At 41.6% G+C, this 72,089-nt stretch overlaps 2 protein-coding genes and 2 non-coding genes across 4 annotated transcripts in view; 3 read left to right on the forward strand and 1 right to left on the reverse strand.

Moving 5' to 3' along the window:
• Nucleotides 1–22,896: 22,896 nt before the first annotated feature.
• USP12 (ubiquitin specific peptidase 12) lies at nucleotides 22,897–55,140 on the reverse strand. The gene is made up of 9 exons (XM_063394713.1): nucleotides 54,778–55,140; nucleotides 43,800–43,880; nucleotides 38,945–39,158; nucleotides 35,701–35,927; nucleotides 30,638–30,714; nucleotides 30,367–30,450; nucleotides 27,872–28,069; nucleotides 26,090–26,168; nucleotides 22,897–25,537 (listed from the first exon to the last, which is right to left on the reverse strand). The coding sequence occupies exons 1-9, from the start codon at nucleotides 54,823–54,825 to the stop codon at nucleotides 25,436–25,438; spliced, it is 1,110 nt and encodes a 369-aa protein (XP_063250783.1). The 5' UTR covers nucleotides 54,826–55,140; the 3' UTR covers nucleotides 22,897–25,435.
• Nucleotides 55,141–68,332: 13,192 nt separating this feature from the next.
• Nucleotides 68,333–72,089, forward strand: part of RPL21 (ribosomal protein L21) — a 4,779-nt gene continuing 1,022 nt past the window's right edge. Inside the window, exons 1-4 of the mRNA XM_063394715.1 lie at nucleotides 68,333–68,411; nucleotides 69,814–69,892; nucleotides 70,446–70,507; nucleotides 71,460–71,572. Of these exons, the coding sequence (XP_063250785.1) occupies nucleotides 69,826–69,892; nucleotides 70,446–70,507; nucleotides 71,460–71,572 (242 nt within the window). The 5' untranslated portion in view covers nucleotides 68,333–68,411; nucleotides 69,814–69,825. The remainder of the gene's footprint in view (nucleotides 68,412–69,813; nucleotides 69,893–70,445; nucleotides 70,508–71,459; nucleotides 71,573–72,089) is intronic.
• Nucleotides 71,181–71,261, forward strand: LOC134549246 (small nucleolar RNA SNORD102). The gene has a single exon (XR_010080050.1). It is a non-coding gene; the product is annotated as a small nucleolar RNA SNORD102 (small nucleolar RNA).
• Nucleotides 71,632–71,764, forward strand: LOC134549237 (small nucleolar RNA SNORA27). The gene has a single exon (XR_010080041.1). It is a non-coding gene; the product is annotated as a small nucleolar RNA SNORA27 (small nucleolar RNA).

A 72,089-nucleotide genomic window follows, 5' to 3' on the forward strand; every position in this document is an offset into this window, starting at 1 on the left:
ACTTACAGGCTGTTCTTCATCTGCTTATCCCCTCAGAGGTAGCGTGACCCCTCCTGCCCCTGCTGTCTCCAGCCTGTCTGCCTCCTCAGGCCCTGCTCCTCCTCCCCCCATACCTTCTATCCTTGGATGAACTTATTTCTGTTTGGCATTCCAACAAAGATACTTCCTCTCCCTCCTTGCTTCTCTGTGCCAGTGGGAGAAGTACCAAAAGCAGAGGGCTGAGAGGCTTTCTGGCCTCTGGTGCATGGCACCCAGGAGCTGAAATAACCTTTTGCTGAGAAAGTCCTGCTCTGACAGTGCCCTGTGGAGGAAGCGATGGGACATTGTCACCTAGAGATGGCCAGTGTGCAGGGCAGGCCGTGCACAGGGCACAGTAGCCCCAGTGTTGGTGTAAAACATCCGCAGAGAAGCTGGCTCTGGAGAAGTCTCTGGGAACACGAGACCCGAGAAAGCAGAGGCTGATACATTTCAAAAGCATTCATATCGTGTGGTGGTGTTTTGAGACCAGAATCTCTACTGTTATGTCCTGCCATGTATAAAACAGTGAACTGCAAAATATTTCCACCTAATTTAGTTCTCAGAAACAGCAGAAGCACCACAATCCTGGTACTAACAAGGAACTCAAGGCAGGCTACCCACATGGCAACACCTTGTTCAAATGGTGCCCACTTGGCAAAATTGTAAACCCACCAAAATCACAGGGATGGCATGAATGAAAGCCTAAGATAGAGGTGGCACCACATGGAGCATGTTTTGAAGTGGTAGCTGCAAGTCTGCTAGATAAGCTAGTACCATCATATTCCCTTTCCTTGATACCCACTGGCAACGAATCAGTAATAGCAGTTATTTAAACAAACAAACAAAAAACCCCTAACAATTAAAGAATGTTTTATTAAGTCATCAAAAAAGGACATTTTCCCCAAGCTGAGTCACCCCAGCATGACTCTCCCTCTGACTAACAAGGTTCTCAGGCCCCAGTCCCTGCCGCGGCATCCCTGCCCCGCTGATCTTTCCTCTGCCTTGCTCACCGCTGCTTTCCCCTCTGCCGCCTTTGATGTGCGCTGACGGCTGAGGCGAGGCCGGGAGCGACGTGCCTGCTTTTAACACCAAACACAGTGTGCCTTGAGGTCGGGCGAGCTGCATTTGCTGGGCGTGACTGAGAACGAAACAGCAGGAAGAAAATACACCTAGTGCGAGCCTGTGTCTGGATGCTTCTGCAAATGCAGCCCAGCCGGTGACTTCACCAAGGAGACGGGGCAGAGCGGCACTGCTCCATCTGCATCGGTGCAGCTTGCTCATCTCCCTCCTGGTCACTCATGGAGAGATGCTCCCCAGCTCAGGATAGTCCATTTAGACAAGGCTTAGGGACTTTCCCCACTGTGTAGACATTTGCTGCCGCTGAGGAGGTTCTTTTTTGTCTAAATTTATCAGCTTTAACTCTGTGCTGACTTTTCCAGGGTGGGTATGAGATTCAGGTGGACTTGGAACAGAATGAGCCAAAATTGCTCTGCTCCACTTGCAAGCATGAAATAAGGGGAACTGCATCAGTTTTGAGTATTAATGGCTTCAGAGAACCTGCCTCTGGAGAAATGTTTGCATTCCCCAAGGCTGCTGCCTGATGTTTTGAGTTCTCATGATGCTTTTGAACTCCTTGCAGCTTTGGCCAGCTCCTAGGCCCCAGTCTGCTCTTGCCCCCATCTCCTCTTTTTCTGAGCCAGCTATGTTCAGTCATTTCCTGAATCATAGCATCCCCCCACATCCCCTCACAGCCCCAGTCTCCATCCCACAGGGCTGGGCTTGTTCTCTGAGCCAGCAGCTTCTCCCCAGCCGTCCATGACTCTCTCAGCTGCTGCTGCTGCAGGAGTGAACTGTCCCAGCACTAGAAGGTCTGCAGGCAGTGGTTAGAGGACAGCCCTGGGAACTGGGCAGGAGGAGGGGAGAATTGGCTCAATTCACAGGCAGGAAATGCTGGAGAGCTGGGGAAAACTGTGCTGGTGGGGTGAAATAGAATCATAGCATCAGTTGGGTTGGGAAAGACCTCTAAGATCATTGAGTCTAACCAACAATCCAGCACAGCCAAAACCAGCACTAAACCACATCCCTAAGTGCCACCTCTAAATGCCTTTTAAATATTTCCAGGGATGGTGACTCCACCATTTCTCTGGGTAGCCTGTTCCAGTGCTTGACAATCCTTTCAGGGAAGAAATTTTTCCTAATATCCAATCTAAACCTTCCCTGGTGCAACTTGAGGTCATCTCTTCTTGTCCTATCATTTGTTACCTGGGAAAAGAGAATGACCCCCACCTGGCTACACCCTCCTTTCAGGCAGTTGTAGAGATTGATGAAGTTTTCCCTGAGCCTCCTTTTGTCCAGACTAAACACCCCCAGCTCCCTCAGCTGCTCCTTGTAAGAGCTAGTGCTCCAGACACACTTGCTGTGGGAAATGGTGTCTAAGGCTTTACTATAGTCCAGACAGACAACATCCACAACATTTCCTTCATCCACTGAGCTTGTCATCTTGTCACAGAAGATCAGGTTGGAAGAGCTGGACCTGCCTTTCACAACCCCCTGCTGGCTGGGCCTGATCCCTTGGTTGTCCTGCACAAGCCTCATGATAGCTTTCAAAATGATCTGCTCCATGACCTTCCCCATCACTGAGGTCAGGCTGACAGGCCTGTGGTCCCCTGTATCCTTCTCCTAAGTCTTCTTGCAAATGGATGTCACATTTGCTGACCTGGGACCTCCCCAGTTAGCCAGGACTCTGGCAAATGATGTCCCATCACTGGAAATATTCCAGACAAGGTTGGGTGGGCTTTTGAGCCATCTAATTAGTGACAGATGTCCTTGCTCATGTCAGGGGGCTTGGAACTAGATGTTCTTTAAAGTTCTCTTCTAATCCGAACCATTCTGTGACTTTATGATTCTGTGAAAGTGGCTCAGTGAGCACTTTTCCAGCTTCCCCAATATCCGAGATGGGCAGAGAGTATGGCAGTGGTAGCTATGGAATACTGAAAAGGCTTGAGAAACACAGGAGGAACAGGAGCTGCCAAGAGCTGTTGGTATAGACAGCCCTCAGGATGATGGCTGCTGACTTTGTCAGGAACCTGAATGTCCTTTACCTTGAGTGGGTTTGGTACATGTTGTTTTTGCACAACAGTTTTTCCCAAATGACCTCTCAGGGTGTTTTCTTTCAGGCCTGAGTGTGGTGGGCTGAGTGCTCTTTAACAGGAGCAGCTTTTTAAGGGACAAGATGTACTTTCAACTAATTGCCTCTGTGCTCAGGTTCTCACTTCATTTCCCAACTCCCTGAGCAGTGCCCTTACCAGGAGGGCAGAGGTACTTGTGAGAGCTTTCAAGGGAATGATACAGAGAACAGACTGACAGTTACCATCCACAGAGAACAATCTGTTGAAAATAACATGACTGAAGGCCCAGATCACTAATTACACTTTATTAGTTGCTTGATATGAGTTTTCTGAAGAAGCAGCTTATGTAAAGCTACTGTTTATACCAAATCAACAGTGTGAAGCATTGCTACAAATAGAGTGTTATCAAATGAAAGGTAAAGGTTGTCAGTGGCTACTGAAAATGTGGCCTTTTCTGAAGACAGATAAATCTTACTATTATTTTTCACCATCTTTTTCCCCGTGCAGTGGAAACATCAGTAACAGTTTCAGATACAGGCACTGATACTGCCTGAACTTGTGGAAAACCTTGACTGCTGAAAAGTAGATGGCTGGTTACTGAGTGTGCTAAATAAGCCCAGCATCTCACAAATAAATCTCTGTCCTTGTATGAATTTGTAGTATTTTCCATATGACTGAGAAGCGTAATTCTTCCAGTAGCCTGTCATACATTCCCAGGGACTCCTCTGTCTGCCCAAGGTCTGGGAGTTATGGAAAGTCTGCATCTCTTCTTAGGTCTGTTCACCTGTGGGAGCTGCATTCCCTGACTCCTTGTGCATCCCTTATCTCCTCTGTCTGAGGCAATGGGAGGCAGCAGCATGGCCATAAGGGTGGCTCTGGCTCCCAGCACACAGGAGAGCCCAATGGGAGGTGTTCCCCTCCCCAAGGAGATGAGGTAGAAGGTGGAGTGGGGTGAAGACCCCTACCAACAGCCCCTGAAAAGCCCAGCCCTTGCCCCCTGAAGGCTATTCTCCATCCTCAACCCCCACAAATGTGTGCCCCAGCATGTCCCCCACACTGGCCCCTCCCTGCTGCCTGCAACAGAAATGGATTTGCCTGCACTGCTTTGAGCCAGACCTCAGATTTCCACAGCTACTGGGAAACCATTTCTTACTGAATAGATGTGCTTATGAAAATAAAACCATTACCTGAATCCCTGAGAGCTGAGAGACACATGCACAGTTTGAAGTCCACTGGCTTGTGCGTGATGTGCTTTGCACCTCCACAGAATGTGACTCTGAGCTTATTTCTGAACCCAGGAAGCTCAAGGGAGTATTTTCAATGGCATCATATTCTTGCAAGAGCTAGAACACCCATCCTGGTCTTAGCTAATTCTCTTTCGTTCTGCTGGTGAAAATCATTACTTAAAACACAGTTAAAAAAACCCTCTAAACAGATGAATGGAAGAAAAAGCTACCCATGACATCAGCAAAACAGATACTAATAGAAAGATATCAAAGGGATACTGCCTTCAGCTATACACTCGAAATACTCCTGACGTCAGTCTGGGGCACATTTTAGCCTCCTATGCTTTGCCTTTAGGAAGCTGAAGTACATTATATATAATTGGTTCCACCTACATAGAATTTGTTGAGGATAAAAGCAACAAGATTGCAGGTTCTCACCACGTCTGTAGGCACAAGACATACTCCTGACACCCCAGCAGCCATCCTGCGCCCACGGGGAGTACAGGCAGGAGCTGCCACAACTCCCAGCCACCACCTCCTGGTCCTCCCCCACCTGAACTGCAGACAGGGATGGATTTTGGTGAGTTCACAAGAGGAACTGCAGCCCCATACCCACATACAGCAGATGGCGAGGGGGACATAATGTTTTACAGCAGCCTGAAGTGACAGGACAAGGGGAATTGGTTTTAAACTGAAGGAGGAGAGGTTTAGATTGAATATTAGGAAGAAATTCTGTACTCTGAGCGTGGTGAAGCACTGGTTCAGGTTGCTCAGAGAAGCTGTGGATGGCCAGTTCCTGGAAGTGTTCACGGCCAGGCTGGATATGGCTTTGATCAACTTGGTCTAGTGGGAGGTGTACTTGTGTGTAGCCTGTCATGGACTGAGTGAGCTTTCAACCAACCCACTCTATGATCCCATGTACTTTCACTCACACTTTCAGCCCAGGAGCTGAGTGGGTGCTATCCCGAACACCACAGGTTGCAAAAGAAGATAGTGATACTACTGCAAAGGGGTTTTATTCATAGCTGTTCCAGTGCTGATGGCACGGGACGTGCTGACTCAGCTGGGTGGCAGAAAGCAGCTGCAGGGGACACGGGACCAGGAAGGAGCAAGCCCAGGCACCTGAGCACTTGGATCCCAGGTTCCAGTGGGACTTCAGCTGGCAGAATTAGCCACTGAAAAAATATGTTGAAGCCACTTTCAATGTGTGACTGATGGCTTGATTGCTCTAATCAAAAAACAGGTTAATTGAAATAAAGAACAATGCTATTGTGTTTGTAGCTGAACTAATGCAATCGCAACAGGCCACTCCCACCACGGGAGCTGGTGGGAGGAAAGACCCTGAGATGAGCTCAGTTGTTTGGAGCATGGTGTTAATAATGCCAGGGTTGCAAGTTTGATCCCTGTATGGGCCATTCACTTTACATTTGGACTTGCTGATCCCCGTGGGTGCCTTCCAACTCAGAATATTCTGTGATTCTGTCAAAGGGAGGCAGACAGGAGCATGTTGCTAGTCAGGTGGACAGGAGTAGCAGAGCTGCTTGGCAAAAGTCTTGCAAAAGACTTCATCCCGTCCAAAAGCTGTGTCTGGCCTGCCAGAGCCCCACTCTCCTAGATGAGGGCATGGATATTTTTGCTCCCCTCTGGCACCCTGTAAAATCTCCAACCCTGATCCAGCAGCAAAGTTGTGCAGCAAGAATTATTGTCCCATTCTTGCAGTGCTGTCAGTATCCCCTCATGGGCAGCATCAAGGGGTTTCACAAACCCTTTGTGTTTATCCCTTGACTTCAAACAAGGAAACACTCAGTTCTGAGCCAGTCCCACTGAAGCCATTCCCCTAGAGAGGCAGGGGATGCTGAAGGGTGCTCTAGAGAGGTGGCATAAACACTTCCAGTCTTCCCTCTGCTCTGCGGCTCCTCTGGAGGTAGAGCTGTGCAGTCCTGTGCAGTCTCATTTTAATGCACCTCTTCTCTCTTTCCTCCTGCCAGTTGCAGTCTTTTCCCAAGAAGAAAGCCTCTCCAAGCTCCCAGCAGCCTTTCTTGGAGAAGACACAGGCGAGGTGATTAAGGACAAAGTGGACTGAGCAGAGAGGCCCTAGTGCTGGCATGCTGTTTCTCCAAGTTATTCTGCAATCCCCACCAGAAATCCCCCCAAAGGCCCATGACTGCCCCTGACAGCACCCACACCAGCAGAGCCAGCTGCTCATTCCCTTCCCACTCTCCTTCCAAGCAGCCACACGGCTGAGCACTCCTACACTCTTTATACTCTTTAGTGTGGCACAGCAAGAAGAGGAGGAGAACGAAGGACAGCCCTGAACTGGTCACTGAACTGGATGAACCTTTGCTCTGTAGGGATCTCACACCACAACTGACTCCAGGCTCTTGCAGACCTGCAGAGAAAAGGCTGTGTGTAATGTGCTGACACTCTGGCTCTTCACACACCCCAGGAGTGCCTAAGCTTTGCTGGAGGCAGCAGGTGGCACAGCTAGGCTGGGCCTTTGGAAATCAGATCTTTTACCATTAGACTGTATCTAAAAGGAAGTTGGCCTATATCTAAGGAGATCGGGCAGAGGAGGGACAGACAAAATTACATTTGTGCTCAACCTGACCTACTAAATAAAAAGAAATTACATTTATGCTCAACCTGACCTACTAAATCAGCCCAGTGTAAGAGTTGCAATGTAACATCTTTGCTTCCTGCAGACTTGGATTTCCAAAAAAAAAAGACCATTTTGGAAAATTTCCTGTAGGTCTGACTAAATCTTTTACTTGTCTGTGCCTTAAAAGAAATGTGCAATTTTAGGACTCAGGCTGGGTCAGTCTGTGTCTGGGGAAATTCTGGCTGACCCTCTAGAAGGGCACATTAGCACTGCTCTGTCTGCTGGGGACATGAACATTCTTGTCCAGACGAGAGCTTGGCTACTGAGTCCTGGGCAGCTGGGGCTCTGCAGAGCCACAGGAGAGAGGCCAAACAGATCCATGGCTGTCCCCAGCTGCCCAGCATTGAGCTCCTCAGGGCTTCTGTGGCTGCAGGCAGCACCTCCTGCCCTCCCGCAGGGGCTCATTGCTGCACCGCCAGGTCTCTCATCCTTTAATTACATCTCTCACATTATACACCTGAAATGAGAATGTTTCATGTGAGGTGAGAATAGCTCACTGAAAGGTCTGCTAAGTAACTGAGGCACTTGCAATGCACACTCCCAGCATCTCTCCCTTTCTGTCTCTCATCATCCACAGGAACAAAATACACTACATGGTAGCAGGGAAACAGCTCCAAAAACCAGTCTTGCCATCTCAGAGGGAGTTGCATTGAGCAAGTCAGCAGAAAGTGCTGCAGAGAGCAAGGGATTTTGAGATGGAGGCCTTCCTCATATCCAAACCCAGGGACTTTTCATCTCATTCCAGATCAAACATATCTCTGTTCAGGTTTCAGTATCACTGTTAGGGCTGCTTGCAAGCAGGTTTTAGCATTTTCTGTGCAACCTGATTCTCAGAGATGCCCTAACTAACGTGGGAAAACACGGCTGGCAGCTGCTGTGCTACCCATACACCCACTGCTCATGGCAGCCCAGAGGCCTCTGCCCACTTTCTTTCTAGTATTACTACCTTGAATAATAGAATCATCTTTAGGGTCTACCAATCTGAAAAACATTCATTAATTATCCAAGAGACTGATTAACCACATGGACCTGAGCCATCATAATGCCAGTGTGCCTCTTTACTGGGGAGACTCTCACCTTGCTGCCTGGAGGTTTTCTAGAAGCACTTGCCAAAAGAACAGGTTATCATTTCCAGAGTTAAAGAAGAGAGGGATAGTCTGTTTTGCTGTGATGCAATCCTCAGCTGCTTGGGGAGAGGGGAAGAGCCCCAGTCCCCACCCTCTGCCCATCAGGTGCCCTCCTCACTGCTGCCAGCAGGCTGACAGACCACTTGCCATTCCCTTGCCTTGTCAGACACACTGGAGGGGCTGACACCAGCACTGTCCCCAAGATGGCTGGAGCAGACTGTGCCAGGAGAGATCCTCAGAAATGGAGAGTGAGGATTTGTGACTGAAACCCCAAGTCACTCCCTACTCCAGACAAGCAAACTGTGGCCGAATGGGTGAGTAATTCTTATGAAGTGGAAGGATATTCACAACACAACCACAGGGCCTTTTCCATGGGTTTATCATCAGCTCTAAAAATAAGCCACTGCCTACTCAAGTTCTTTCTTGCCTTTGTTGACAGCTGAAGTATTTACAGGGCTTCAGTACCTGTGTCTAGCCTCAGAGCACCAAGGGATATTTAAGGGCTCAGACGAGCATCTACAGAAATGCAAACACTGCCGAGCTGGGTGGATTCAGCTGAGCCAGCTCTGGTGAGGAGCTGGAGCAGGGCAGCACAGCCTCAGGGCTGCTCCAGGGCAGGTGGGCTGCTCCCAGCCCAGGTATCTTATTTAAACTTCAAGGACATTGTCCACAGCGGAGGTGTATAACTCTCTTAAGAAACACCCTAAACTAGGGCATATTCTTGGTATAAGCACATACTCCCGGAGTCTGCCACTGGCTTGGTGGTTATTTGCCTGTACCAAGAATATGCCCTAGTTTGGGATGTTTCTTGAAAGAGTTACACACCAGGTAAGCACTGCAAGGCACATTGACCAGAACTAAGGCCCTAGCACTGATACTGGGGTTAATGCTTTCCTGTCATCCATGGAATTAAAACATCCTGCCATTACTTAACCCTGCCCCACCTCTGGCCAGCCTCCTTGAGCTCTGAGGGCCCCTAAAGGAAACTTCGAATGTAGTGAAGGACTATAACCAGTTAGGAAAAATGAGCCCTGATGTGTGTTTTGATAGAGATATTGGAGGAAGAATCTTTTTAAAAATAGAAAATACAAACTAAGATGGAAAAAATAAAAGAGATTCAGTCTAGAAAAATACACAGTGCCCTTGGTATGGGAGCAGTGCTGTTATAAAAACCTGAACTCTCTGAGAAGCTTGGGAGGGTAGTGGTGTGAAGGAGATGTCCCTGGGATTTGGGCAAAGTCACTGGATAGTGTCTTGAGTTGAAAAATGTAACCAAAAATGTGTATTCTATTTTCATCTGTTGAAGTCAGTTAGGAGATATTGTTCCTTATCTCTTGTAACTCTAGGGGGGGAAGAGGGTGGATGCCTTCTGTTAATGGGACACCTGATAACACCAGATAAGGCAGTGCCTCCTTATCTCTTCCTTCACTCATTCTCCTCTGAGGGACATCACCTGTTAATGGGCCATTTAAGGCCTCTCACATGACTGAAAACATTACCTCATTCCATTGTGAGATGCTCCACCCAGTGGGAGGAGCCAAAGCCTTTCCACCAGCATAAAATCAGCAATCCCAAACACCAAAACAGCCTGTTTCTACTGGATTCCCAGAGGATGACTGGACCCTTTCTTGAGGATCATCTCTACCTCAACGGAGCCACAACTGTTATTCTAGGAGGACTTATTTGAGGCTGCTTCCAACACCCTGACCAACAGGGTGTCAGGTTTGCATTCTGACTCTGTCAGTGATCCTTTGTACTATTGCATTTATCTTATTTTATTTTTATCTTTCTTGTTGTTTGTTCTCTCTCTATTAAATTGTATTTCTGACTTAGAGTCTCACTGGTTTTGCTTTCAAACCAGCACAACTTGGCAGGGAGCTTTTTTCCTCTCTTCAGCCCTCAGAGATGGTTTTCACTCCTCACGAGTGAAAATCCCTCAAGAAAACTTGTTATGAAAACTTTAAAGGAGACAACTAGTGGAAAAAAGCATTTGAGTCTTCTCCTTTACCCATCCAACACCGCGTGTGAAGCTTGGAGAAACTTGATGACCTTTGAGACTCCTGAGTCTGGCATGGGTTTGGTTCAGAGGCTGCTGGAGAAAGAGCACAGTGGGCAGGCTGTGGGTAAGGCACAAAACTGGGGGAAAGCTTTTTCACAGATTGGTCTCCCAGGTGAGGAAATCTGCCTTGCAGCAAAGAGGATTCACTAGGTGTGGAGGGTGAGGAGAGGATCCTGTAGAGCCCACTGGGGCAGCAGCTGGAAACCCAGCACATCTCTGGGGGCTGACAGCACAAACCCACTCCTCTCTGAAGCTAAAGCAACACATCTGCTTGTCTCATCGGACTCCGAGGTTCAGCACCTCCTGCCAGCTGTATGCCACTGCTGGGTTTTTTTTACTTCTATGGTAAATATCAGGTGAAGAAGTAACTTAATCTCTAGTTTCCCAGCCTTCTAAGCTCTGGGAAATGTCCTTCTGCCCCAGGGCATTGCTGGCAGCAGAAGTGACAAGGGGAGAGGGTCCTGAGCCCCTGGCAGTGCACAAGGGACCCACAGACTAGGGTGGTGAACAGCCACACTCTCTTGGATGTCCCAGCTAATCCAACCTGTTACTAAGAACAGGAATACAAACTATCAGGGTTTTCATCCTCAATTCCATTTAGGGATTTTTAAAAAAATGAGAGTGTGATCTAGAGAAGTGAGGATTTTCTAAAGAAAAGCAGTCACTTTATCTTCCTCCAAGATCTCAGCAATAAATACAGCCTGCAGCCTTTGCAACATGGTCAGGCTGACAGGCCTATAGTTCCCTGAATTCTTCTTCCTGCCAAAAGGAGTTTACACAGCTCCCCTGAGATGTAAGACAGGGATGGGGAGCAGAATGAAGCCCCCAGATTCCAAAGGGAAATGTTTACTCATCCTGACCTGCTACACCATTTCGACACAAGTCTATGGGGCTGGAGAGGATTCATCCAAAGATACGGAGTGACCTGGCTCAAGTGCTCATCAAGCCACTTTCCATCAGAGGATAGGTTTAAATTAAATATTAGGGAGAAATTCTTTACTGTGAGAGTGGTGAGACACTGGAACAGGTTGCCCCAGAGGAGCTGTGGATGCTCCATCCCCAGAAGGGTTCAAGACCAGGCTGGATGAAGATTGGAGGAATCTGGTGTAGTGGAAGGTGTCCCTACCCATGGCAGATGGATAAAAACTAGATGATGTTTATGATGCGTTCCAACCCAATCCGTTCTGCAGTTCTATGATTGACCAGCTCACTGGGGATGTTCCAGTTGACTGGAGGTCAGCAAATGTGATGCCCATCTATAAGAAGGGCTGAAAGGAGGATTCAGGAACTGCAGGCCTGTCAGCCTGACCTTGGTGGTAGAAAAGGTCATGGAGCAGGTCCTGTTGAGTGACACCACGCAGCTCGTCCAGGGCAATGAGGGGACCACGCCCAGCCAGCACGGGTGTGTAAAAGGCAGCTCGTGCTCCATCAACCTGATCTTCTGTGACAAGGTGACAGCTTAGTAGACAAGGGAGAGGCTGTGGATGTTGTCTGCCTGGGCTTTAGTAAGGCATTTGATGCTGTTTCCCACACCATTCTCCTGGAGAAACTGGAACGATCATGGCTTGGATGTGTGTATAAAAGGCTCTTAAAGATAGGACCAATGTCCAACATCTTCATCCCACTTACAAATTAGAAAGTGCAGTTTTCTTGTCTCTGCTTGAATTAATACAAGGTAATTAGCGCATCCCTTCAGTAACACTGCACAGGCACCAGCTGGAGGGATAAATTACAGCTCAGGAGCTGATTTCCCAAACAAGCCATGGCAGGCACACTGCTCAGGCTGGGGCTGGATTGTAGCCAGGTGAGGAAGTGGCACTACTGCCATCGGCTGTGGGGAAATAACAAGTGCAATTTTCTGGAACTGTTTAGAGAAAATATAGCATTATATATATTTTGTTTGTTTGTTTCAATAATTGGAATGAGCCCGCTTGATTTTGCCAGAGACTGTTGGATGTGTAACAGCTTAAAGGGAATAGATTTTGCCATAACTTCTTGTGATTATAACTGAATATCACTTTATTTATTCATCAGGAGGGAATTGGAAGGGGAGGAATACCACATTTTGAATTATCACTGGAGACAGAGGTGCTGACAACTGTGCTCAGGTTTTTAGTGCCTAATTAGCAGCGTGGTGCAACTGCACCTCCTCTCATTACTCCTGATTACAGCCTCACTGCATTTTGAAAAAAAATAGTGCGATGTTTATAAAACACTTCCCCCAGAGTTTGTGTCTGAGGGTTTTTGTGTTGCTGCCAAGCTGTTCACCTCCCCTGGGGGCACAGGAGGTCATATATTGACAAAGAAAAGGGAAGGGGGAGTTGCGGAGCCCTACCTCCACAAGAGGTTTGTGTAGCTGTGTTGGGGGAGCCACTGGATCAGCAGCTGGAGAAGCAGCTGCCACCAAAGGCAGGAGCAGCAGCATCCTCTGCTCAGCAAGTGGCTGGGAAAACTCCATATCTCTTTATCCAAAACCAGTGTGTCAAACCAAACTGTTGTTTGGATGGATGGTTAAGAACTTTCTCCCTCTCAGAAGAACAAAACACAACTTCTCAGGGGTCCATCCTGCAGCCACTTGTTACTTGTGGACAGAAAACCAAAAATTCTCAGGGCTGCCACATGTTCTTGGCTAACATGAAAGCAGCCCTGCAAGCTTGGTTTGTCATTGCAGAACTGAGGAGTTCTGGAGTTGCTGTTAAATCCAGGAGCAGAACACAGCTTAGAGCAGGTAAGCTGTTGTAACACAGTTAGCTTTATCTCAGCATTTCCTTATAGCCTTACCTGGCAGCTGCTGGCTTTCAAGGTAATGCAGTTTGGGCAAGCTGCCCTGTCCTGGGGCTCACAGCAGGGCAGCTGGGGCACTGCACCCCACTGCTGCCTCCCTGGGACCCCCCTCATACCCTCAGCTCCACTGCCATGGTTTAAGCACAGCATCAGGAGAGTCCAGTGTGTCTGCTGGGCAGGAAATTAAAATGGCAATGCATTACATGCAGCTGAGAATGAGGAATCCTATGGCAAACAGCAATTAATGCCTCCCACCACAGATAATCATTGCTGTGGTTTACCTTCTCCAGCATACAGGGATCCAGCCCCTATATACTGGACCTAGGCTGCATAAACTGGTGGAAATAGCCTCACCCCACCCCCTACAATTTTAGGAAAACACAACAACTCACTGGGAGATACAGATGGATATGAGCAGTGCAAATTTAAAATTAGAAAATGAGAAAAACTAGGATATTATTAGCAGCAGACACAGTACCTCAGATAATTTACAGATGTTCCAAAGATAACTTTTCTTAAGAAGGAGATCATGAAATGAAGTCATCTTTCCAATGCTTTTAGTTTACATATTACTAAATCTTAAGCAGAGCTCTCATGTTACTCATAAATGGAGATGAAGAAAAAAGTATTGTGACTTTGCTAGGAAAATGAAGCTGACATGGCTGCCCAAGCCAAAGTGCAGATAGAGATGAGGAGCAGACCTCTGGCAGGTAGGAGATCTTGGAACTGAAGTGTGTAGCTTTGTACAGTACAACAAAAGCACTGCACAGGAGTTTCCAGGCTGAAAACAGCGTAAGTGGGAATGTCCCCTCTGGCAAGCAGCATTGCCCAGTCTCTGGTGAAGGCTACCCCCATGCCACATGGACTGCCTGGAGCCTGGGAATCTGCAGCTCTCAAAAGGCAGAATTCATGAGTCGCAAATTAAATTCTGGGGTTGGGGGTTAGCTTTGATGCTGCAGCAGAAACATCCTGCTGCTGAGCCCAGGTAGGGAGAGGCCAAGAACCTCCAGTCTGAATGCAAAGGAGACAAGCCTCAGATCTACCCCAGAGCAGAGAGGGGAGAGTAAGAGGAGAGCAGGACTGGAGCTGGTGGGATGAGTTAGGCTGGGAGCCGAGGCTGAGGAAGGCAGAGGGAGGAAGACAAAGCAGAGTTCTGTGGGTACAGACATCTGCCCTGAGAGGCAGAGTTCAGGGGTGGGGAGCAGGTTATATGAAAATAAGACTTAAACACAAACAAAGAAATTTGGAGAGTCAGGGAGAGTGAGGTGAGGGCAAACATAGGGAAGGAGAGATTAGTCATATCGGGGGGAGGAAATCGCCGATTCAAACCAACCATTTACAAGGTCACATGAAAATTCTGAAGGCATGAACAGAAGTGTACTGAGCTGCAATAACCAGCCTCGTAAGAAAGCCAGAAAAAGGCACCTTAAATGATGAGACATTTACCACTCAGAGGTGTCCCCCAGGAGCAGCAGGATGAAATTTATAGCTCTGTGATACACAAGGGGTCACATTAAATAATAATAGGTCTTTGATTTTAAAACACAGAAGATGAAAGCCAGGCTATTCTCTGTGGTACACAGTGGGAGGATGATTGATCAGCATCATAAATTGAAGAGGGAGAAGTTCAGACTTGCAAGGAGAAATTTTCACAGCAGGCACAGTAAGCAGTGGCACGGGATGCCCAGAGAGGCTGTACCATCTCCGCCTTGGGCGTTTTCAAGACCAAAGTGGCCAAAGGCTGAGCAACCTGGCATGACCAGAGATGCTGTTTCAACACAGATTTGGGAAGGGAATAGCTCCTGCTCTTTCACTAACCAATTTTAATTCATCACAGTGAAAAGCAAACAAGAGGATGGCATTGAAAGATAATACCAAGTACTTGCCAGGAGCAGACATGAAAGAAGAGGGTTAAGTGGGAAACAATCTCCTCCAGCCTGGGGATTCAGAAGATCACTCCAAGGTCACTTATTTTCTTCAAAATTCTCTCTGAAACTATTTTGCTATCTCATATGATTTTTTTATACCAAAGTCTTCAGAAGTTAACCATCCTATTTCTCGCTCTATTAGCTCAAATGACAGTTTTCTGTACACACCCAAAGTTTTCAGTTCTTCTAGATACTGACAATCTATCAGCACAATAAACCACCTCTTCTTCTCCCTGTTGTCTTTCTGTGACATTCAAAAAGCTACAAGGTCAAGCATGCAAAGGCAGCAGAGGGAGGAAGGCAGTCTCAATGCAGCTTCTTAGTGCATACTAAATCTTATCAGACTTATCAAATGTTTTGGCTGAAGCCACTGTATCTTGTGGAGAACTTAAGCACAGAAAACTCAAGATATTTATGTCATCTGAAACCCTCATGACTACCCTGGAGTGCTCTTGAAATCTTCATAATTTTGTAATTATGGAATTAATAAACCCATCCGATGAGTTGGCAGGCAAGTGAATGAATGGATTGCTGTCTTTACTCTGTACCATCTTCACCAAAACCCGATGAATTACATTCCCACAAAACATTTCAGTTTTCACAAATCATCAGTTTCTAACAAAATTTTCTTTGCTGGAAAACTCCTACCCAGTTATAGTTCTGAAGACACAGGTGTACAAATACAACAGGAGCAGACCCTCTTCAGAAAAGGCCATACCCCATTAGCAGATTTTACCCTGGCCCTTGGTTGTTTGGTGGTCTCCAATCCATCAGGACTCAGGGAGAGATGGATGGGCTTTGAGGAAGTTGAGACACATTCTGTTGGTGCTCTGAAGGCCAGGAACAGCACGGTGGATCTGAGCCAGTGTCCTGCTGGAAGCTAGCTAGTACAGGCTCAGCGTGCTGGGCTGTTGTTATGTTTGCTGTGACAAGTGCTGCTTGGTAGGTGGCCCACTGCATGCTCAACAAGCTGGAACTCCTTCTACACTCCCTTCTGCAGTCCCATTGTTTGCCCAAGCAAATTGCTGGAATTTATTTTGATGTGGAAAGAGAAACATGTTTCAACAGAACCAGATTCCCTTTTCTCAGAAAGCTGCTCTTGCAGCCCTGCTTTTAAAAGCATGTATTAATGACATGAATACAATTGCTTTTCCTCACAACAGCACTTTTCTCACAAGAATCCCTAACACATCATTAGTCATGGGCAAAACTCCTGATGACATCAAGTATGTAGTACATATACATGGCACTGCCTTGGCAGGACTGGTTTAATGCTTTTTAACATTGCTGCAGCAGAGTGCAATGTTTGTCCTTCCACAAAACAGCCAGAGCCAGTCCTGGAGCCCAGGTCCCTGGGTATCCTGGTGGGACCACTGCTCTTCTCAGGCACAACCACAATGTTTCTTTCACTCTGCCCTGCTCTTCAATATGAGGCAACACTAATGCTGTTTCTATTACCCACAGTGGCCACTGTTCCTCGTGGTTTACCAGTCCTAATCCAGGAATAGGAACATCAGGTTTAGGTTTTGATCTCAGGGCACAGCAGAGGCATAGGGATAAGTATATGCATACATCCAGCAACCAAAAATGGCTTACAAAACAAAAAATCCAAACTCTCCAGTCAGTTGGCCATTCTGTAGCTAGGAATTGCACTTTAATAGTCAATATCATCCTCCTCCTCATCAATGTGTATTCCACTATTTTATGAAAGATATACAAACAGTTTCAAAGAAAGCCGTGTATATATTACATAACTCTGTCATTTAGTTTGTAACATATTCTAGGAGGGGGCTGTTCTCAAATAGCTGTATGATCAAACCAAAAAAACTTCAGGTCAACAGTAGAAGAAAACAGATGAAGCACGATTTCCCAAGGCTTATTTATTCAGTATTAAAGATTTAAAATTCTATGTGGGATAAGTCAGCTATTAATGGCATGTGAATGAAATAATTATAACTATGTTTGGCTGCATACTTCACTCAGTTTTAGGCTGAAACTTACTCACTTGACTTTATAAAAGCATCCAAATTTGCTGCAAATGTTTTCTCAAAGCCCCAAATGGTATCTGAATGAGACTAAAGTTCTGGAGAAAGAATAGTTCCATTAACTGAGCATAGCAAAGTTATGAGCAAAGACTGCTTTTAAAAGCCTCTTTAAAATTGAACTGCTTTTCCACACATAACATCTGAAAGCTTCACTGTTGATGTTAGTCTTTTTGTATTAACAGCATTAATCATCCATAAACACAAGCCTTTGCTCACACAGGTTTAAAGACGCCACACTTAGGACATCCCTAGTGCTTTGAATAGTAATTGCTATCACTAACTCCAGTGATTTTAAGAAAACAAGGATTTTATAATGCAAAAATTTTTTTCATCACCAGGCACAAAATGGATTCTTTACCTTACGTAAAACTACTGTAAAATTCTATTAATAAGTCAGGCCAAAATTGCTAACTCTGTATAAAAATTAAGCTTCCAACTCTGTACTAGGCATCCACATTGTAATGACCTTTCCAAAGACATTGAGATTACATAGCTCCTTTTCATTTCAGGGGACTTTCACTGTTGACACTGAAAAAGTATTCAGAAGACAAGCAGGATTTTAAATCATACTGGAATGATTAGTTTCAGGCACTTACATTTCAGCAGTTTTTGTTCTTAAATATGTAGCCTGATTTGCCATATAAAAGTAGCAGTTTGAAAACATCCATATTTAGCCACCCCACTTTAAGCATTTGCACATCTACATGCAGCTTACGTTTGCATGAATATGTCAAAACGGTTTTTTAATTCCTCCTCACACTTTAGGAGAAACGTTCAAGAACTGACAGATCTGTGGAAAAAACCCTCAAGTTGGCCATTAGCAAGAAGTCAGTGATTTACATATAATTATCTAGACATCCACAACAGAGCAATCAGCCAAATAAATGGAACACTAATGTGACAGCTGAATTTCAATCTCCACATCTTCCTTAATATAATTTAAAAAATAACAGAAACAATGGGAAACCAGCCTTGATATGAAGAGACTTGGAACTTTAATTCACCAAATTTAATCGTCTGTGAGAAGGATTCCAGTACATCATTAATCACAAAACATCAAAATAATTTTCAAAGAAAAACACCTCAAGCCTCCAAAAGTACTGTAGACCTTGCCTGCAGAAAAATACTTTATTGCTTTTCATTTCACCAGAAAAGGTAAGTCATCTGCACTGAATCAGCATTATCAGATAATGCTGAGAGAGAGATGATGCTTTTTGAGGGTCCTTATGCTCTTAGGGAGCATTTAAAAGGTTTGTTCTCTCAGATAGTTTGTTGGAAGTTTGTTCTCTCAAGACCACAAACTTTCCTCACTCCTTGCTTCCACATGAACTACACCTTTTTTTTTCACGTGATCTGTTGTCCTCATCAACAAAAATATTTAAAATACTTAACTCCTATTAAATTTAATGATCTGCTGGATTTTTGTAACCTTCCTGCATGTTGACCCCTATAATCTTACCCAAATCTTGAGGGAACTAAACAAAACCCCACAGTTCTGCTCTTAGTACTTAGGTGAACAGCCACAAAACGTCAGGAAATGTTTTCTATGCGTGCCCAGCCAGGAATGGAAATTGGAGTCAGACCACGGTTTAATGAGATAATCGCCACAAGCAGAAGCTAAAATGCCCCTCAGTCAAAAACCACCAAACTGAGCAAGTTAGAACAAGATGTCTCGACTGTGAAAACCACTGAGCATATGCTAAGCCCCTGAAGCTGCTATGCCTGTTGCACACAAGGGGAAGAGCAGGCAAACAGCTTAGGCAGCTTTCTGTGCAGGCTTACCACTGATTTTGCAAGGAGCGTTTTATAAGATGCGATTTTTATCACACTTCACGTAGGTGGCTGCAACACTAGAACACAGCAGGACAAGTGCCAGGCAGGCCAGATCTCCTGAGACTTGTGGCAGCTGTTTGAATTACATTTTCTTGATGGAAAACACTGAAGTGGGACTGGATTACTCAGGACTCCCCATACAAAACGGAGATTTATCTTTTTGTAAGGGGGACTCTTGGCAGCTGCGTTTTCACATTCTTCCTTCTCAGTTTCCCAAATGGAAGTTGGCATTTGTGCACTTAGGGACAAATATTGCTGTGCTGTCACACACAGGTACTATCCCAGGATAATTCCCTATGGAATTCCATATTCCTTATGGAAGTTTCCAGCTGAACACACAGCTGTGTCTTCTGCTGTTTGCAACCAGCAAAAACACTGGGAGATGCTGGGTTTTGGACATGCAGACTCACAGTGCAGCCTGGTAATTGCTGTAATACAGACTACCCCATCAGCCAGCCTGTCACTGCTTCTAGAGATTTCAAGGCTCTGGGGCTTTTTTCATCTCACTGTAATCCTTATTAACAAGCTTTTGGTATGCTATCATTTTTTAAATGCACCAAATTTGTCCAAAAGCAGCATTTCACTGCTTCATATTCTTCAAAATTTTTCTTTACTGAAAATTATACACAAAATTATAATGCATTCTACTTTTTTTAAATAGCCAAGTTATTTTACAATGTTGGTTTTTTTACCCCCACAAGTATACATTACCTTGCACACAATCCAAAAATGAATAATGACAAAAGACAACTTAGTAATTATTGTCTCTTTTCTCCTTTGGTGAATTATAAATTATTGTATGTGTAAAATGTGGGAAAAAGAAGCTAATTTGTGTTGTGATATGTATGTGGAACACACTTCTTGATCTTGGCCTGTAGGATCTCCCTTTAATACTCCCAATTCAGGAAAAGTTACCAGAATTAAAAACAAACAAACAAACAAACAAACAAACAAACAAACATAATCTGCCCTCCCAAAAAGAAACCAAAAAAGTGTGAATACATAGCCTATATGTATTGAAATTGTACACTTAAAATGGTTTGTCTCTCTATTATGAAGAAAAAAGGAATGAAAATGAGCAGTGGTGAGTCTCAGAGCATATGCAGCAAGTACAGCCCTGATGAATGCAAGTTTTCTCCCAGTATTCACTGAAGGTTCTTGGTGGCTGCTTTGCAAAATTTGGGTCCTGTTAGACTGGGATTAGCAATTACAGTGACACCTTTTTGGCATCTAGCTCCGAACAGGTCTTCTCATAACCTGCCTCTGAAAGACCCCTGTGTAACATTGGCATGCCATACCATAAAACTCTAAATAAACTCAGAAATAATCTGAAAGGCATCTTCTGTAAAACAAGAAGAGATTTCATTTTTCTAGTATGTTTCTCATTATGTAGCAATCGTGGGGAGAAGCACTGCATGCCTTTCAGAGTCTCCTTAAAAAGAGGAGGAAAAGGGTACACCAAGGGTGCCTTTGTTCAATCCCATGATTCCGATTTTCCTTTTTCTACTGAAGAGTACTTTCACCACAGACACATGACAATTTAGAAAACAGAAAGCATCAGATATTTTCAGTGCAAATGCCTTCTATCTCACCCCTGACACACAACTCAGTGATTCACCAAGCATTGTCTGAGGCTATGTATTGGCAATCTTCCTTGACATGGAAGATGCAGAGAAGATGGATGTGACATAACATTGGGATAATTGGGAGCCTCCAGAAAGCCAAATAAATGTGCAAGCATGGAAATAGGCAACCTGAGCTAATATTTCGAGATCTTCACTATTTTTTTTTCCTAAAATCAGTTACAGAAAATACAGAACTGGGTCCTAGTGAAGAGTCAGAAAATCTTTGTAGATCAGACCACTAAAATACTACACTTCATATACGCATAAATTGTTTCTGCAGGAGCACTCATTAATACAATAATATCAACCTTAAAAATCTGTGTACAGACAGAAATTTCGAATAGATTGAAAGAGCAAATAAAGACACTCACAGAGGCATGAAAAACCCTAGAATGGCAGGATGTTTTGCGCACCGCCTAAATTCTCTGAGTACCATAAATCTGCACTAAATACAATATTTTGTCATTTGGGGGAATGCTGCTTTCATATCTGTTGTGTCAGTAAATAATTGTAAGGCTACTTCTCTTTATTTCCAGACAGATTCCTGCTGTGCATTCTCTCTCCTGGATTATATAACCTGAGGAATGCAGATCAAGGACACGACTGATGATCCTTCTGTAATTAGAGTTCCCTAATGATGCCAACATGGGCTCCATAACAAAGACCTGGGTACAAAGCACCTTGCTCTCTTCCGAGCCCTTACAATCTCTTATGCAGGCAGCAGTCACAAGCCACAAGAGAGAAAGAAAGAACATAATTTATTTGTACTTTTATTAAGAAACTCAAAGATATTACTCAGTTCATTTCAAAACTCGTGGTATCTACAATCTTCCTTATATATCCAACACATTCTTATAGAAGTTTCCCAAGAATACATTTTAACAAAGACCAAAGAAAGCTCATTACTCCTCACCACACTCTATCATTAAAACTGGAAGCAATGGATTTCAGGCATCTCTGTATTTAAGAGATGAAGCTCGTGTTTGTTTGCATGGTGGTTGACTTGCACAGTTCATTTACAGCAATCAATCACTGGCAAAGCTGCTGCAAAGTGAACCACCCTTGAATACAGATTATGGAGAATATTAATTCAGCAATAATTGGGTACTTGGAGGCTCACAGGTAAAGAGACTAATGTATTATACATCTCACATTATGCTGTGAGAGGTTAGAGGACTTTGAAGCCTTACAAGACCAAAACTATTAATAGTGCATATTGCATTGTCAAGAGGGAAAAAACCCCTGAACTTAGAAGACACACAAACTTAAGATCAACTTGGACAAATGTGGGGGAAAAGTGGAAACCTTACACAGTAAAGCCACTCTTTGGAAGCAAACAATCAATACCTGCAGTGTTTAAACTTTTAGAAAAGTCACAAAAGTATTGTCAGTGTAATAATGCAGCCCACAGATAATTAGCATGGACTGAAGTGTTTTATTTTTTTAGAGATGAAGTTAACCAAAGAGACGGTTTCATTGATGAATACAATTTCAAGAAACTGCTCTCAGACAACTTTAAAACCCCAAAACCACAACAAAATGAAAACAAAAAACCAAACCCCCAAATGCAAACCAACAAACCACCACCCTGTTCCACAGGGAACAAGCTGGGATGTCCCACCCAGCTTCCAGCTGCTGCTCCAGAAGGATACAGATCTGTGGATCTTACATTAATCTGCCAGCCCTATGCAGATGTCACAGAGTTTGGTGGGGATCTGAAGTGGCCCCAAATCTCTGTGTGCCACACCAGCTGAATGCCACCTAAGCAGATGTAATCTGACCTGTGACTAAATTCTGAAAACATAACTTGATTTAACCATTCATTAAAAGTCACCATTTCTAGGCACTGAAAGGCTACAGATACAAATATGGCAGGGTCTGAACTGCTCATGAAACCTCAAGTTTATTCACTTGCATTACAAGAGAAGAGCAGACTCCAAGTAAAGAATGATCCCAGATCATCCATGGATACTGTAACCAGCTACAGCTTGTATTTCTGATGCTGGACTCCCATCCTTTGCCAGCCTCTCACATGTTAATTCTGCAAATACTCCCATTTTTCCTTCCTTCTCTTTTCCCTCTCACAAGGAGGTGATCCAAGAAATCCCTCAGGTAACTTGGACGTGTATTTTGTGGCAAGGTACAAATCAGTTTTTATGGGAGAAGAAGTCCAGCAAGAACAATATTTAAAACTCCCTTCTCCTCTGCTTCAGAGACCACGGAGTTGCCAAAAACTACTCCTGGAGAAGCACACCACCCAAAACACAGCTGCCACCCTATGATTTCCCTAACAACACATCCAGTAAAATATTTAATGCAGTGTATTTAAACACAGCTCTCTGCCCAGGCCTCAGGGCAGCTGGCTTAAAATACAGCAAGTTCCACATCACCTTTTGTTTGAAAACATTATGAAGTACAAAAGGCAGCTGACTGACCATCTGGGCTCCACAAAGGATACGGTATGTATCTTCAGAGAACAGAACTTTATTTAATAGAAGTTTTTTGCTCCAATATACAAAATAAGGGACTGCAATCCCAATTAACATTTACATAGTTACACAGCAAATAAATTCCACCATTTACAATGACTGACAACTTTCCCACACTCCTCAATGTATTACAGTCAAGAAAAAAATCCTATAATGTTTTATATACCAATCAGTTATATTTCGTATTTCTGTCTCTTTTAATTCCATTTTAAGTTGCAGTTTCTGACATTAGTTTAATTAAGAACTTACAATTATTTCAGCTGTGCTAAAACAAAACCGAAATATATAATTTCGAATACTATCTCAAAACCTCTATACAAAATAAAAGTCAGTTATCTTATAAAAATACACAGCAGGAATAAAACCAGTGAAACAACAAAAATGTTTTGAATTTTGCTAAGGTATAAAACATTTATCAACTAGCCTCAGCTTTTAACTACATTAAAACAAAAGGAAAAAAAAGAAAAAAAAAAAAAAGAAAAAAAGAAAAAAAAAGAAAAATTCAAACCAATTAGCACAAGGTAATATGACAGTTCTTTTGCAATACTGTACCTTTAGTATGCAAAGGACTTCATCCCTCTAACATGCACCATTATCTAACTGATTTACCTCTTCAACCCTTTTTCTATTCAAAGCTGAAAACAGATGTTAACGTTATTTGAATCCTTTCAGAAAAATCCCATCATATTTTTCTGAACATCCCACAATATTTAGGCTTTACTTTACAATGCTGGTAGTTTAATAATGATACATAATCTTCTATAAAAGAATTCTAGCCAAACCAAGGCGTTAGAAACTCTGCATCTTACAAAAGCGATTTGTTATAATATGACAGTTGCTAAATAGCCCAATTTATTTAGTGACCCTGTTAAAGATTTGTTCAGCTGAGTGGATAGGTGAAGTCATTTCCTGAGCTAAAAGATACAGGTAAGTAAATAGTCAGTTATAGCAGCAGACAGGAGACATTCTTTTTAAAAGTTGTAATAGTATCAATAAAACAACCTTAGAAAATTACAGTAATGTAAAAATCACTAGCTGACAAGGGAGCGACAAGGACATCCAAGACCTGATTGCCATAATCTGGAATGCATATCCAATAACCTTCCAGAAATTACATTCAGCTACTGTCAGACAATGTACTCCTAAGTGAAGAATGTCAAATAGTTCACATTTCTTACAGATCAGGTGTTTTGTCAAGATTTAATTCTTAATGCTGTTTCATAAACCTAAAGCAAGGTAAACTACTTAGTTTCAAAGATTTTCACTATACAGGACTTAAATATTATTACTTTTACAGGAATGTGGTATCTTCAGTCTCATGACATTCCAAACCTATTTCTTCCTATTACTCAGACTTAATTTAATGTTTAACAGAAGTTGATCTGCTTTTGGAAGAGGAAGTAATATTCTTAAAATTGTTTACTTCAATCCAAATCATTCTAATTTGCCTAGAGTATGACCATTAACAAATCATCAAAGAACTACAAAGATCAGTAAACCACCACTGCATCAATACTTTCTTATTATTTAAGTCTTTACATAATAGTTTTATCACTTTTTTTCACCCATAAATGGGAAGAGTCTATTCTGATTTAATTAAATAAAGTACCTGAGTTAGATACCAGTTCCTCCAGATGGAAATCTCTCTTCTGTGTTATGAATTTTTTTAGATATTGTAGGTGTGATTTTGTAATTTTTATTGTCTCTCCTTTAATATTTGAACACAATTAGATTAAATTCAAATGAATATATAAATTTTCCAATACTTGTCAGAATAAAGGACAATACACAAGATCCTAAATTACAATAATTCATAAATAAAAAGAAACTACTAGAAACCAAACCTTTCCCCATACGGAGATTAAAAGCCATAATCTTGACTGATTGTTCCCGATCACACATTATAAATAATGTAAGCTTCTCCAGAGAAGCAGAGCATCCTTGCCTCCCTGACACCAGTTCACACCTTCAGCTAAACCAAACTTCCATCAAGAAGGCAATTTGAGTTGGGCCCAGACGTAACTTCTTCTTACATGTTAACCCTCCAAACCTCGTTCTTTCAAACTTAAGCACAGAAAACTAACTTCACAGAGAATCCTTTACCTTTTACACACAAAGTCTGTATAAAATAAGATTTCCAACGCTGCTATCTGCACCAATCCGGCAGCGCAGCGGGAACCTGATTCAGAGGCCACTGAAGTGCACGGGAGGCTTCAATGGGCTTTGAACGAGGACCACTGAGATGGTATTCCCCAAAGGAAAGCTCCTGCAGGAGTGGCTGGTATCTCTCTTTTTGCTAATGGGATGCAGTGGAGATGTGCAGTCAGCATGATACCTGAGCAAATAAAATGAAAACAATACAAAAGTTTTAAGAACCCCAAACTCTTTACTTAGTTGTGTGCAAACTGTGCTGCTGCCCCTAGAGCTCCCTGCTTCCCTTCTCTTCAGTGTTTGCTCCATTCCAGGATAGAGAAGATGTGAGACACAAAAACCTCCCTCCACCACAGCTCCCCCTCAGTCCCGGGACTGATAGAAGAGGATGTAACCAGACTCAGAGTTCTTTGAGATGTCTGATGTCAACCCGTAGAATTCTTCAATAGCTTGTGCATCAATTTTCTGCATGCAAAAACACAAAAAAATGAAGTAAGAATGTCTTGCATAATATACACATAAAATTAGGTTCCACTCTAAAAGTTATTGTCAAACCAAATTAACTTTCACATAATTACATAAAATAAGAAAATCCAAATAATCCTTAAACTTATCATGTTTCAGCTTCCCCTCAGCCATCAACTGCACAGAGGGTAGCAGATATGTATGTTTTATATATAAATTCTTAAGTGTTGTTTTAAGTATTGCATTAAGTTCCTATGTATTGTAAGCTAAAACCGAACTTATCTGTATCATTATTTGTCTTCGTGCCACAGAACAGTTTATTGAACAATGGTGAAAGACAGTGGTCATAAACATAAGAGGTTCTTTTAAGTATAAAAGCCTAAATGCAATTCAAAGTGTTGTACAGTCAAATTGTAAGGCACTGCTCTGCACACACAATTATTGCTCATTTAGGCTGGTGTTGAAGCCTCTTCTCATCAGCACACCAGTCATTTTACTTTAAATAATCATACCCACGGGGGGGGGGGGGGCACATGCTCTGATTGGGCTTACCTCAACAATATCATCATCAAAAAGCAACCAAAAATCATGACTCTTCACTATTGCAATATAATGTCCTCTGTTAGGGCCACTGAAAAATAAAATTAGGAAAGAACATAAACCATAACACCCATGTATGTGGAGATGCACTCCCTTTAATTGTTCTTCTTATAGAAAAGCAATACTTAACAGTAATTAAAATGGTTACCACTACAATTTCTGTTTGGATGTGTCTTGTCTTCTTTTTTTTACTCTCTACTTACTTTATCTTCATAATATAGTCTAAATAAAGGATTATAGTTTCAAATAAGGAATGAGCAGCACAGGCACTGAAATGATAAATTAAATCTTAAACAGAGACAGAGAAGTAAAATCAAGAAAGCATTCTGATATTTCATAGAGACAGAACAGATCCCAAAGTATTGCTGATCTTCAGAGAGAAAAAAGCCTGTGGAGCTCCTGCTCATCGACAGTCTCTTTATCTGGTCACTGTAAACACTGAATTAAACTGGCAGTTTAGGAGTTTCCAGAAGCTCAGCAATGAGAAGGGCTCCCAATTAAAACAATGCTCAGTCTCTTCAGTTGTGGCAGACAAGAAATTTCTCCACGACTATACCAGAAAAAACAACCCACCAAAACTTTGGGAGTGTCTTATTTCTCATCAGCTCTCAAGTAAGGAAATAGTACAATTTCTGAAACAGCTGAACCTCGCAACTGAAAGTTAAAGCACTCCTGGAAGTGCCTTAACTGGCCAGCAGCACTCCTACGGCTTTTGTGCCCAGATCAGGGAAGGAAGGTTGCCATCCCTGGGGGAGATGTCATCACCACCACCATGAAAACAGGGGCCACCTCCTGCCCATGGCTGCAGCTTCAATGAAGGAGGCAGGAATGGTCAGAATGACCAGAAAGAATTCCCCTTATAATCGAGAACAAGAGCGTCCCAGAAAACCATGGCACACAGGCTTATTTTCCAAAATTGTCCAATTTGAGATCTATTTATCTTAACTCTACTCTTTAGTCACTGTGAGAACACTGAATGACTGGAGCAAATTGCCCAAAGAGAAAGTGAAATTAGGATTCCTTGTTCTGAAACTGGGGCCAGTGCAACCTAATCGAATGTCAAAGTTAGCCTGCTTTGAGTTTTAGTATTTGACCTCATAACATAAATTATTCTGTGATTCTAGATGTCAAACTGTAATTTTCAGCTTTGGGGCTTTCATCTACTAAGTAAGTAGTTTGTAGAACAACCTGGTTTTAAGCCTTGAAGCCAAAAGAATATTTGTTGAATATAGCAAAATCAAATACAAACCTAATGGTTCTATTTTGAAAGCAATGAAACAAAGTAATCAACAAAACTCATAATATATGGATATATTTCAGATAATGTTGCTCAAGCCTTAAGAAAAAAACCACACCCTAAAGAAAATGCTTTATAAATTATTCTTTCTATAAAGTTTTTCTTTCTAAGAAAGCTTTTTTCCTTAGAAATTGTTGTTAAATGTTGTTATATGATAGTGTGCAATTTGTGTTGGTTTTTTTTTAACATAGTTAAGTTCATATAAAGATCTGTAACGTGAAATACAGTTACCACTTTTTCACAATGATCTGTCAAAGCAACAAGGCCATAATTTCTGTCAGGACCAGCAGTTTCTCCCCACAACACTTCTTTTCTAAAAAAGTTTTCTTTTTAAAGTCTTTAAATGCTATTGATTTATATGCTACCGGCTTTGTGTTATTCTTTTAAGCACAGTTATGCTTATAAAAAAATCCCTTGCTTAAAACAAGAGTTCTTACCTTCCACAATGAACTACCACAGCAACAAGGTCATACATTCTGTCAGGATTGGTGGCATCTCCTGAGGTGTTAAATAAACGAAGCTCTAAAGGAAAAACTACTCTATAAGAGAGTTTTGTGTATCGATGCAGCTGATCCATGTACTTAAATCTCTTCAAGTGGAGAGCTAGAATCATAGGCAGCTTTTTTACTTTCATCCTGAAAAAAGAACAAACCCCCAAAAAACAGCTGTATTTCCAATATTCAACCAAACCATTCAATCAGTATCAACAAATAAGAAACTTGTTTTACTGAAGTCTTTAAAAACATTTGCAAGCATTAAAAGAAACCAAAATAATCAGCTGTTGAAAAGTATATTGTGTTGCTAAACTAAAGGGAGATTTTTAACTGAGAGAACTGAAAATGTATTTTAAACAATAAGATATAGTATATAAAAACATCATTGATGAACTTACATAATAATTTAGACATAAAGATCACATAGCACAGAATTAAAGTTTTACCCACAGCTTTCCAGAGTTCCCAAAAGCAAAACCTAGATCCCACTTGATATACAGTGCAGGTATTGCAACAGAGCTATTCCAGAGGTCCTGTTCCAGCTGAATTTCCCAGTAAACCAGCCAAGTCTAACAGGCTCTTTAAAATAAGCCTTGTTACACCACTTTGTCACAGGAGTATTACTCCAAGTTTTCCTAGCCATTAATTTAAAATTTCCAAGGGACACAAACAGCCCACTGTCATCACCTACCTCCTGCTATCCAAAGAAGATAAGGCTGTGTCTGGCACAGTCATTTTGTACAAATGTTGCATCAATGTTTTACAGCACCCAAAGCCAGAAAGTGACCCAGTTTTACTGAGGGCTCAACAGCCCCTTTCCCTAGCATGAGGTATTGAGATCTCACATCAGTGCCTACAAATCCTCCTCAGCCAGCCATAGCTGGCCTGGCAGCAAACACAGACTTCCAAACCTTTGGACAATAAATTTCCCCATCCTAACAGAACAACCAAGCCAGAGCACTCTGCTTCCTGGCACAGCCAAGTGCCTTAGATCAGCACAGTGCTGATTTTTCAAACTTTCAGCCCCAAAAGGCAGCTCAAAAGTCTCTGCAATACAGCCCAGGTTTCAGACAGGTCTATTAAGATCATACTTTCAGGATGTCAGGAAATTTGTAAAAAAAAGCCCTTTTTCAAAAGACAGGGGACTGTGGACAAATTACTTGACATCTCACCTGCCCACAAGGGAACTAGGAAACAAAAACAGCTGGAGCAGGGCAGAAAGATGACAGAAGCAACTTTTTTTTAGGGAGAGTTAAATTTTTATTATATTATGGCTTTAATTTCTACTCTCTTTTCAAAACTGAGTCCTCTCCTTATAACGTAACTGTGTTTGGTAATAGGAGCTCTTGCAATGGTGAAAAAATTTGGTAGCTGAGTAGTCCCCATCACAGATAAACTGTTTCATGGAGATGGAAGAAAAATATCACTGTAGTGAAACTGAACTTATGCCCCACGTGACACCCAAAACACAAACAATCAAAGCTGTGTTTTGCCAGTATGGAGTGCCTACAGTAAAGGTTTGTGTCAACCCAGTTTATACTGGTCAGGGATCACATTGCCTCCCACACAGAAAAAGAGCTCAGGCAACAGAAAACAGGCCAGGCCTGGCTTCACAACCTCTACCAGACACCAATTAGCAATCTTAGGCAACGCGTGAAGGCAGACTTGGCAGATGGGATATGCAAAAGCTGTGTGTGCAATCTACAGCAAACCAAACAACCAGCAGCAGTGGTACAACCAGTAAAGCATGTCAGGGCTCCCACTCTGTCAGCCAAATACTTTCTCAGATAATAAATAACCACACAGTACATGAATTGACAGGTTTTTCAAAGGTGTAAACAAGACTGGAATTATTAGGCAGGCAAGAATTGGTTTTGAACAAACAATGATTTTCAGGCTTCCATAGAGCTTCTGATGATTCTCAGGAGCACTGTCAAGCAGTTTAGCACAACTAAGCAAACACACTTAAGAAATCAGAAACTCAGCTAACAATAATAGTTACAAAAAATCTATCAAACTGATTCAGCAACTGGAAAAATTATTTTATTCTCAAAACAAAACTAAATTTAAAAATCACATGGAATCAATGACTTTTCACCATTGCCAATTATCTTTGATTAGTCACTTAGATTAGACAGTTCGTTTTAACTTGGCTTTTCAACTTATGTTTGGTCTTTAAACAATTCATTTTCTCATTTATAAAATAATATTGATCTAAGGAGTCCCAAAATGCTTTACACGGATTCTCACTGCTCATGGAAAGAGACACACTGAACTCTAGCAAGAGGATTGAAGGCAAGTTACTATTAAGTGGAATAAGAGTAGAAAAATCAAGGGAAAAAAGGTGTTCTCTCCTTGACACGCACACACAAAAGAAATACCAGAGTATTTTCATTAAATGCAGGGGTGACATTTCTCCATCCCTAACTGTGATGTACCTTTTATGCGCTTCTTGCTTACTGCGACACTCCTCACAGTAATACTTGTATTCACTGCACAGAGTTTCTGTGTTGCTGAAACCCCTAAATAACAAAAGAAAGCTGTAAATACTGTTTTTTTAATATGAAATATCCATATAAATGTACAATATCAAGATAACTTTGTACAAGTAAATCCACGTAAGATAGAACTGTCAGCTTTGAGTTTTATTTCCTGCTCTCTGTGGAACAGGCAAGGAAAACTCACAAGCACTTGGGGTTTTGTGCCCACCTTAAACAGTGAGTGATTGAAGTATTTTGCTCCACGTCAACTGAAAGGTCTAGGAAGTCTTCATCCTTGCTGCTTACCTGCATGAAAAGAAGACCCAATAGAACATAGTTAAAACAAATAACACTAATTTACCTCTGTTTTTCAGTACCACTTTCTATTGACAGAATGTATCTTTTACCCTATAAAATCCTTTTAAAAATTTCTGCAAGTAGTAGCCTTTCTATTTCAGAGATTTGCTGCATTTTCTGATTTTTTCAGGGAGGGTGAAGTGTGTGTGAGTCTCTGGGTGTATATAATGCCAGTTGTCATTATGCTGTGATTTCAGATCAACGATATTAATGCCAAGTTTCTTCTACACCTCAGATTTTTCAAAAGAACAGAACCACTGTAATTCTTCTGCTTAGTGCTCTCACTTCTGCTCTCCTCTGACTCCCTTGAACAGAAGATATATATTTCCAGGGCATCGTGTACCTATTAAACAGCAGGAATATTGGGAAGCCTCTTCCTGGCTAGACTCCTACTCTTAAAGGAACAGCAGACAGTAAATGTGGCAAGTGAGAGCCTGGGGCTTGGTCTGACAGAGGCAGAATAGCAGCCAATTCTCACAAAAATGTAAGAGTAACAAGAAAGTAAAACAGAACATTCTAGAAGCAGAAAATAAATTCTACCATAAACTGCAAACGATGAAAAAATCCACAGCTGCCCTGAAAACCAACTATGTCACTGAGGTTTTCAAAACCAGTAACGTGCAACCTTAACTTTTGCCTGCTAGTGTGTCCTCTCTGTATCTAATGATACTCAGTGTCACTCATGAGAATGTCTTCTGCCTAGATACAGAAGTAAATGCTTTTAGAAAAGATACCTGGCTGCAGTTTCTTGACTGAATGCAGGAAAAGTGAAATGGCTACAGGGAAATAATGTAAGTTGATCCTTTAAACATATGAGATTTATGTTTTCTTTTCGACTCAGAATAAAAAAACATGGAAAGTTGTTCTCTGACAATCAAGACATTAGAAACACACAGCTCCTAAGGGCAGTGTACATGGAGAAAAAAGAAAAAGGCAGATGGTCACGACAATTATATTTGAGAATTAATACCACAGGGCAAATCCAAACACTCATGAAATTTAGTTGAAAGCTTCTGTTAATACCTGTGAGAGGACTGAGCTCCCACTGTTCTGTTCCTGGTCTTTCCAAGAGTTAAGTGTGCATGTCAAAAAATGCCACCACGTCAGAAGACATAATTTCTACTGCAATATTCAGATGCTCAAGTGTAATGCTTATACTTTTAGAGAGATCACAGGACACATATGGAAAACTTCCAAAATGTTTAGAGTGGGAAAACCCCCCCCTGCATCTTCAATGTGCTGCACATTTCCTGTATTCAGGGATGTATTATGGTTTAGTTGTGTGGACAATTCTTCAAAATATCCCCTGGCAAATCACTCTTGGAATTAGCAGACCTGTGTTTAAACACTAAGAACTCTGGTGGAAATCATTGTGACTGGGGATTAAGAATGGCTCAGGAAAAAAAAATCAGTTCTAGAAAATACTCTGCTCCTGCAGTCTTCAGCTAGGACAGCTGGAATTAGGGAGTCATGTGATCAGTGTTATTCAGACATGCAATCAGATAATTCTTCCTCTTTTGGTCTAATCAAAGAAAATTACATGAAACAATACCAATTTCACAGGCAGCTTTATCCCACAAAGAAGCTGTAAGGGCAATGAGGATATGGAGAGGAGGGAAGGGATGTGTTCTACTTTGTTAAAGAGAGATTGGTACTGGAAACAGAAGTTCACAAAAGGACAATTTCCATTCTCTCTGATAATATGGCCTTAAAACACCTCACTCAGGTTAGTGCCCACTGTGCACTTGGGATCACAAGGAACCCCTAAAGGCTTTATTGCAAGAATAGCCAATTGGATTTTTTTCCCATTTATGTTGGTGATTTATAAATTCCTAATCTTAATTTTTAAGGTGCTTTAAGCATTAATATTTGAACAGATTTTTCTAACATGAACTCACACCTCAATTTAAAAAAAAATAAATTTAAAAGCCACTCTGGAGTCTTACAAGCTCCTCCCCCCCTTTTGTAAATGTCCAGTTTCAAATAAACATCACTAAGCTTCTTAGACTACAATCAGCAATGCTATATATTTCAATCATCTATAGAATGAAAAAAAGATGGGCATGATCAAAAAACCTCATCACTTGCAGAATGTGTTCCAAAAGCTGCCTGAGTGCTCCTAACAGGAACATCTGAGCAGTAGTGAGGAATTCGGATGTTCCAGGGCTCTGGTGTGCTGTTCTCACATCAAGGACACAATCTGCACCCACACAGCTCAGCTGTACTCTGATGACCAAAGCTGCACAGAACACACAGCTCAGAAGGCTGACTCTCACAGAATCCATTCTTTCTTACAGCTGGGAATTTCACTGGCAGTGTGAATCTGCTCACTGGCAAAAGAGCTCTTGCAGCTATAGACCGGCACGTGTGGTAAAATACAACGCAGTTTTAAAAGAAGCTGAAACAAAGTGTGTGATTTATCTTGGTTTAGAAAAGAAAAGAGAAATTAAAACTGGGCATAGCTAAAGGCTCTGTAGTGCTCATACAAGAGAGGACACTGGGATTTTCCTTATTGCCTTCTCTCAGTCCAAAGCAGAACTGAGCCAAAGGACTTCATGCCTTGTAGAGTCATTGGAACCCATGAGCACGACCACCTGGGGACTGATAGAGTGTTTTTGACCATTTCCTGTATTTCTCTGTAGAAGTACTGGCCACATTTAGCTGTTTGAAATTTAATCTTAATGAAGCCAATTACAATATTTTCTGGTTTACTGTTATTCTTCCTTAAACTATGAGAGAAATCTGTAAAACCAATGAACTGCTAGATCATTTCTATAAATAAGCCACAAAAGTTACATTCACCTCATCATTCTGTCTCTACCAAGGAAAGGTGAAAGAGAGATCACATTAAAAGCATGTAAAGACAACTTACAATCCTTTTGTAACATATTCATTTAATAAAGTGGCTCGATTCACAACGCAAGTCTCTGTTAAAGAATCATATCTGTTCCTTATGCTCCACTCTCCATTTAAACTGAGGATACATCTTTAGCCACTTCAATTTTTATCTTGAAGATGGGCTAATGAAACCATCTGGAAAGATGTGCTTTTCCACAACCAGGACAGCTAAAATCAGAATAAAATTTTGCTCATTTTAGGAGCATTGAGGAAGTTTTTCCAATTAGAAGACAATGACGGTCACTTTGAGCAAAGATATATGTTATGCTTTATATTTAAATATGCAACAAATTTCCAATTTAAATTAAAAATATACTAAGGCTATTGTCTTGTCATTAAGAAGCAGTAATTCATCCACTATTGCTTGTTATCTTGTACACGAGCTATTTCCAAGTACTCCTAACACTTTAACTTACATTTCTAAGCACAGAAAGAATCTAAATGCCAACAGGCTTCTAATAAACATCAAAACAATCATATATACTCAGTGTTTTTGAAAATAAGACACTATTCACAGTAATATTACCCATTTAATGTGCCCAAATGTGTTTCCAAGTGTTGATTTTCAGGTCATTGTGTTTTAGACACAAGCTGATACACTAAAAAGACAGAAACTGATAAAATAGTTACCAGATTACTTTGATTATTATCTCGTTCAGCCATAGCTGAATATTTCTATTAGCTATAGCTAATAGAAAAAAAAACCCTGAGCAGTGTTAGTAGAATTCTCAAAATTGTGACAGGCCTGATAACTACTGATAAAATATGCTGGCAAAGAGCATATCAATGTTTTAAAATTGCATTAAAGATGGTACCTAGATCAAAATCCTGACAGCAGTAATTCATAATGCCACAGTGAGGAAAGGTAATGATGCCAGTTGTGTCAAAAGACTTAGGCTGAACTTATGTTTCAGGAAAAAAAAAACAACAGCTCAGGAACTAGAAGAGGAACAATTGACAGTTGCCAAGAAATACTTATTAGGGAGGGGAAATCTGCCAAAAAAAAGTATGGTAGCGTGGAATCAGCACCTAAATTACTCATAGTCTGCAGCTACATTATACATGACATTATGAAGCTCTTTTCTTTGAAATAAAAGAGTGGGTATTTCTAGAAGACTGAGAAAATTACATGAGAAATATACAGATTTCATTAATTCTTCCTTTCCAACATCATGCTGGCATATCTGCATTACCTAATTAAGTTAAAGAAAATTGGTATGAAGAGTTATACAAAAACCACAGTCATTTAGCTTTTTTACAATCTCCAAGGAAGAGATCATCACTTAATTGCTGTAATTTTCAAATTGTTCTGCTTTTACTCTTTCTCAGGCTAGTAAAATCCAATTTTAAGTTTGTATGAAATACATTCTTTTTCTTATTGTAGAACTGCTCAAAAAATATTTTAGTACTGCATACTCAGAGAAAGAGTTTATTTCTCGGGGTGTAGCATTAGAAGAATTCCTGTGGACAGACATTTAGGAAAGGATTACTTTTCATGAACATGAAGGTATGCTTTTTGAAAATCTCAGTCTACTATCAAAGTGCCAAAAGCCAACCATTAGTCTCTTGATTTCAATGACTTATATTTAAAAATTAGGAATCCATGGAAACTTATTCATGATACTTAATTATGAAATGTATTATTAAGCATGCCATTAAGTTACCAAGACATTAAATTTGAGAAGAACTTCATACCCTCAAATCACAGATTTTGTTTAAGAATATACCACTTTAGAATATACTTTTTTATACACTTTAGAATTTTCTGATCTAAATTTTGAAGGTGATTACGATCACACTGACAAAAAATCCAGTTGGGCATTCTCCTAATATTGATCAAATGTCTCTTCCTACAATTTGTGTATCAGCTGCTGGAATGTTCTCACTAACAAAGAAAAAACAACTATTCACACAAATATAAAGACTACTAAAGAAAGAAACCAATCTAATCTCTTGTTCTGCTGGGATAAATGAATCGTGAAGCACGCAGTTCTGAAACACGGCAGAATTCGCGTTTGCCGAGCAGTGCACACTTACAGTTTCACAGGTAAGACATCTGGTTTCGTTAGTTAATGTTCCCTGAAAGATTTCATGCACCCAGGTGGGCTCAGGAGGGCTGTTGCTCTCACTGTCCACGGTGCCGTTCGGCAGGCGCCCGTTCTGCTTCTCTTGCTTTCTCTCCTCTTGCAAGATGTCTGCGATTGTATTTAGGAGATAGTTGAGGAACTCGTGTGCATCCTGCTGCATGTAGTTATCAAACAGTTCTGCCAGATAGAACAGAAGGTTTACTAATGGATCAGTTAGTGCTGTACTACAGGAAGGTTTTTAAGAGAGGCAGGTTTCAAAACCAGTCCTTTATTTCACACCTCAAATCATTCAGGCAATACAACACCAACCCAGAATGTCTACCTGATAAACTAAGCCAAAAAAATAGTGGGTGGGAAGAGGAGACAGCAGGTCACCTTGCACAGACAGAAATCATTCAGCTGATTGGAATTACCAGAAAACTGAACCATAATGCAAGAAAACCAGGGCACAGTTCAATGGCCTAAACCCAGGTGTATGTGGAGTGCCACCTGAACTGGTCCAGGTCATCCTGCCCAGCCTCCAGATGCCGCTGATCTCCTACAAGGGCTGTGCTATCTCTGCCAAGCTTAGGTCAATGTCTCGGATAACACAGATTTAGTAATAGTTACTTCTTTTCTCTCTGACCAGGAATTGATAAGAGGAAATTTACCTGCCTTTATTTAGAGAGCATTCTATATGATCAGCTGGTATCATACAAGTCTTTTAATGTGCAATTAATCACTTTGCTGGCAGTCCCAGAATATTCTAAGAGACAGGTCTTCACTGTACAGGAGTGGGCAGATGAATGAAAGAGACTCAGTGAAGTTCAAGTTTTGAAATGCATACAGGGACTCCAGGGAAGCTCTACAGTCTTCACCTGATGGCATCCAGGAATAAACTTCAAATAGAAACAAAGGTCCAGGGTGATTAACTAAGTAGGGAAACCCTGATGCTAATCCAGGTCATTTGGAGAGGTTAAGTAGTGCAATAGGTCAGGCAAGAGCACGAACCATGTAGTTTATGTAATGAACTACTACACTACTTTTGAGATGAGTGAGGTCAATCTTGCCAACTGCAAGGTCTTCATTTAATCAAGCAAATCAAGGCAGAACAAGAGATACAAGTCTCTTGAGATAAAGGACTTCAGAGGTTCCTCACAGTGCAGTATCACAGGCCTGTCAGGGCTACGTGCCCAGCAGTAAGAAGCATTAACTACAGCAAAGTGAAAGCTCCAGATTGTCAATTTTACAATTAGAAGAACTTTATGCAAATGTAACAGTACACCTCCAGCTGACTTCAAGCCAGCAGCTGCTTCCCAGGCGATTAAACTTTAAGGTCATTAATCCAGAAACATAGAATTGCTTGGGTTAGACAAGATCTTAAAGACCATTAAGTTCCAGCTCCCCTGCTCTGGACAAGGACACCTTCCAACAAGACCAAGTTGCTCAAAGCCCCATCCAACCTGGCTTTGGACACTTCCAGGGATGGGGCATCCACAGCTTCTCTGGGCAATCTGTTCCAGTGGCTCACCACCATCACAGCTGAGAATTTCTTCCTAATATTGAATCTAAAGCTGCCCTCTGTCAGTTTAAAGCCATTTCCCCTTGTTCTGTCACTCCATGCCCTTGTGAAAAGCTCCTCTCCAGTTCAGAGATGTATAATATATGCATGTTCTATTCAGATATTGCAAATAAAGATGGAGCAGCAGCTTTGCAGTCTGGAATACATTAAGACTGTGTCCTTGGTTATCACCCTGGTATAGCTGGATACTGACTGAGGAGACTCTAGATGGGTGTTGCACACCTACCTGGTTCTGAAACAAACTCTTTTTTAAGGCTCAAAATTAAACACCTTTACAGCAACCACTTAATAGCATATCTGACACCCATGTAATTGCAGCCTGAATGTAGCTATTTATTTGTACAAAAGGTGAGAGCATCATCATTAAAAGAGACCCAAAAAGACAAGGGTTGAACTTCCACATTTGATTTCTCTGCTGAAGGTTTTCCAGTTGCCTTGCTCTGCGTAGAATTTTAGTGGCATGACATAATTACACATTACAAAGAACACTTTCTATAATGAACTTAATGGCTCCTGTGGTTTGCTTTCTGCTTTCCATCTGAATGATTCTCTGCATTTGTTGTAACAAACTGTTTCTGTAAATGTGTCAGACACAAGCACACTTACTCGAGTACACGAGCCAAAGAAGGGAATGAGTTTTCTACTCTGCACAGGCAAGTGATTGCACAGCACCCAAGAGATTCTTTTTTAACAATATCATTACAGCTCATGGGGTGCGTTTGCTGGAAGAGCCATGTCAAACAAGGAACGTCATTACAATGTTTTATTTCTTGTTTTTACTGCAGAGAGTCATCATACCATTTAAACACTTCGTCAGTCTGCATTCATAGTCTTGGAAAGACTTGGAAAGACTTGGAAAGACTGCAGCAGTATGAACATATCCATTGCAGCACTCTTAAGTATGGTACCTCATACAGTTTATTTAAATACAGTAATTACTTCTTAAGGAAAAAAAAAAGTTGTTTTTTTATAAAAATGCATCCAAATTGAGTAGCAGATGACAAGGCTTTATTTACATTTTAACATCAAATAGTTTTCTAAAACATTCTGACATTCTAAAACATTAGCCCTGCAGATAAGACACGAGAAATGTGAAAAATCCCTAGGAATCTCTTGAAATTTAGGATACCGATGACATTTAAAAAACAATTTGCCAATACTATGTAGTGGTTTTAAAAGTAGGTCAAGTTACATATCACATAAATTCAGAATCAGTTTTAAAAGGTGGGGGGTTTTAATCTAGATGCTTAAGGGCAAGTCTTTCCACAGACTCAGTTTGGGAGACTGATCCCTCCATTCAATTTTTTTTTAAAAATTCATTACAGTGAATTTTGACTACAAATACTGAATTCCCAGAGAAACAAAACTAGCAAGCAGCTTCCTAAGCAGCCAGTGACAATATGACAATACACTTTAGCTCTATATGAAGAGAGAGAGACAAGGATTCTCTCTCAAAACTGCTCCAGGGTTACATCTTTATCCTGGGGCCACTCTTGTTTAAACTACAGCACCAAGAGCACTTTCCATATAGGTACTCTACAGAGCACAAATATTTAGGTGTTCCACGACATCAGCTTTAGAATTAAATCACAATTGCTATAATTATTACACAAGAAAAAGCAAAAAAAGTTACCATTTTCTTTCCGTAATCTTGTTATAAATTTCTTGGGAGGTATTACTCCAACCTTTTTCTTCTGGGTGGCTATACTGTGGAAGAGATCAGCCAAGCATGTCAGGAGATTCTCTTTTTTTCTTGGCTGACTCTTGTACGCTAAGACTTTGTCTCGAAATGGTCGACAAAAATAAAGTGCCTGGAGAACTGAATTGCAGTAGCACGTATTCCCAAACTACAAAATAAGAGAGAGATCTGTGAGTTTGCATTGTATTACTCTAGAAAGCCAAAATTAATTCCAAGGTTTAAGCAGGGGACAACTTTCTGCAAGTCGTTTCTTCCTGACTTCAAGGTAGAAAAATGTACTGATGTTGCACAAAGGATTACCAAGTACACTGTATGTAAATGCATGAAAAACCCAAGTTAATTTGAACAATACTATTTAATTTTGTCTCACTTAAAATTTAACTTATTGGTAATATTTTACTTCTATTTAGGTCAAAATGTTCAAAAAATACCCCCAGTGTCACAACTCCCAAAATATGCTCAGGTAAAAATATCTGTCTACCACCCATCAGTCACAACAGCAACGAACATGCACAGCATGACCTTGTACTGTGAAGAAATTCAGCCGAAAATGGAGTGTGTCTCACACACTTCAGGAATTAGATTCTCCAAATCTTAACAGCTGTCATCGAAGTCCGAAATAACTACTTTAACCTGCCCCTACATTTTCAGTTCTCGTTCCAGGGTGACAGGATTTGTTCAAGGAAACTTCTGAATGCCAATGTGACATGGCCTGCCTAGGATTCAGAGCTATGGCACTTGGTAGCTTGAAATCAAGATTGCAGGGAAAAGAACACAATTGGGATGTGCACACTTTGAAGGACACAAGCCACTGGACTGCAAGAGGAAAGCAGAATCAGCAAGAAAAGCATCTGTAACCCACTTTGTACCAGGACACCCCAGGAAAAAGCTAGGAAAATGCTTATATTAGCTTCTTTGTGGTCCAAATCTGCAAATAAGTCAATGAACTTAAGAGAAAAACTGGGGCTTTTTACCTTAAAGGAAGCTGATCACAAAGTAGCTTCTGTCAAAACATTTAATATTGTAAGCTAGCTATAAGTTTATAATTAGAAGCAGCCATAAAAAGAGAAACTACATTAAAGTGTTAAGAAGGTTCTTAAAATTTAATCAAATTGGAAAACTGCTAAAATTTCTACAGCAAGTGTCAAAAGATGAAAAGCAAGCAAATTAGAATTTTCATAAGATTCCAATTTTAAAAAGGAACAGTCTGGTGTCAAATTAATTAGAATGGCAACCATGTGGTGAGAGACGAACAAAATATGAAGACCTCAGAACACTGAACAAAATTCAGATTAATTTAATAGGAATGTATGTCAACCTACATGGCTCTGAGTATGAAATAAAAGCAACCAGATTAAGTTCATAAAAGGCTTTCTCCAACCAGATTTAGAAACACAGCAGACAATAGAAGATGCTTGAAAGCAAACTCCTGAAGAAAATTTAATTAGTTCACATTTGTTTTCTCTAAAGTACCAGCCTTTATCACTTCAAAACTCAAAATATTTTTAAAATAAATGCTTCCAATCATAAAAAAATTAAAATGGCACGTGTACTAAACAACAAGTGGGAAATGGCTGGGAGGTTTCTAGACTATGCAAATACTCAATTTGATAAATGAACAAATGCTGATCTTACCACCATTACTACTTCAGTTCCCATCCATACAGAAACACCCAACACCTCGCTCCAGTCTCCCTATACTCCCATCACCCACTCAACACCCATACTCTGCCTTCTAATCCTGGCTCCTCAAGAGCCACAACACCTGGGATTGAGTGCCAGCCCTGCACTGTGGAACCTCATTCTTGTCCAGCCTGTCTCAGAACACCTTGTTGGGACCATCTTTGGCTGTGCATGATAGAAGATGTAAAAAAAAAAATCTACATTTTTTTTCTTTTTATCAGTTCATACTGTACTTCTGCTCTAAATGCTGAGAAATCCTTTCACCAAAATACTGCATTTGCTATGTTTTACACACGCCCCTTTTCTTTTTTTCTTCTAAATTCTGAAAGCAAAGTTACAACACCCAAACCTATGTGGAAAAATGAGACAGTAGGCAAAACAAAAACACTGGGCAACAAAAACACTGCACACCCATGAACAGCTTACCCTTCTGATGCACATACAACTGGGAAGAAATGTGGTTGCTCAATCCCATTCAACAAAGAGATTTACAAGAACTTGGATCTGTTTGGAACACTGTCTTTGAGCAGCTCTAGAATTCCTCCCAGCTCTGATGGACTGGTAGCTCTAACAACTTTCCCTTATTGCAATGGGCCACTCCAGTGAATAGAATCTCTCTAAAACACAGGGATTCATCCACTGCAAGAGACTGAATAACCAAACCTTCTGCTCTACAGATCTGGTAAACTGCTGAAGAGCTTCCAGAGCAGGTCTCCGAGATTAAAAATCTTATTTCACCCCCACTGGATAAAATGATTGATTTAATTTGTGAAGCATGTAGATTTGAATAGTTTGCATTACTGCACTGAAGAGTGAAAGAAGAGTGATAAGCAGACTTGATGTTCCTGGTTGTCCCTATGAATGGGAGATCACACTCCTAACACTTTCATCTTACCACATATCTTACATATTTCCTGCTGATTTAGTGAATTATATTGTCCCTTCAAGTCCAAGCTGAATCTTCCATTCTCAGCAACCATCTGGTCTTCCATATGTTTCCCATAATTGCCCTTTCTTAGGTCTTCTTTAACCTCCCAAATTGCTCATCCAGCACATCCTCTGAACAAGCCCTAGATTCCACCACCAAGCTGGAAAAGAGGTAAGCCAGTGCTTTTGCCTCCTCTTCTTTTATGCTGCCTCTGGATAAATTGACAGATCTCTATTTCAGGATTGCCATCTTTATCTAAAATGCTATTCTGTATTCCAGACACCTCAAATGGCCGACTATCACACAGTTAGAAGAAAGCTACTGACTTCCACATTATTTCCCTTCTTCCCATTACTCTGGAGAAATTTAGGGCAAACAAAATCAATAAACAAATTTGAAAAACTTAGCAGTATGTGCTAATGAACCTCTAGGACATTCACTTCTTGTAATTGCTACAGAAAAATTAGAGAAATCAATGAAGGCAAAAATGTGATTTCTATCACTTCTCAATCTAATAGCACTAATTTATTATCTAATTATCTAGTATTTCTTTTCATTATCATTATCTCTGTCATTCTTTCTAGTCATTGGCCATAGTTAGTTACTTTTACTTTTCCTGGCATATTTACATGCTGAAAGTTTATTACACATTTTTGGTGTATATGTGCTGTGTTAGCAAACACAACCTGCAGAATAGATCTGAAAACCATTCAGGCATGAACATCACCGAATTTCCTTAGCCAACCACTGCACCTGAAAACCAGCACCACTGTGCCATAAAGGTAACGAGATCCCATTTTATTATTTGTTACAATTCAAAGAATTTTAGTCCATAAAAATTTATTGTTTGAAGCTAAAATAAGCAAAATTCCCAATGCAGACAGAAAATTAAAAGCATTCTGATATATTGTAGCTGCCTATCTCTTATGTGCATAGTTGAGCGCAGTGACAGATAGCCTCTCAAGCTTCTACTCCCTCTTGAGTACAAAAAGCCAGAATTTGTTGATCTTCATGACATATTAGGAAGACTGTCCTTTACTGAACCTTCTCTTAAGGGTACAAACTATGTAAAACTTCAAGATTAGGTGTACAATACAATTTCACTGTTAAGTCTTAAATCCTCTCTGGACTTGGACAAGAAATTAGGAAAACAGTTGATCTGTCAAGAACTAACAGAGCAACAGCTTTTGAGAAAAATGGAAAAATGGAAAGCCTAAGCTCAGCTGCAGCACTGACAGGAATTAACAGTGAAACTGCTGGATTCCCTCATCCGAGAGAAACAGCGCGGCACTCGGAGCATATTTCAGCTTTCATGAGAAAGGAAAAGCAATCACTTGAATTTAGGTGATGGCGTTTTGAGATGCATGGAAGTCAGGTTAGCAGTGTTTACTGACTCCACAGTATGTGCTCAGGGCTCAGAGTGCAGACTCTCGAACCAGGTCCGTGCTAAGCACCTAACAGTACCAGGACAACACTGAAATAATCAGTTTCACTAAGAAAAGCAAGGCAGCAGCTCTTGTTAAATCAGCCTGCTTTAACTATGTAGTTGCTGAAGCCAAATAAAGAGAATAATTTAATATTTCATGTCAGTATAATGCATGATGTACTTTTCATCAGTAATATCAAATATCAGTAATATCATTCCTTAAAACTAATTATTGATTCAAACAATCCAATATATTTTTCCTGCTTTCCTCTTTGGGCTGTATTTTTTTTCCTAATCTTAATATAAATAGCAGATATAAATACTATATAGTATTTATATACATATACATCATAGTCAGTATTATTACATATAATAATATCAGTATTATTACATATAATACATCATAGTCTTTCACAAGATATTTTTTCTTTTAATGTATTTATTTTACTTTATTGGCATATTATGAACAACATGCTACATAGTTTAAATAGACTTCTTTAAGACTTACACATTTTAGTAACATGAAAGTGATGTAAAAATCACCCTACAACTAATAAAATGAAAAAAAAAAGTATTCAATAGAGAGCCCATTTCAACAATTCAGTAGCATATTTCAACAAATACACAAAACACTGAAACACATTTCAATAGTATGAATATTCAGTGATTATATCTTTCAGAATTTTAGGTCTTGTAGTTTAACCAACCCATTCCTGTCCTTTCAAAGCAGTAAGTTCTGGTCTGAAACTCACATTAACCAAACCAAAATAGTGCTCATTGACTGGAAATTGTTCCGGACCAATCTCTTTCTCCAAAGCTGAGGCATTGGCGCCCTAGAAAAAAACCAAAAGCAGCAAAATATTAGTGTGGCAACAGTGAAAGTAGCTGAGGAAAAAAAAATCAGCAAGGATAAACAATCAAAACCAACTAACTATCCATAAAAACCCCTGCAAAACACCTGATTTAAAAATTACTTTAGAGATGTTTCCAAATGTGTGCTGTTTAAAAGCATCTCAAAGTTATACAATTTTCATGTATTTTCATGCAATTACACTGTTTAGACGTTCTGTACTTATTATTTCAAAGTCGAATGACTTTAATACCACTTGCACTAAAACAGGATCCAAAGCAGGTCATACAAGGCCAACTGGTGTGCTCCTTCTAACAGGTGTAATTTCCACACTGTAAAGCACATTCCAGAAAAAGTTAAGAGATGCAGATTGTTCATAGGAAGCAAAGAGATTGGTCTGCTTCACTTACACTGAAAATCTAAATTGTTCAAAGTGCTTTGCTAAATACCTTGAACTCTGTAAAACTAAAAGAAAATGCAGTACAGCTAGTGCTGGTGTGCATTACAAATGCTGCAGCCTCTGCCCAAAATATCTGTTGGGTCTGATCCTCAAAAAGAAGTCACAGAATGTTACTTTGGTTACTCTGTGGCTGTTGACTGAACTGGTACAGCAAACACTGGGTTTCAAAGAAAAGTGTTGTTTTCTTTTTTATTTAGAGAGAGAAAAACTTTTATGCTGGAAAATTCAGAGCTTTGGATGAGCTCTTACACTGACTGCTTTTAGACAAATGGAAATGCATACAACTTTCTGCACTCAACAAAACTGATATCTATATATCCATATCTATCTATCTATATCCTCCATGAGACTAATACATGAGCATGAATATTGCAGCAGGTCAAAGTGCAGCTAAAATAAAGTATAATATGCAGCAAAGAACCTTAAAACCAGGTGCAATTCCATCCCAACAAGTTCATTCTTTACATCAAAGATATAGCAAATACCCATTACGCAGGATATTAAAACAACTAAATCAAAATCATGCACTAAAAACAGCAGACAGGATTGCACAGATTAATTACAGACAGGGAGTAGTGGGACAGCATGAATATCAGAACTGGATCAAAATGTACACAATTAAAATGAAATGATGATGTGGCACCTGCCATGGTATGACTGTGGTACTGCAGAACTTTACTCAAACTACCTTAGCAGCTCTGAAACTGGAAGCACATGCTCAAAGGCCCATTAGGAGGCAGCAACTTTACCCAGAATAGGGCAAAAGAAAGGAAAACTCCACACTTGACACACCACAGCTCTGCTCCATTCACAGCACAGCCCCAGCTGCTTCCATCAGTCACATCCCCTCCAATTACCCTGTTTGATAAGCCTCTCCTTCACTGGGGATTTAGCTGCAGGGCTTATTACTTCAGAAGGTGTTCTCAAATGGAGATTACAGTGCTGAGGAAAGGGGGTATAAACCCTCATTTAAGATTAAAGCACTCTGTGACTCTGAAATTTAGTTTTGCAGCCTTATTTAAATGCACCCACAAGCTCTGTCAAGGTGAGTATTACAAATAAACTAGAAAATAGAAGGAACTGTGGGAGCCTTTTATGCTATTGTTAAAATCTCTACTTCTTTAAAAATAAATTCAAGAGCAGGTTTAAGGAAATTCTTTCTCTTTTCGAAGCTAGGGTGGACTAGCTGCTTTATTCCATCTTGGAAAGGAAAATATTATGACATAAACATTGATGTTTCTGTTTGTATAGACCTGAACACTGTATTTAGTTTTCTAGCACAATGAAGATCCAACTTGGCAATAAGAAAGACATGCTGAGATACTACAAGATCGTTGCAGATTTCTGATTACTCAAAGGTGCTTCATTCAAGGCTCAGACTTTCACAAGCTTTCAAAGCATGGCATCATCTATGTCTAAATGCAGTTGTTTATGAATGTTAGTACAAATCAGCATGGATGTTTTATACCAATATAAAACTCCTCGAGCTACTCAGACTTCCCTTTACAGCTCTCTTTTTGTCTGTCATAAAGGATGCTGTCTCTACCTCTGAAGTAATCATTTATACTGTGCTCAGTGTATTGATTGCAAAGAGCAGAAATACAGCAGCAGTACACTAAAATGGGTGTTCACAACTGACCCATAAAAGCTGTTTTAAAACCTAACTATGCCTTGCTTCAAAGTGTTTCCCAGCCATGATTACAGTCCACATTATCAGTCCCAGCTGACTCTTCCATTACACAAATACAGATGCAGGGGGCAGCACCACCAGCTATTATGGTACTGTATCATCTCTTGGACATAGGACAGAAGAGCTTTAAGGTAGAAGTGGCAATGCCTCTCTTTTCATCAGCCAAGCTGGAGTTACTGGACTTGGGAACTAGACTTGGGAAATTTCAGGCTGTGCTTTATGCTGTAGAGAATTTATTCCTCTGCCACTTAACTGGGATCCCCAGGGAAAATGACCCCAAAAAACTCTCTTTTTTGGGAGGCTCCCTTAATAACACATACAACAGGTGTTTAGTCTCCACACTGCAGCCTGGCTTTGGTATTACACAGGGGACAGAAAGGCACATCATTAAGTTTGGTCAGCACATCCACCTCCAATCTCCCTTGTCCGTCTGGGGGGAAGCACACATGGCCATCATCCAGACAGGAGAAGCAGCAGAGGCACAGCAGAAGTCCAAGAAGATGATCATGCTTCAGTAGTACTGGGATTTACCACTTTTTGCATCATATCAGTGTAAAAGCTATCCAGCTACACAACCAAGCACTGCCTTACATTAACCCCCTTCCAGCACAGAGATAACAGTGCAGGCACAGGGAACACTCATTTCCCATAGTTGATAAAATACAGCTTTACAAAGTGGAAAGTTCAGCAACCAAGGTGTGTTTACAAGAACACAATATGAAATCAAGATTTGCTTTTTATTTGCTACTGAAAATTAGCTTGGAAACAACATTATTAATGATTACATAAAAATCTTCACAAACCTTATGAAAGTTAGGTGTAAAAGTGAAATACTGCAGATTTCATCCTTCAAAATGATAAGTCATATAACCTTTATTTAATAATGTTTAAATCAGTTGAATATTAATTGCTTTATCTCCTCCATTAAGTTAAATAAAAAAGCTATACTACTGGATTTATAAATTTCACCTTAAATGCTAATTTCTTTCTGAAGGGATAAGAATCTGTGTTTGCCATGGAAGTCCCTTAATTAAGTTTCTCAACTTCTACTTTTAAAAGATCTTGAGTTTTGTACAAATCAACACATTTAACACTAACTTGATGAGGGCTTTATTTGTTTAGTGGAATCAAAGCCCAGGAAATGCAGTGGAATAGGAAGGTGTATTATCTTTGAAATGCGTACAGTTGTATTTTCCTGATTTTCATGTTTTACAAATATACATCATCCCAACTTTCTAAAATAAACTATAAAGCCCATGTATGCCATACGTTTCAATGAAAAAAGGAGGAAAAAACCAAAGCACAGACAGATACAGATGTGTTTGTTTGTTTAGTTTTTCACTTGCTGAAACAATATCACTAAATGCCATTTTTTATGGGTTTTTCTCAAGCCTCAGAGGCCACAGTGTTGTGGTGTTACATGTCGAACCAGTCCTTGTGAGACACACCGAGAGCTGGGATAAGATAACTGGAGCCAATCTGTAAAACAAATCAGTCAGTGCCCAGGATCTGACACACACACCTTGGGTTTCAGAGCATTCTTGCCAGATGAGTTTCAGGCTGGTTTTGTGACTGAACACCAGCTGCAGCTGAGCTATGTTGTCTGATGTAGTTTCCTCCAAAAGTCATCTAATTTGTGCACTCCAAGACCGCTCCCAAAACGCAAACCAAAGCATGGTAAACTGGGATGCCACCCTACATCAAAAATACTGTCTAAAAACATGCCAGCAAGCAGGCAAACAACTGCAGTTTTAAAGTGTCCTACCTTGCCTCTAGCATCCAACCCAGCAGGCAGAACTTCCCTTACAAAGGCTTGATTCATAACCAGCCTAACATGCTTGGAAGCTTACACATCTCACTGGCCTGGCATAGGGGGGTTAATCTATCCCTTTCCAGAGTAAAGTTCAGTTGATAACATGGTGGGTCATCTTTGACTATGCTGTAAACTTCCTGAGTAAAATCAGATTTTCACTTTTAAAACTGATTTCTTGTCTGAAAACTTACACTTGTCATCAGCATCCTGAAGAACCATTTCTCCCTTCACACATGCCTTATGCTGGATCCTTCCCTGCAATGCTCTCCATGTCACTCAAGAAGCAAGGAACAACACTGATTAAAGGTGACTCAAATAACTAAACCATGTGGCACAAGTATATGTAAGCCAAATTTTTTAAACGTGACCTTAGCTATAGGTAAATGAACAATACCACCACACAACATAGAACTATTACTCTTTCTAGTGACAAAGGGCATTACAAATAAAAGGGAAACTCAGTTATCAGCAATAACAATGTTCCTGAACAAGTGTAAAATAAGTGGAATTATTTATAATTTGCAAAAATAAATCTCAGTACAGAAGTACTCACTAGTGCTTTCACTCCTTTTTTTTTAATCTCTTAGAAGATTCTTCCTTTTCTGTGCCACTAGTGAAGATATACAGAATTTCACAGCCCAATGTACTAATTACTGCATTGTGACTGAAGGAATTCTCTTAAAGAAGAAATGCAGAATTCTACTCTTCCAGTTACATTTTATCAGAATATGTGAATTCATATATTTCTGTGTATTCATATGAATCAGGATTAAGAGCAAAGAGAACAGCTATCTTAAATCAGCTTATATTTGTTGCTTCAATTGCAACCAAAACTGAAACACAATTCTTTTGATACTGTTTCTAGCCAGGAAGTGGCAGTGAAATGAGTGGGATTCAATAATCTTTGTTGTTCATTTCTTTGCAAAAGAACATGCATTATAATACATTAAATATTTGGATAGTTACACTTCATGCTTTTTAAATACTTCCAAATAGTGTTATTTTATTAACAAGTCTAAGACATAGTCCTGCCTACTCTTATCATGTACAGCTCAGACAAAAATTTTTTTGAGTATGAAGTAAAAACACCTCTGCCTGTGTAAGGAAAATTATACCAAATCACAAAATTAATTTCTTTTCACATTTTGTATGTCTACTGAACACATCTTTTCAAGCCCCAATGAACATTCACAATGTATTTTCCTTCACAGCAACTAGATATAGTCACACTTCCTTGTATATGAAAGTGTATAACGATGTATCCTTTTGAATACTGAAGTCAAAGACAAGTAATTATTTCAGAAAAATTACTCACCTTACTACACAAAATGCAAGGCGAGTGGGGAAAACACATTTGCTCAATCATTGTTTTTGATAAACTGCATCCTGTGGTGTGTTTCATATGTTTTTATTACTTACATAATTCCAGTTTCAGAAAACAAATATATTGCTTTTATAACTTCCCATTTTCATGGCATCATAAAAAGAATCTGAGTTTACAAAAGACGGTAAAAATATTTATTCTGGTTCTACTTAAGTTAATACAGCCTTCTGTTTTACACTGCAGAAAAGACCTAGAAAAGATCTATATTCCTTTTTTCCTCAACTGAAAGATCAGATAGATCTTAATAAAATAAACCATCTGTTAAAAGCATTTTACTTTGGCAGTCTTTCTAAGCTATGAAAACAAAAGTTATGCCTTACACAGGCCTTTTATACACCTCTTCCCTCAAGAAATTCGAAGAGAAAAGCTCCTTTTGCCACACTTTTACAGAAGCATTCCTGGAAGTTTGAATGCAAATTAGTTGCTTCAGGAATGTAAAAAGTAAATACAAAGACAACATAACTGACCGACCTAAATATTCAAGTGTTGTCCAGTAAGGAGATCAGTTGTTTCCACTGACACAGCTAAAAATTCTGCTGCCAAGACCAGAGTCCAAATTCATATTTCATTCTTTCTTTGGGCTTAGAAGGTGCAAGATGAATATACACACGTGTGCGGGTCAAAAGAAAATGGAACACTTACATAAATAAAATCATCCAAATAAGTAATATATCACCTAAATAACTCCCTGTGATGTTATAAAAACAGCTTTACAGCTACGTAACTTTGAGAAATTTTAATTTGTGTTTTGTATTTGACAATTGTTTTATGTTAGAGTCAAATTCCTATTTTGCTGAAAATTGAAAACAAATTTGCCTAAATTAATTAGTATACTAAGCAGTGCCACAAACCCAGTATCCTAAAGACCACCTAGAAATATTCATCTTTTATTACCATACTGTACCATATTACAGGTAGAAAAATGATGATGGCAAATGTTTGAATCTTAGTGTCATGTTTATCATTAAAGTGTCTTTGATAAGAACTCCAACAGTTCTTATCTTCTTGATAAGAACTCCAACAACCTCCCCAGTGTGGTGTTAGCTCCTACCCCAGCTGTCTAACAAATACTTCTCCAAAATCTCCTGTGCTTGCAGCAGAGCCACCACAACAGAACACTCCAGCCCACGGAGCACGGCAGATCCAGGTCACCGTGCCAGAGTGAAATGCAGTGCCTGAGACACAGCACATGTTCCTTCTTGCCAACTGTGCCACATGAGCAAGTCAGACAGCTGGATAAAGGAACGCCACCACACTGCTGTTTCCTCTGTGTCACTTCAGTCCTTTCCTTCTCTGCTGGTTTTTTTCTGTCACCTCCTCATTTTGAAGCTGTTTTCCCGTAACTTTTCTTTCCTTGCTGTAATTCAGTTCTCCAGCATGGGTTTCTTCAGCTGTATACTTCCTCTGCATACTTTCCTGTGGAATCTGTTAACCTGATCATCAATTAATGTTTAAGTACTGTAATTTGTGCTTCAGAGGAGACAGTGCAATTAGAAGGAGCAGGACTGAGTACATCACAGTCATTGCTGGTTGGCTGCAGACTCTGGCAAACATCAATTTACATTAAGAGCAGATTTCACAATCAGGTTTAAAACCCTACTGTAAACTAACAATTCCTGAAACAGCAAGAAGGCACACCTCTCTCACAGTTAGCTAGAAAGTTTTCCTGCAGCTGGGAGTTTTTATAAAGCCTCTCCTCTATGACACTCCAGGTAGGTGCACTTCCACCTTCCCTCAGCTGGGCCCTTCCAGGGTCTAGGATGCCTTTTCCCACACATGCTTCTTTGAACTCTAGTACCTCTGAAACACCTTCACCCTTGTGAAATGTGACTGAAATGGGCAAAAGGGTGCTTGTGACAGTGCCCCTGGAGAGGAGGCAGGCAGGAAAAGGACAATTGCCATTCAGTGGGACTCCACATGCCTTAATCCTTTCAAAAACAGACCAAAATTTTGGATTGTAAGGTAAGCAGAAGTTCTCATGCAGAACACACTGTTACATCACACAATCAACATCTAACCACAAACTATGCATTTGATGTGAGTGCTGGGGGGCTGAAACAATCACTGAAGACATTCAGTGACAGACCCTGTATGCAAGAATGCTGAGCTGGGAGACAGAGAAGGGAATGCATAGACAAACACCCAAAACATGAAGATTTTGATGTCTAATGCTACAGCTTCTAGATTAGCCTAGTTTTAAAATATCATCACACTTCTTCAGGTTGTGCCAACATCATCAACCACTTTCTAGAAGAAACACTGAAAACAAGTACTGCTACCATTACAACTTCCTTGTATTTGTCTGAGACTGACATCTTGGAGACTTTTCATAGCTTTTAAGCTACAAATGTAATTTCTATCTTCTCCCTGCTTCAGCTGCTCAAAGCCTTGATGCCTTTTAACTGCTGGCAAGTGCTTCCTGGATTCTAGACAACAGAAGCAGAAGTCAGAAATACTAGATGCAATCTGTGATAGCATGGGGCACATCTTCATTGCAGTTAGCCTAGGTTACTTTTTCCCTCCTCAGCCATGCATAAAAATCCCACATACTTCAGTCAAGTAAGGTTTGAATCCACTTTCACTCATGGATGAGGGTAAAGACCAAGTTCTACTCTTACTGCAAAGACTTTAAAAATAATTTTAAAAAGTAGACCGCACAATTTTAACCTCATCTATTTTGCAACAAGAACAGTGGCTAGAGCACTCAAGGGCAAAGGCATTTTCAGTGCTTTCCCACAGTCTCCAGCCTTGTAATTAAAACTTCCTACAGTACAAGGAAGCATATGAATGGTGATATAGAGCAAAGAATTTTAAGGAAGCTGAAATGCGATACAACACTATGACACATTATTGCAGAAAGAGCTCTGTTGATTTTGATAGGAACACTGGGATACAGATCAGTGAACTAATGCAGCATATACAAAGGTACCAACTGAGACAAGATGCCCTCTTGGGAGATCATCCCCAAAAGGTACCACAGACAAACTAAACAAACTGATAATCCCTCTTCACTGCACCTACACAACCTGCCCATACTGTACAACCTAATATACTGCTTTATAATATTTGGAGCTTGAACAAGGGTAAGACACATGAAATATAAATGGGTCAGCAGAAGCAAAACTTGAATTCAGATAAAAAAAAAAGAGTCATGAAATGCAGAACTGAAATGCAAGAACTTCAATATAGTTCTAAACTGCTCTGTGACAGATTATAATTGCACATGCATGCTAGGTTTGCGTAGGCACAAACTACTGACAAAAATTTCCTGTTACTGGTTTTATACTAAGTAATCACAAGAAGACACAGAACAGTCTGAGAGTTCTTGTAAGAGGCAAGGGAAAAGGCAAGAAAAACTTGTAAGAATTCTTACGTACTCGTCTGGGACTTTATCAAAGTGTGTTGACTTAAAGAAGCATTGCCAGAAAAAAAAATAGTATTACTCAGCAATTATAATCCTCTTCAGTTTTGTAAAACATATGCTAAACCTAAGTATTTGACTCTTCTTAGAATTAAAAAGGTCTGCCTCACCTCAACCACACGGTAACAACACCAACTCAACACACTCAACAACACCACAGTAAATACCAAGTGCTCCTTCACACTATCTTTACAGATATACTTTTAAGCACAGTCTTACATGAACTGCTGAAAAGCTTTTACAGCTGGTATCCTATGCTAGGTGCCCCATATCACAGTACTATTAAAGCTCACGGATCAGAAAGGCCCAGCAAAAATCTTATGCCTGGAGTTTATCTACCTCAGTGCACATGACAGTGACTGGACAGATAATATCTAACTGCCATCAGAATTCCAGCTTTATGGATACAGACACTTTAGTTAGTAATAAGAAGATTTTTAGTTGAAAATTTTGTTTCAGACTTGACCTAAATCTCAGTGACATAACATCATTTCTAATAAATATACATACAGAATAATCTTAAACTATCTGCTTGTCCAGTCCAGACCTTCGGTTTGTATGCAGTCCAGAAGCAGAGCAGTGAGGTCTCACACTTGAACCAAATCAAGAGCAGCACTGAATTTATGCAGACACAGAGGCCAGCAGCCAGATCTGGGTGAAAAGATGTTAGCTAGAACTGCAATAAAAGATCACCCCAGCTCAGGGAACAATCACACTGAGTCCTCAACAACCTAAAACCTCCCTTCGGAGAATGGAAACTCCTGAAGCTCCTGGAGGACAAGGTCCACGTCCTACAAATCTGGCCACATAAAGATGTCAGTATGAGACCTGATAAATATACAGCTGATAAATTCAAGAAGTCACACCCTTCCAATTTCAAACTAAAAGATGTCATCTCCCATGTCAAAAAAGCCCCATTATTCCAGTGACTAAACACCACCTGAGCAATCCCATCCTATGGGCTTACAGATACTCACTCAAAATTCTCACAGGCCACCTCTGTAATATCTCTTTGAGACATTAAAGCCTCTTTGCAGCAAGATTTATGAAAACCATAAATCAGTTTCCAATAATATGAAATGTAAGCATTTCCCACTGTTTGATGTTATGAGACATTATAATGGCAATTCAGCAAATTAACAGAGTAGATGACAGAACACGTTCTTTCTTCCCTGTATGCATTGCTTCCCCTGTGGAAACTAATTTGGTAACTACAACTTTCACATGCCATGGAATAGGTAAAAGAGAGCACAAATGTAAGAACTTCTGCTATGAACCATCAGCACATCTCTTCCATGACAAGCAGTAACTTCTACCGACTAAGGGTATTTCCTTTCTTAAATTCATCACTCCTCCATCAGGGAATCTACAGAGCTCCCCACCCCTCTTTAAAACAACCCGAGAGAGCCTTGTCACACTCGTGCTTCTGCTTACGGCTCTAATTCATCACGAGAGAGGGTAACCAGAAAGCAATCACAGGGAGAAGCCTCCTGTCGGGAGCTGGATGAATGCATACCAGTCAGATCACACGGGCGGCATGGGATGGGATGGAATGGGACGGGACGGGACGGGACGGGATGCGATGGGATGGGACGGGATGCGATGGGATGCGATGGGATGCCCGCACGTGTCCGGGTCACCCGGGGAGCAGCCGCCCGCGGGTGGGCGATTCCAGCCGCAGCACAGAAGCGCTGCACTCGTAAGGAGAGCAGGGACGCTACGGAGTGTGTCGGGAGCAGGAGGGCGCTTCCACAAACCCGACCGTAACCACCACACGCCTGCAATGGGCAGCCCCGGACCCGAGGCGATGCCCCGGAGCGCCGGCCGCGCTTTTGGCAAACTCTGGGGAAGGCTGCGCTCGGTCCCCCCGCGCTCCAGCTCCGTCCGCAGCCGGGACCCCGGGACCCCGCTCCGCCGCCAGCCCAGCCCAGCCCAGCCCAGCCCAGCCCAGCCCAGCCCAGCCCAGCCCAGCCCAGCCCAGCCCCCTCGACGCCCGCACCCAGCGGAGTCTCCCAAAGCCGATTAACCCCGCTCCGCTCCCGCCCCCGCCCGGCCCCCACCGCCAGCGTCCCCACCCCCGGGGAGCCGGCACAGCCCCGGCCGCTCGCTCACCATGGTACAGATGGAGGCGATTTTGGAGACTGTCATTAGGATTTCCATCCGCCCAGCGCCATCTTCCGCCCAATCACAGCGCCGAGCCGAGCGGAGCCGGGCCGGGCCGGGCGGGAGCAGGAGGGGAAGGGCAGGGAGGGAGGCAGGAAAGGCAGGCAGGCAGGGAAGGCAGGGAAGGCAGGCAGGGAAGGCAGGCAGGCGGCGGGGGCAGCCCCCGCCCCCGCCGGCGCGGGGCCCCCGGCCGGGCGCGCCGCTCCCTCCGCCGCCGCGCAGCCCCGCTCCCGCCGCCCGCGCCCGCCGGCTCCCAGCGATCCCGCCCCGCCCGGCGCGGCTCCGGGCCCGCCTCCCGCGGGGCAGCGCCCGGCTCCGCCCGCCCCTCCGCCCGGCTCCCCCCGACTCTCCGCCCGGCTCCGCCCGCCCCTCCGCCCGGCTCCGCCCGCCCCTCCGCCCGGCTCCCCCCGCCCCTCCGCCCGGCTCCGCCCGCCCCTCCGCTCCGCCCCGCCCCGCAGCGCCGGCCATGCTCGGCGGGCTTCCCCGGCGCCGCGGGAGGCGCAGAGGGAACCTACGGGTCTGTCGGTGGCCCGAGAGTTTGGCCAGAGTCATCGAATCGTCAACGCTGGGAGAGGTCCCTAAGATCTTCAGTCCTGCCGTCCGCCCAACTCTGTGAGCCCTAAACCACATCACCCAACGCCGGATGGAGACTCCTCTTAAAACACCTCCAGGGATAGCGACTCCACCACCTCCCTGGGCAACCTGTTCCAACACATGACCACAGAATCACGGGATGGAAGGGACCGCAGTGCCCCGGCCTCAGACATCCGGGAAAATAAAGCTGATTTGTAGAGTAGTCACACCAGATAACTGAGGGACCTACTTGAGAAAGAGCTTCACTATGTTGTTTGTCTGCAGAAATCTGGATGACTTGTTCAAGATGTTGATACCTGCACTAAAGAAGCACAAAGCTAGCCAAGATATCTGCCACTCTGTCTTTTTTCTTACCTAAGAAAAAATCTAGTAGATCAAGATGCATTATTATTAAGAACAATGTCAGTGCACACAAGGTCTTGGTCATAAATACATCTATTCACTGTAAAAAAAGTATTTTTATATCTAGAACATTAAATGATTACAATTTCTATGATCTTGAGAAGTAAATGTTCTTTAGCAACTAAGTTAATGGAACACTAAATTTTCCTTCAGCTGAAACATAAAGAATATGACTTTAGAAAATATTATAAATGAACTCTACTGCAACCTGAAGTATCCTGAAATATCTCATGAAACCATTTTATATGATACCTGTCATTTAGAATTGTATATTTCAAAAGTATAGTAGCTGAGAAAATGAACACCTCTTGGATGACTGCATTCTGAAACTGTTGCCACAGAAACCATGGGGGAGGACAGCATCAGGGGAATGAGAAAGAATAGAAACAAAAATAGTGGATTGGCCATTTATGAGCAAAAAAGCAGGAATGGGTATTTAGCAGGATAGAAGTGGCAAACCTTCAGATATCCAGCAGTTCATCTACTGAAATACATTTGCTGCCAGAAACATCTCCAAAACCATCCCTTACAGTATTAATCAGACTCACCACAACAGATACTTCTCTATCATCCAGAGCAGACCAAATTTCAAAACATGACATGAAAAACTATAAGGCAGTGTGATGTCTCCCTGAAGCAGAAAAGCACAAAAAGCAATTGCACTTTTGCAGAAGCTGATACCATTATCTGGGAGATAATTCAGTTTGGAACCAATTATGTGGCATCAAGTGGAACCGTACAGGCCAAAGAATACCGCAGGAAATTTTGAAAGGCACTCGACTGGAAAGTCAGAGATTGCCTAGAAGTTTCTTTCTGCCCATAAATTAGAGAAAGAAGGTAAAATATTCTTGCTGTGAAGTGCTCTTTCTGTCTCTAGTTCCAAGGCAAAAATTCCGTTGTTTTGGAGCTATTTCAGTTATTATTGGATTACGTTTCAAAAAGCATGGAGAATGTATGGCTGTGCTGGCCCGTATCTGGCCAGTGTGGGTAATCGTGGTTGGAGACTAAGCAGAGCAGCTGGGAAGATGCTAAATTAGTAACATACAGAGAGACCAATTTTGCTCTGTGTAAACTGCCTTCCTGAGTTATAAGCAAACTGAACTCATGCTACATAGAATGAGGGAAAATACAGAAACACTTTCTGTATGTTCAACCACTAAACTAGAGTAAAATGTGAGGAAAGGAGAAATAGAATTGAAAATCATCCCGTAATTGTCATCATCAAGCCCTTTGGGGCAACTGGAATTAATAAGCATATTTTGTGAGCTAAGGACAAATAGGGTGGGTAGACCAGGACTGTGCATGTGTTTGTGTGTGCTTGAGGCTACAGAGTTTTGAAAACAGAGTGACTGTAATTCATAGATCAGCATAGTAACTGACCTGGTCTGAGAAAAGGCATCACACATGTCTTGTATCGATGCCTGACAAAATCATCTTGGCCAACTGGCCAGCCAATCTGCAGAGGAGAACTTTAATAAGAAATAAGGAAGTTTCTTGATCACAAATGATGGATTTGGGGATAATTTTAGCCTGTCTGATATCTGCTGGAAGTATAACACATTAGGATGCAAGCAATCAAGGAGATTTCTGGAAGGCAGCAAGGATAACTTCTTAATCGTGGCTGAGCCACCCAGGAATGTTTTAGCTGGATCTGCTCTTCACTACCAAGAAAGAACTAGGGGATGTAGTAATCGATCCCTTGGTTATCAAAGGCTGGTCTGTAGTGACTGAGGAGTAGAGTACATGATCCTGTGCAGGCTGAGGAAGGAGAGCAGGAGATTATCAGCCCTGGATTTAGAGGATCAGACAAGTTTATTCAGGAAACTGGTATATGGGATGCCATAAACAGCAGCACTGAAGGGTAAAGTCACTCAGGAAAGCTGGTAGGAGAGTGCTGGGATCCTAACAGCAGGAAAAACAAAGAGAGCTATTAGTATTTTCAGCACTGAAAAAGCAAAATTAATATGCTGTCAAGACAGAAAGAGTAGCTAAATAAGAAATTAAATTCAGTCTGGGGTTATCTTAAGATCTGCATTGTTTGGTAAATTCATCCCATTCAGATACATTATATTTCAATATATACTTAAGTAGAGTTACTTAAAAATACAGTGAGGAGGTCCCATCTGCAGAGATGATGGGCTTTGTTGTGCACAGCAGAGACTGAAAAGAAATTTAGAGTGGCCAGGGGCCAGTCTAATGCTAAGGTATAAGCAAATAAGGGAATCCTTGCCTATATAACAAGGGAACCAGGGATGTGGCAACCAGGAAGCAACATTATTTTCCCTTCAGATATGGCACTGAACAGATTTTTGTGGTAATACTGCACTAGCCTCTGGTGTGCTTGTCAAAAGAGTGCTGAGAAATTATTTGAGGCAGGAGAAAATTCTTTGTATGGAGAGACTTAAAGTGCACAATCTGCTTGACTTTTCAAAAAGACTGGAAGGTGTCTACAGTGATCTTTAATCTTGCACAGTGAGAGGCATAACACGAAAAATACCTATAAACTGAAATGAAACAAAATTTAATTATAAGTGGCACACATTTTTTAACAGTGGAAGATATTAATGGTTGGAATATGCTGTCAAGAGAAATGGCACCTACAGTATCTCCTAAGGGCTTCCCTAAAGAATGGATTCTTTTGTTACAGAGGTACATCAGTTGAACAGAAAGAATTATTTCCCTGTCCTGAAAATCTCTCAGACCATGAAGTTGTGGTTATGGTATGGCATTTGTACTACTGTAATATCTAAGAATACAAATCAGAGGCCACAGCACTTTGCCTCCTCAGTCAATATATGAGACACTAAGAGAAAACCCCATTCTATCTTCTGAAGAACTCACATTCCAAATGAACAGAGACACAGAGGAGCAAAGAGAAAATATAACAAGGGTAAACTGCTGCTGCTTAACCTGTGCCTCTTCTTGTTTCATAATCTTGTGATTTGGCAAGCATCCAGCTTACTCTAAGGTGTGTGGGTAGGTTGGCTTCAGAAACTGAAGAGTTGGCATGGTACAGGTGTGTTTGTGCCTGTATCACCCATCTGTGACTAGAGATGGTTTCGCTGAATCTTGGGAATGCCAAGTTTTCATTAATGTTGCTTGACAATGGAATTGGTCCCACAAGTCTGTTTACCCCTCTGCTAACCAGTCAAACCACCAGCTGGTTGGACTATTGCTGCATCACCTGCCTGCAGACATCCCACACCTGTGGTTGGACTGGTGTACAGAGTGACTGCAAGAGCATGCTGTAATAGGATAATTCAGGTTGGACAGGACCTCTGGAGGTCTTCAGTCCAACCTTCTGCTCCAAGCAGAGTCAGATCTGAGGACAGAGCAGGCTGCTTTGTGTATATGGCAGTTAGGGACATGCGCTAGTGTGGACTTGGCAATGCTGGGTAAACGCTTGGATTTAAGGGTCTTTTTCCAACCTAATTGGTTCTATGATTCTGTATACCTCCACTTGTTCTGGAAAGTCTTACATTTGGATCTGGACATAATAGTGGGGGTAGAGGGAAGGTGGTTTTGTCCTTGCAAGAAAGCCATCTGAATTCACCGTTTGTATTTTTATTGACACATATCCCAGTGAAAGTCATCTACCATTCTCATGATAGATTAGCCTTGCTATGGAAATGCATCTTACTCTGTGGACAATGGGTGTTCCAGGATTTGTGCTATGAGGCAATAGAGAGTAAGACATAAAGGAAATTTTCCCAAGTCTTATTTCATTATTCCAAGAAAACCTAGTGCTGCATAAATTGTACAGAACTGGAATCTTAACACATTATGAAAATTGAAATTGGATCCTTCTGGGGAACTGAAGAGACAACAGGAAATATATTTCAAAAATAATGTTATCAAACCATCTTGTACTGACTGACAAATAGTGAAGCATCTGTATTAGTAAATCGTTTTGTAAATTACATTGAAGGTACATTTTCAGAAAATACAACTATTTCCATAACAGTTGTACACACTCTCTGGCAGCAATGACAGGGCAGGTGGTGAACTACCTGGATATGGGAGGATCCGAGCAAGTAGTTAGATGAGTGATGTATTTTATTGACAGGTTCAGAAGCATGAGTTGTCTTAGTGGCATTCATAAGCAAGATATGAGCAAGTCATTATCATAGGAAAGTACGTAAACGGTACAAATTATGATGTACAATTGTACTATAGATAAATACTATTTTATTTCTTAGTATTTTTTATCAGTAGATCTCATAATATTTTACAAAGACGTGTGAGAAATAATCATTATTAGACCAAATCTGTTAAGAAAATAGATTAGGCAAGAGTTCTTTGACAGGGTAAAATTTGCTCATGATGATTTTTGCCTTACATTCATTTTTAGAAGATCAAAGATTTCCTCAGTAAGGGTGTTGAGTTTTGTTGGTTTTTTGTTGGTCTGTGTTTTTGGTGGGTTAGGTTTGTTTGGTTTTCTTTTTTCTTTTTAAGCAGAGGGTAATATTTGTTTCTTGCTGAGTTCACACATGGAGATATTTTGATACTTTGATTTTCACAGCTCAGCTGATACTGGGTGTCTTGCCACATATGTATAGGTGGCAAACAATTAATCTGCTATACAAAGGAGAACCAGCATCTGAGAAGTTAAAAGGGAAAATAAAAAATATTATGCTATTAAACTGAATATAAATTTCTACAAATATAAAATATACATCAGTTAAGAGAGATTTCCAATGAACTGTAAAATGTAAGAATTTAGTTTTGTTGAAAATAACAGCAGATTTCTAAACTGTTATCGTTGAGTCTGTAGACTTCTAAAAGAAGGTGGAACTCTAACTGGAAATAAAGTTACAACTTGTAGAAAAAGAGTCCATTTATAAAATGGTAACTCATGTGAAAGATGTATGCTGCAAGAGAAGTGTGCATATCTTGGGTCTTGGTGATCTTGATATACAAGGATGTGGGCTAGGCACAAAAATAGTTACTGTGTGTTTTTTTACACTGTTCTGAACAGAATCTCTTGAATAAATAGGGCCACAAGTACATTTAAAAATAAGGGGAGTGTTAATATTGTAATCAAATGCTTTCAATAATGGAAACTTTTTAAAAATTAATGGCTTTGATCCTTGGCCGAGGCACTCGAGATGCCATTGTTTCAGTAACTCCAGTTCCTCCTTAGTCTCAAACTTGGGGAGTCAGTGACAGTGTCTAACACTAACTTGGAAAATCCATTATTAGAGGTAAGAAGTGCAGGATGCCTCCTCAGTCTCTGTGTTCTCTACCAGAATACCAAGCAACGCTTCCCGTTGCAGTCAGCAAGGTTTTATTTTTGTGATCTGCGCAGCAGTTTCCCCAAAGCAAGATTAGCTGTCATGCAATAACAACAGTGACGCACCATCTGACAACAGGCAGCCTCCAGGTGAAGAGTTTGTATCGCTACAGTCTCCCCCACTGATCAGTTCTCTACGGCACCAAGATACAAGGGAGGCTGAGGAGGAATATGTAAACCAGCACGGAGAAGGGTATGCAGTAGAAAAAAAAAATATCCAATAAGATGTAGAAAAAAAAATACTGGGAACTGCTTTGTGGAGATAATAAATTTGTTGAAGAGCATTTACTGCTAATAGCCTGTGTCTTTCATGACACTAACGGGTGGTGAATTACTTCTGTTTTAATTGAAACATATGTCACAGCAATATTTTGTGCTTCCGCTGATCTAAAGCTATTGTTCAAGTCCTTGTTGTAATCAGTTCTTAAACAATGCTCTCTTTGTCAGCAGCACAGAAATAGAATGATTTTGATTTCCTCTCTTGCAAGATTGATACCCTGGAGAACCCACAGTTCCCCTCTGTACTTGCAGATGGTCAGTTAAATACTCCCATCTGGTTATGCTTGGTTTTTTTTCTGGTTATACTTAGTTTTTTCGAAAACAAAGCTAAATAAAACCCCACAAACAAAGGAAAAAACCAAACAAAGAAAAAATCCAAACAAACCAAGCAACAAACTACAAGTTACTGCATGAGCAGCAGAACTAATAAAGCTCCATTTCATACAGTTTGTGCCCTGTGTTTTTATACTGCAGCAATCCAAGCATCACCTCTTTGTCCCATTTCCTCCTTCCATTTCCCCTACAATTTCATTTTCTTCTCTCTCCCTTCAGCACTTATTACCATTTGCTCTAAGGGAATTTTTCCTTGTTTTGTCTCTTCACATGCCTCTCTCCCTTGGATAAGTTGCAGCCACCTTGGAGTAGCCCATATGCTGATTAGCTCATGTTGCTATTTTGCATATTCCATGAAGGACTCCACAGCATTTCACAAATATTAATTAAGTGATCCTTAACAATAACCCTGCACAATATATATGTGCTATTATTCCTATTACATAGATGGGAAAGTTGGTCTAGTTTATCGTTGGCTGGTGAAAGTTTAGTCAAGTTTATCCTTTGCTAATTCTCTGTTTCACTTCTCTTTGACTGACCATTTAATTTCTTCTTTTCTGGCTGTAGTTTTTGTTCAGTCAGCTATTGTTGTCTCATTGACAGGGGTTGTCAGAGTGTAGCCAACTCTTGTTATTTTATCGCAAGCCTTGTGATATCTGATAGCTCCCTTGCAACCACAGTTCCTGGGATCAGGTGATGAGGATTACTTGAGAAATTCACCTTATTATAACAAGTTTATAGCTCAGTCAGCTAGAAAGCTGGAAAATGATGGCAGGACTGAAAATGTTCGAAACGGGTTGAAAATAAATGCACATGTACTTTTTAAAAATACAATTGTTTTAAGGCATTTGTACCTTGTGATGTCAAGGGTTCTGTCTCAGGTTCATCATTTAAGATACTGGTATGGGTAAGCCTGCAGAAGCTACAGACTATTTCCCACTTTGGAAAAGAGGCAGAAAGCAAATCACTCACCAAATTTTTTCACCACAGATCCAGACTCTGCTAAAGCACCTAGGAAAGAATACATAAGTGGAATTGTAAACACATGAAGTGCTCTAATGCAGATAATAGTGCACTTTTTACTCCTGTTGTTTCTGGATGTGATCCTTCCTTCCTTTTCTCTCAAGAAGATACTAAGCAAGCAGGAAAGAAATTTCTTTTGGCATCCAGAAGATATTTAAATCAAGAGTCAAGACAATCATGTTTACCGAAAGATTGTTACAATGAATTTGCAGTAACTCTAGTTACTTCATGCATTATTAAAAAGAGCATTTTGTAGCACTATTAAAATCGTAAACATTCCACTTTCTCTTTAGCCATTTACACAGAAAAACATTTTTAATCTGGCATAGTTGGAAGAGAAATTTAAATTTGTGCTTACTGGAGTTCAGCTATCACTAAGTAGAAAACATTCCTTTACCTGAAATGAAACTAGCAATATTTTATGTAGCCCCTTCCTTCCATCAGGTTTCTTCACCATTTCATAAGTAATTAAAAACAATTACGTTAATAGCCATGATCAGAACAATTAACGAGAAATGCAAATGGCTACTTCAGAAGCCAATTTGCTAATAGAATGCCATAGAGTATTTATAGACTAGAGAATGATTCCACCCACGTTTTTTCTTTGTGCTGTTACATCCATCAGACCTTCTGTTGATGATTGTGATCATCCTCAGTAACAGCAGAAAGTATCTCAGAAGTAATGGGTGCACAGTAAGCAAGTTAACAGCTGCTGTTGTGTATAAATTGGATCACTGAAAATCAAAAGAGGTGTGTGGGAATGGGAGCAAACGCACAGAGCCTGCTAAGTGTGTGGAGGCTTCAAGAGCATGGAATGTTTAATTTGGTAAAATGAAGGTCTAAAGGAGATATTCTGTGCAAATAATTACAGAAAAAGGGCAAGCATTGTTCTTCCAGCTAGAAATACGCGTAAGATCAGACATAAACAAAGGAAGAGAAAATAGCATTCTAATCATTAAGCCAGTTCTTAAACTGTAGTTAGTAACTCCCAAGAGGGCTAGCAAAAGGCTCAAGGTTGGATTGAGAAAGATCAGATTTTTAAAAATACATTTGAATATTAATTCTATACTTATATTCCATACATTATCAAAAGAAAATCCCCACAAAAATCCCCACATTATGCAGATTTGCTACTGGCAGCAGCTGAGTTCCTCCATGATAAAGGAGCAGAATTATCTGTAATTATCAGCTGTATCAGTGTAGGAGTGGCTAATCACCTTTAGCCAAAATAAGTAAATGTACAGTGAAGCTGATGGTGATAACATAAGGCGTTGCTTGTTCCTGGGTAACTGGTTTGGACCCAGGAGAGGTTACAGAGAAGCAAAAATGTGGTAGCACAAGAAGTTTAAGAAAACACTGAATGATGGATACATTGAATAGTAAATCCTGTTGACTGAGAAGTTGCTCTGTTAGTAAGGAAAGAAAGGGTCCTTAATTGCATTTGAAATGAAGTCTGATAAATCTGAAGTTGAATAAACATCTTATATTATTTGGCACCAGTAAGAAAATGGTCAGAGTTACAAAGCAGCTTCCTTGGAAGTTCCTAATGATTTCTGTATGGGTAGAAGGCCATGTTAATCAAATTAGCAGCCAAATGACAGAACTTGTTCAGTATTTCAGATTTCATGTTGCAATCCAGATAATGATGGAAAAAAGGCCATTTGTTTCACTCTGGTGTAAATCCATCTGTATCAAGGAACACTTTGGATTGGCAACAAATTTGCAAATACCACAAGTGTAATGAAAACTTCCACCCATGTGTGACATGCTGAGCCCCATCACAATTCCTGGTCCATAGAGTTTTTGCCTTTTCATTTCTCTCAAAGGCAGGCTGTAGTTTTTCTCGTTCCTTTCCCCATGATATGCCTGACTGGCAGTGCAGCTCAGTACAGCCACCTGTACTGGCACTTCTGCTATTCCACAGTGAGTCCTTCAAAGAAGTTTGTCTGCACTGTCATTTTTGGAAGGGGATTGTTGATTAGACACTAATTTGATTGATTTTAACTCCCAAGGAACTAGGCTCAAGCTTGTACTTACAGAAGGGGTTTTGTGGACAAAGAGATGAACTAACTACAGAAATAAAAAGGTTGGTTGTCAGGGCTAGAATCACGGGGGAGCTGAAGAGACCATAAAAGGGGACAGAAGCATGAGTCTGAGGTGCCATATAACATGATCCTTTTGGGAAGAGTGAACAATGGAATAACTGGGTCAGCTGAGGAGGTGACACAGATTACTTTGGTCAGTAACTTTTCCATCAAAAGCACAGTATAGATGCTGCATTTCTGTGGATGAGGTAACCAATTAACTTCACAATCTTGATTTTCAATTTAGGATCTTGGTTTTGCAATGTTATCACAAAAGGAACTGTAGATTTTAATCCTCTTTAACACCTATTCTCAGTTATTTCTGTTGAAATTTTACTTCAGTCCTAATCAGCTATCTTTTTTCTTTTCATGCAATGAATGCATTTTGTGAAACACAGGAAACCTACACCCTAGTGAAGGGGAATACTTTTCATTTTTCACCTCAAAGCCCTTTACAAACTCTCATTAATTTAAATTCCTTCCACACACCTGCTGAATAACCCAACACAAATGAAATGTAACACTCAGGATCTCTGTGTCTATCACTTGGTCCGCTAAGCATAGGAGCAAGCCAGATCCCACTGTGCATTAAAATTTCAGTGAAGGATTGCTGGCAACTCCATGTGCAGAATCATCACAGCACATTTATTCTTTACAGAAAGCCATCATCTCCACAGATGCTGCAGAGAAATGTCAGAAGCAAAATAGGGCTCTACGAGAAGATACCAGGATCCTGACTGTGGGAGCTTGGGAACTGCAAATGGTTGGGGTTTGGCATGGTACTTTCCACTCCGAAAAACAAAGTGATGTTTATCTACTCTCCACTCCTCTGACTTCTAATGAGCCCTTCTTTTCAAGCTCCCTTCCCCAGCAACTTTTGAATTGGCTCTCACTGAAGCTGTTTTCCCTGTCTTGCTCTACCTCCAAGCCAGGCAAAGTGAATGTTGAAAGATTTTTGAGATCAGTGGGTGGAGTGCCAGTCTGGGACCTTCATGGTGTTCTGGATCTTTGTGTTAAGCTGTGCGTTGCTACTTGTGTTCACCCATCTTGAGTACCTGGTGTTTCTGGAGCAGCCCCAGATGTGGTGCTTGCCTACAGCCTAGGAGAAATTGGAGTCTGGACCCTACAACTGCAGTTTGATCACAGAAAAGCAGTTTAGGCTGGGTTTTTGAGAGTGCAGGGCAGGGCAGTAGGCAGAGCACATGCAGTCTGGAATGTAGAGCTGCAGGTCTCCCCCACATCTGCTTGGCTGCTAGCTCCACTTTCCAGACCAGAACTCACCCCACAATTTGTGCACCTTTATCTGCTGGAGACAGCCATTATTAGGAAATCTTTTTGTGAGCAACATGCAAAGGCTTTGCAGTCTTTAACTGCTCATCAGGCCTCAGTTTTGGGAAACCATGTATCAAATGCTGGTAGATAGGATGGATCAGACCCAGCATGCCTAGGGAATGATTCAAGGGAGACAAACTGTGAAACATGACTGTTTCCTTGAAATGTGGAGCTAAAGAAGGATCCTGGGAATGTGCTAATCAAGGTAAATTTATGAATAAAAACATTACAGAAAATTTGAACCAACTTGTCATGCGATTTATTCAAGAAAAAATATGCAGAATTCTGAATGTGTTACTTGGCTACAAACAGAGCAGAGTTCAAGTAAGTTCCCAACTACTGCTCCCTTATGAATGACACTTTCCATGTGTTTCCATATGTGTTCTGTATGTGGACATGGGTTTCAACACATGGTATTTCTTCCCCATTCCTTCCATGTCGATGTGGAGATTTGTCCTCCAAATTGATTATTGATGTAAATCACTGATATGATTAAGGCATTCAGCTCACTCAGTGCAAATTCCTAGCTTCCTTCATTCAATAATTCCTTTTAGGATTTGGCTTCCTTTCTTTACTTTGTTTGATATCCTCCTGGAAATCTGTTGCCAATGCACTTTCTCACCTCAGAGCTGTTCAGGCTTGTAATGATCTTCATGCTTGGAAAAGTTTCATGGTACCTAGGCTAAATGCATACTAAATTATATAGATTTTTCTCTGCATAGAGAAATTCTGTTGCTGTAATTTCTGGATTTTTCATGGTAAAGGGATGAAATACAGGGACATTTTTCTAACTATAACGCTTTACTCCAAAAGATTTCATGTGGGAACAGGGCCCGTCAGAACACGTCCTGCCAGGCAGCTCTGCAGGCAGAACCTCACAGTGTATTTAATCCTCCATTATCCATTCTTGCGATCCGTAAATAATAAACTTGCTTTAAAGCGATGATTGAAAGGGCTTGAGTTTTACAAGGCAACATTAGTGGAACTATGAAGTTAGTCAGAGGATCAAGTATGTTTTTATACCCCACTTTAAGTAAGCATTCCTCCCCTAAATTTACTTAAAGCACTAATTAAGTGCTTCGTTCATTCAAACCAAAAATTTCTGCAGTAGGGCAACTCCTCCCTGAGACAAGTTTTGAAGCGTCCCTGCATATTTAGCCTGGGGGAAGGAGGCCCTCACTTGACCCACTGCCATCAGCTTCCCATGGGGATTCCTGTCTGCTCCGATACCGGCGATGCACAAACACAATGAGTCACTGCCAGCTCGGGAACCTGCTCCCCATTCCCTCTCGCAGGCCGTGCAACCTGTGGCACTGGAAGGGCTCTTTGTGGAGAATCCGGGATTTATTTATCTGGTGGAAATCTCTGCCACACAAATGGGATATTATGGCATCATAATATGAAGAAACCTCATTACAATACTAAGAAACCCCAAACCTGCGCAGCCTCTTCGCCTCTGGTTGTTGGCATGCTTCTCCCACCCCGCTTCCCCGCCCGGGAATCCGGGATCTCCGCTCGGGCAGCCGTGACCGACACACAGCAGCGCCAGCAGCTGTGTGTCAGTCACATTTAAATGTCGATGTATTACTCTTATGTCGTAAAACACCCTGCTGGCTGCTTATGATTTACATTTCCGGACTTGACTCCTTATGGATGGCAGGCCAGCTGCTCACCGCAGGACTCGCTGCTCGAGGTCGCTGACAGACACCTCGCTCGTCCTCCCGGTTCCCCGACAGCCCCGCTCCCAGCCGCACCTCAGACGGTCACGGAATGGGTGAGGCTGGAAGGGACCACCGCGGCACATCTGGAACAAACTCCCTGCCCAGGCGGCGCCATGCCGCAGCACAAGGCAGAGGATTGCGTCCAGACAGCTCCTGAGTATCTCCGGTGAGGGACACTCCACAACCTCTCCGGACACGCTGCTGCAGCGCGCGGTACCCGCCCAGGAAACAAGTTCTTCCCCATGTTCACCTGGAACTTCCTGGGCATCACTTTCTGCCCGTTGCCATGAAAACACACGCCCAGCCGTGAACCCCCCGGCGCTTGTCCCTGCTTCAGCCGTAGGGTCAGAGTGGTGTCTCTGCTGTTTTTCGGGATCAGCACCCCGGGGGCCGCTGCCCCTCCGGCCGTTCCCGTCCCGCCAGGCGCCGCGCGGGCAGCCCCGCCAAGGCCCCGCTGTTAAGGGCGGGCGCGGCACCGCCCCCTTCCTTTGGAGCCGGGGCGCCATTTTGAGCGCACGCACGGTGAGCGCCCGCGGCCCGCCGCCGCGCCGAGGGACGCCGTGGGGACACGGGGGGACGGGGACACGGGGGCACGGAGGAGGGACGCGGCCAGAGGGGTCGTGCTGCCGGCAGGGGCGGGCGGGGGGCCGCCGGCCCTTCTGGGAGCACCACGGCCTTCTTGGGGCGGGGAGCGAGGGAGCGAGGAGGCCGCGGGGTGCGGGTGGCCGTGCCGGGCGGGGTGCGGGTGGCCGTGCCGGGCAGGAGCGAGGGTGCTGAGGGAGGGAGGGAGGAAGGGGCCGCCGAGGCCCGGGCGGCGCCGGAGCGGAGCGGCAGCGCTGCAGCACGTGGCGGCGGGCCCGGTCACCCCGCGGCTGCCGGCGGGATGTCGGGGCAGGAAAAGCGGCACAGGGGTGGCATCTCGGGGCGGACATCCCCGGGATGGCCCCGTAGGCCTGCGGAGCATGTGAGCCTTGTGACAGACACAATAGCGGCCGATAAATGTTGTGGTGGTGATCCTGCCTTATGGATGCCTTGTAGGGAGGGGCCTAGGGAGCGGGGCAGAGGTGTCATGGGGGCACTTCTCACAGCGAGGATGTATCCTGGTGCCTGGCAAGGACATGTGGGACGATCATGGAACTAGGTGAAGTCAGGAGGAGTTCAGACTGGATATAATGGGAATAATGTTAATGGCAACAGCCAGGCCTCCAAACATGCTGCCTGGGAATGCTGTGCAGTAGGGTCTGGAGGGAAAGTGATACAAGGAGCAGCTGAAGTCTCTTGGGAGACCTCATTGCTACAGCTTCTGCACGAGTGGAAGTGAAGGGGCAGGCACTGATCTTCGTGGTGACCAGAGACAGGATCCGAGGAAGTGGAATGAAGATGAGTTAGGGAAGGTTTAGTTTGCATATCGGGAATAAGGGTTCTTCATCCAAAGCGTGTTTGGGCACTGGGATGAGCTCCCTGGGTAAGTGGTCGTAGCACCAGCCTGAAAGTTCAGTAATCTCTTCTGAACAGTGCTCTCAGGTACATGCTGTGACTCTCCAGGTATTCTGCACAGAGCCAAGAGTTGGTCTTGGTAGTCCTTGTGGGTCCCTTTCTAATTGCTGAATATTCTTTGAACCTTGAAGGGTTTCAAGACGTGACTGGAGAGAGCTCTTGAGCAGCCTGGTTTGATCTCACAGTAGACCTTGCTGTAAGCAGGAGTTAAACTCAGTACCTTGCTGGCATCTATTCTAACCTGAGTTAACCTGTGGTCCTATAAGCTCCGATTTCTTTGGATGCCTAAGTGAATACCATTGCTTCAACTAAAGCAGTGTCACTCTGAATAGGCTTGAAGACTCCATTAATCTGAAATATCTGAAAATTCCATGAACTTTGTGGTGAGTAACCAGTAGTTCTGAATAATTTGCCTTCATTTTTACAGTAATCGGCCAAGATGACGAACACAAAGGGAAAGAGGAGGGGGACGCGTTACATGTTCTCAAGGCCCTTCCGCAAGCATGGTGAGTATCCCTTCAGGTACCAACACTGCATCCAGCTGCTGCCCTGATGGGCAGCTGCAGTCCCTGGGGACAGACTGTGGGACAAGGGCTTGTGCCAAAGGATTCCTGACAACTTGGGCTACAAACTGTAGAGCTGTACACAGAGCTCTGAGCTCTTACTGCAGATGCATTGGTATTCTGATTGCTTGACAGTAGCCGCCACGGTGCTAATTCTGTCAGTGCTTGAAAATTAATTTGAAGGTGAGGAAAATATTTCAGGACTTTCTTTAATCATACAAGTTTTTTTCCTCTGATCAATAAACAGTTGTATTTAATTGATATATTAAATAGTTTCGTGTCTCTTCAATTCAAGAAATCTAAATTTTCTTTGGCAGAGTATTTTTGAAGTTTGAAGTGTGTGAAATATGTAATTACTGCTTAAAAAAACACGTGGTTTGATTTTTGAGGTATTTAGGAAAATTGTATTAAATGCATAATCTGTGACCCCCTTCCTTTTTTATGCATGTGTGAAGTTCCAGGCTTCCTAAGTATCCAAATTTGTATCTCTTAACAGGAGTTGTCCCTCTGGCTACTTACATGCGGATCTACAAGAAGGGTGACATAGTTGATATCAAGGTACTAACAGCTGAAGCAGTGTGGTCCTGGGCAGTCTCCAGTTCCTTGGGGTGGGCTCCTTTGTTTCTTGGGTCACGTGTGTCAGCACAAGTGCCCGCTGCTCACTCTGAGAGCAGCACTGCAATGACAGTGCTGCGGGACCACTGGCAGCACTTCAGTGTCATGTGCTGGTGTGGGGGGAGTTTTGTAGATACATAAATTGGCTGTGCTTTGTTACAGTGTGTTCAGGTGGAAAACGGGAGTGAAGTGTGCCATAGCCAATGTTTGAGTTTCATAAGAACCTCAGCCATTACTCTAGGTGTTGTGTTAGGAACCATGATTCATGGTGGGGCAGTTCATAGTTATGTGACTAAAAAGCTATATTAAAACTAGAAATCAAGATGTAAATGTAAGGATGCATTATATATATTAATAAAGGGGGAAAGTGAAGCAGCATTTCCCGTCACTTGGTGTTTTTTAGAAGTTGTCTTTTAAAGGCAGCTGTACTTTCGCAGCTGAGTTGTAGTGAATGTGAAAGCCTTTCATCAGGGATTCCTACGTGGCTGAATCCTTTGGTTTCATTTGGAATGCCACGTTCTTGTAACAGTCAGGTGGAAGATGGTGTTTAATTTGCTGGTTTGTTGTTTGACTTGGAGAATGTATTGTTCAGAATTGATGCTTCCTCACGCGCTGGAGCTTGATGATGAATGTCTCTTGTGATTGCTTGCTCTTTCTGTAGGCAAAGTGATCCATCATTTCACCGACACTGAAAGCTACCAGACCTGACATAGCAAAATTTGGTAGTCCTCAGATGCAAAACTGGTTATAAATTCCAACTTTGAGATAAAATGGGAATACTTTAAAGTCTCAAATAATTTGAAATGTATACTTTAAATTACTTCTGAAAGAAAGATCCTTGATACAACTTTCCCCCCCACTTTTTTTTTTCCCTTTTCTTTTTGCTTCTTAACAGGGTATGGGTACTGTTCAAAAAGGCATGCCCCACAAGTGTTACCATGGCAAGACTGGAAGGGTGTATAATGTTACCCAGCACGCCGTGGGCATTATTGTTAACAAGCAGGTTAAGTAAGTAATGAAATTCTGTGTATTGAAACTTGGTATTTGAGAAAGTTGAATTGTAATGGCACCCTCCTTTCACTTTACCAGTTAGACAGTTCTTGTCTTGATTGGTCATTCAAGGTGGGTAAAGTATATTTCCTTTTTATAACCCAGGCAAATGGTGCTCATTTGACTTGGATCCTGTCAGAGGAAACAGTTTTTGTTTTTCTTAGCAGCACCTAAAGTCACATTACCTTGCAGGGCTTCTCAGCTAGTGTGCTGGTATTGAAGCCTTTCTTAAGTACTAGTCTGTAGCTGTATCCAGCTGAATTTTGTACAGGTTGGTCAAAAAACACAAGTTGGTTTTTTGGTTCCCGGAGCTGGACTGCTGTGCATGGGTAATAAAATTACTTGTTCATATGTTAAGAGGCTAGAATTATGTATTCTCCAGAATTTTAATTTGAAAATGTCAGCATTGTTACACATTACATTGTTATATAATAGTAAGCTTTTAGTTATGTGTAAGTTTTACCTGATGTGCATC

The sequence above is a fragment of the Prinia subflava genome, chromosome 3, assembly GCF_021018805.1.
Source record: "Prinia subflava isolate CZ2003 ecotype Zambia chromosome 3, Cam_Psub_1.2, whole genome shotgun sequence".
Lineage (NCBI taxonomy): Eukaryota > Metazoa > Chordata > Aves > Passeriformes > Cisticolidae > Prinia > Prinia subflava.

Bases quoted from the DNA above. Each gene is read 5' to 3' on its own strand.
- USP12 (XM_063394713.1), bottom strand. From the start codon at position 54,825: ATGGAAATCCTAATGACAGTCTCCAAAATCGCCTCCATCTGTACCATG. The intron at 39,159-43,799 runs GTGAGTTTCAGA...CTTATTTTGTAG, and splicing joins ACTATTTTGGTTTGGTTAAT to TTTGGGAATACGTGCTACTG. The intron at 28,070-30,366 runs GTACATCACAGT...TTCTTTTTTCAG, and splicing joins AAGCAAGAAGCGCATAAAAG to GATGAAAGTAAAAAAGCTGC.